General features: G+C 41.8%; 4 protein-coding genes across 5 annotated transcripts in view; 1 reads left to right on the top strand and 3 right to left on the bottom strand.

The window, feature by feature from the left end:
* Window positions 1-2137: 2137 nt before the first annotated feature.
* On the bottom strand, window positions 2138-2941 carry LOC129084638 (malignant T-cell-amplified sequence 1-like). Its single transcript, XM_054590835.1, has one exon. It carries the CDS (start codon window positions 2821-2823, stop codon window positions 2278-2280), a length of 546 nt encoding a protein of 181 aa, XP_054446810.1. The 5' UTR covers window positions 2824-2941; the 3' UTR covers window positions 2138-2277.
* Window positions 2942-23256: 20315 nt separating this feature from the next.
* AKR1E2 (aldo-keto reductase family 1 member E2) lies at window positions 23257-34620 on the top strand. The gene is given in 5 exon segments (XM_054591204.1): window positions 23257-23349; window positions 27612-27779; window positions 29587-29716; window positions 31729-31900; window positions 34518-34620. Coding segments are annotated over 5 exon segments (666 nt in total).
* Window positions 34621-34969: 349 nt separating this feature from the next.
* On the bottom strand, window positions 34970-51154 carry LOC129084627 (aldo-keto reductase family 1 member C4-like). Its single transcript, XM_054590828.1, has 9 exons — window positions 51062-51154; window positions 45470-45637; window positions 43894-44010; window positions 43132-43209; window positions 42090-42212; window positions 38970-39079; window positions 37892-38057; window positions 37268-37350; window positions 34970-35012 (listed from the first exon to the last, which is right to left on the bottom strand). The coding sequence occupies exons 1-9, from the start codon at window positions 51152-51154 to the stop codon at window positions 34970-34972; spliced, it is 981 nt and encodes a 326-aa protein (XP_054446803.1).
* A 20083-nt stretch (window positions 51155-71237) lies between these two features.
* Window positions 71238-71798, bottom strand: part of LOC129084610 (aldo-keto reductase family 1 member C15-like) — a 13313-nt gene continuing 12752 nt past the window's right edge. For both annotated transcript variants that reach the window (XM_054590813.1, XM_054590820.1), the window contains one exon: window positions 71238-71337. In XM_054590813.1, coding sequence (XP_054446788.1) covers window positions 71295-71337 — 43 coding nt within the window. In that variant the 3' untranslated portion in view covers window positions 71238-71294. The remainder of the gene's footprint in view (window positions 71338-71798) is intronic.

Genomic DNA, 71798 nt, shown 5'->3' with positions numbered 1-71798 from the left:
GGCATCTGAACCCAACAGAGCAGTAAAGTTTGAATTTCTCATAAAGGGTGCTGCTCAATTCATACCTGTATGCTCAGACCTTTCTGATTTTCCACTGGAAGTTCAGGATCCCAGGAACCACCTCAAGCCCAGCAAATTGTACATTTGATCACCTGCATCACTATCCCTCTAAACTGGTCCAGGTCACCGAGTTTTGTTCTAAAGCACCTGAGGCAGGGGTTGAGAGGGGGCAGGCATTAGGAGCCTGATGGCAGAATTGAGGCTTCTCAACAGGAAGCAAGGCTGCCTGTTCCTCTCCATAAACACTCTTTCTCCAAAGCTCTCCATCCCCTTGCGGATAGCACTGAATTCAGCATTGGAGATCCTGTGACTCAGCAGTCACAGCCTATTACCTGTCAGCTAGGGGCCAGGTGAACCACAGTGGAACAGAAGGTAGGGTTGTGTGTACAGGTGAAGAGGCCTGAAAGAAGGCTTAGAATAGATCCAGAGGGTTCCTCTTTCAGCTTTTGATGGAGATAGTTGGTTAGGATACCATAAAAGAACTGCAGGGTTGCTTACTTTGATGGTTTCCCTGTGTGTTCATCAGAGTTGTTGGTGTTTTGAGAAATTTGTCCTAGGAAATTTAGGTCCTCCACAGGTACTCACTAATGTTCTAATATTTAAGAGTTGTTACATGACAATGCTATGAGGAATGGCGATATTCCAATTATGTTTTCATGAGGATAGAAGGCCATCCTTCTACCTCTTCTTTTGGAGCCATTCCTTCCTACTTCCCTATTCCAGATTACATCCCTGTCAAGTATCCTCTGTGTTAGTGACTTTCCCCTAAGCATATAAACATATTCAGAAATCTCAGTAACAAACCTGCAACAACAAAAAAATAAAAATAATCTAAACTCTGAAACAAAATCTTGATTACAACCTTCCTCTATCTTTCACCCATTATCTTTTAATACATAACCAAAAGTCTGTAAGGACTAACATGAAGTCTAAACTTCCACATTCTGGCTTCTCACTTTCCATTCACCTGTAAATCTACCACAATTGATCTTGCATTAATAGAATTACGTTTTGAAATGGCTCATAGAAAACTCACTGGTGAACTTTCACCTGACCTATATTATCCTCCTTTTAAGATTTTTCAGTTGGATGTCCATATCATTCTGTAAACGTTGTTTTCTTTGGCTTTCAGTTTCAGAAACCTCAAGTAAAAATGGCATAATCAGTAATTGATTTTTTTTACCTCACATAACTTAGCTACACCACTTAATAAGACATCCCACTATGTGGTGTCTCCATGGCTGTTAATCACCAGTTCATAAATCAAGGACACTTACTTTTCAAGTTTACCATGGTCAGACTTGTCGCACATCAAGATTGTGTGTGCGTGTGTGTGTGTGTCAAGAGCATGATCACATATGCCAACATCCATTCAGGATAGGAAGGCTGTTTCTCCCCATGCATCTATTTTCAAGAGCCTGGAAACTTTTTCCAGAAAGCTTTTATGGTATCTAACAACACAGGTCACATACCCACCTCTGAATGATTCAAAACCAAGGGAGAAAAACACTCGTTTTCTTCTAAACAGAGAAAAGTCCTACTTGGCCTTTGGCCCCATGCCTACCTACAAATCAATCAGTCTCACCAGGAAACAGACCACCATGTGGGCCCAGACGAATCAGCATTTACTTGGTTCATGTAGAAAAGGAATGGACACAAGACTTCTGCCAGCAAGGAGGAAAGGGGTCATGTTTGTTGGGTGGATTTTCTGAATTTTCTGCTTCTAGTAAAACAGTTTGTCTACCATCTTATGCTTATCCCATAAATAATCATATTAATAGAGTTGTTCAGGGCCCCTCTCCAGTCACTTTCTTCCTCCCAATTTTTCACTCCTATCTTTGGTTCTGTCTACTAACCATATGCTCTTGACATGAAAATCTACTTTTCTTCAAGAGATAATTTACTGGTGTTTGAATTGATACCTGCTTGGACAAGGGCAAATCTAAACTAATCACCCCTCTGCAAAGGAACACGCACAGGCATACACACTCTAACACATGCAGACACATATTCACAGGTATACACACTCACACAAACACACAGAAAACGACACAGATACACAGACATACGGACTCGCTCCAAATCTTTACTTTTTTTGTAGCATCTGTTGAATTTATTCAGCATAACCATAGAGGTACTGTCTTCATGCTGTCATACACAGACACAAAACACACAGCACAATGTCCATATTTAGCCCAAGCGTTTTCCTTCTGAGACTCATTTATATGTCTTCATATGCCACAGCCCATCGTTTAAATAATGGATATTTTCAATGCCAATCCCTTTGTTGACTTTCTCAATATCTTCTGCAGACATCTTCATAACTCCAACACACAGAGCATGCTGTTTTCCTTCTGCCATGATTGCAACAACCGTATCCACTGCAGCAGGGTAAAGCTTAGCTCCGGGAGAGGTTAAGCCGGGACACATAATATTTGCTCCACTGAGTACAAATTTGATGGCTCCTTTATCAACTTGCTGACGTGGCAGGATAAAAGGGTATTTGTGTAGTAGCCTTAGAGTTGGGTAAAAAGGTCCTTCTCTTTGTCTAAAAAATAGTAACTCTCCGTTTACTGTAAGGATTTCTATATGTTCGTGGCATCGCACTATTTTGACCGGATCTTTCTTAGGCATGATTTGATTAAGCCATGGTTCAATGCCTGGAAACTGCTCTGTCAACTGGTTCTTAATACCTTTAATAACTGACGTTTTCAACTGGATGCAGTTGGACACATTTTCTTTTTCATCAAATTTCTTGAACATGATCCAACGTTACGGGGGCGACAGTAGGGAAGGTCCCGGAATGAGGAAAGAAGTGAATTCACGAGGGTCGGCAGAGGCGCTTACCCGAGGACGGCCGGCAGAGATGGTCGCAGCTGCTGTCGTGAACCGGAAAGGAACGTGTTTTACGGCTCTCCGTAAAATCTACTTCCGTTCCTCGGAATTCGGCGGCACTTTCGGCCCCTTTTCGGTTGCAGAGCCCTCTCCACCGCTGGTAGGTAAGAGGGCGGGGCTTGAGGAAGAAGAAGAAGAGTTAGAGCAGTTCTTCTTGTTGCAGGAAAATAAAAGTCGAGGGGGCCTTTTATTTTAATTTTTTGGGAAGCCGAATCAACATCCAGTTACCCAAGCCAGAAACAGGGGGGCGACTCCAGGCTGATAGGCCTCGCCTACTAGTCGCGTCACTAAAAGGGGTCGAGCCTTGTTCATTGGTCGTCTTCCACATCTCTCACAATCTTCCTCTGCCCTCACGTCGTCCGACGTTGTTGCGGTCAGGTTCGTACAATTGCAAGCAGTTGCTGCCTGTCACCGCTGCATGCAACCTTCTCCCTTCCGAGCTCACCATCTGCACCCAAAGAGGAAAGGGTTTGTGGCCAGAAGGGATGCAAATGTTGTTAGATTTCAATCGTTTTAAACATAACTAAGCTCATTTTACAGCGCAGAATACAGTGTTCCAGGTCCTCCTGAAAAGAATGCGCATTCTGCTTTGTGTGGGTTCAGTGCCCTGTACCTGCCAGTGATGCCTCGTTGGTGGATGAAGTTGTTCAGGTATTCTCTCTTCTAACTGATTTTCTGTCTACTTGTTAATATCAATTACTGATAAGCATATTGAAACTATGATTGTGGATCTGTTTCTCATTTCAGTTCTATCAGCTTTGAATTCATATATTTAGAAGCTCCATTTATTAGGTCCACACCTATTTAAGATTAATATGGAAGTCACCCTGTTAATTAGGATTTTATCCATATAGATGTTACTTATCCTAAAAAGTGTGAGGTCCACGAAGGTAGGAATTACGTATTTTATCTCCTTATTCTTTCACTGAGTTCAAGGTCTGTTTTATACTACATACTACATACTACATACTACATACACATGTAAGTGTCTGATAAGTGAATAAAAGAATGATTCCTCTTCCTCAAAGTCTGACTCCTTTCTTTCCCTACCGGTGCTATGTGAAAAGAGTAAGAGCAAATCCTTACTATCTGGACACTTCTCCCTCCACAGTAAACACATGCTTAGTTTAGGAAGTGTACACTGCAGCAGGAATTAGAACAGATGCTGAATATACATGGAAAAATAACATACATTTCCCCATTCTTGAGAGCTTACCACATGAAGGTGTCGTGTGTAATCTCCCCATTCTCAAGATAAAAATCTGTTTTAGTCTGGGTTCTCCCAGACTACGTACTTATATGTATGTGTGTGGGTTCACATAATTATGAAGTCTGAGAAGTCCCAACATCAGCTGTCAAACTGGAGTCTCAGGAGAACCAGTGGTGTCATTCAGTCCCAGTCCGAAGGCCTGAGAACCAGGAGAGCTAATGGTGTAAATTATATTCCGAGTCTAAGTCAGAAGACCAATGTGCTACCTCAAAAGCTGTCAGGCAGGAAGAATTCCTTATTCAGGAGACAGTCAGCTTTTTTATTCTATTCAGGGCGTCAGCTGGTTGCATGAGATCTGTCCATATTAGAGAGGGCAGTCTGCTTTACCAACTGATATGTTAATCTGATCCAGAAACACCCAGAAAAGTGTTTGACCAACTATCTGAGCATCCCGTAGACCAGTCAAATAGACACAGAAATAATCCTCACCAAGGTAGAACATTTTTAATGAGGCAGAATAGAGTGGGGGTGTTTATGTGTGCTGACCCTAGAACCCAGGAAATATCCCTGCTCCATCATTTACTAGATTGAAACCCTGGAAGTTACTGAACATGTCTATTTCAGTTTATTCATCATGAATCTGTGGTTAATAGGAATACCCGTTTCCTGGGAGTAGAGGTAAGAATTGCTTGAATTAATATTTTGAACAATAGGTTTTAAGTGTTTCACATAGCTGTTATTAAATTAACAAACACAGTTACATGAATATTTTAATACTCTCTTCACACAGGAGATAGTTCAACTGGCCCCATATTTGAGCTTTTCTGTTTCTGGCTGAGTTTCTGGTCCGCCTCCCTGAGACTTCAGTTTGTACCTGTGAAGAGTCACACATTTCTAGACACATCTCTGGTTATTTTACAAACAGCTAAGCCTGACTGTTATATATGGGCTTTGTGCGCTAAACTCTTACAAGATGTTTCTCTTTTTTTTTTTTTCGTTCTCAGGGATTGTCCAATTGTTCTTAAGTGTGAAGTTAGTGTTGTGTACGCAGCATAAGCAGGATGTCATAGAAATGCAAGGGAGGAAAAGTCATTACTGGCTGAAATTAACCAAGGTGACCTGTCTGTAGATGACTAACAGTTTAATCAGAAATGATCTCATTTGGAACTGGCTATTAGAGAAATGCTCGAGGAATTTTTTAAATGAAGCTATTTTAGGCAAAGGACTTTAAAAGTATAGACATTGATAAATCTGTTTGAAGTCAATAATCATTTTTATCTGAAATCATGATACGGTACAATGTAACTTTTCCAGGGTAACCTTTTTCTTGGCCCACAAGCTTCTACTTTCTGTCTATCATGGAAAGGACACTAAGCTCTAGTTTCTGCATCAAAATTCTTCAATTAAAAATGAAAAAAATCTGTTTTTAGACTTTCTAAAAACCCGCCTTCTCTAAAATGGGTCCTGGTTCTTGATTTTTATAGAACCTAGATTTTTGAGGCTGACATATATTAACATGAAAATATACATAAATGTTGCTTAAGCTAATATGTTAAAACATTAAAATATACTACCAAATAATTCTGTTTAAATAACTTAATTCAAATAATCAACGATACAGATTTTTAAAAGAAGAAAAGTTAAGGCACCAAACTCAGTACCTGAAACCACTTCCTAAGTTTTATTAATATCCCTTAATATTACTTTATTTTCTCATGATGCCTGAATAATATTGTGTATACTTCACAATGTGTACATGAGAAATTTAAAAATATAGTACATAAAGAAGTCAGTAGGAAAGAGTACATTTGAAAGTATTTATTTGCAAAACACCCTTTGTGCAGTAGTTGCAAAGACTAAAGTTATACTATGAAAAAAAAATTACAGAAAATTATTGTAATTTTGTATAATTTATCAAGTCAAATAGGAGATGCCAGAATTCAATTTTGTCTGTAATCTCAAGAGAGTAAGTAACTGAAATATAGTGATTATGCTGCAAAGTTAAAATGAAGAAACTGAGTGAGAAAATTTCTGAGGTTCTTCCAGTCTCCAAAATTTGACATGTGATTCACACACCTGGGTTGTATTTTTATAGTTTCAAATGTTTCACCTTAATATGGCTTTGTCTGCAGTTTGAGAAATGACCATTAGAGGGCAGGAGAACCAAATTGAAGTCTACAATTAATAGGTAACTTTTTTATCATACAATTATTTTCCTTAGTTGTATTTCCTAAGTAAATCCATTTCTACAGAGTCACATAATATTCCCCAAGCTTAGGTGAAGCACATTCTAAATAGTGAGGTCTTAATTTACAGTTTGTCAGTCTTCTCTACAAGTAATCAACAATAAAACAATTATTTAAAAAATGATGTCTATAAAAACATGTTAGCCCTACAGTTTTGGCCTGCTCAAAGAAATATAAAAATATTTTTCTCACATTGCTGCAATTTATAATCTATTTTTGAAAATTAAAAAAAAAAAAACGATTTGTGTATTGTAAAAGTAACCTCACAACATCCAGAATGCTTTTATGTCTAATATCTTATTGCTCTATTCCACAGGTAATACTGCTAAGTCTCTCATCTACTTCAAAAATGTTCTCTGCATACTAAACACATAGATGGATAGTTAGAAGGGGGTGGTGTGTTTCTGTGCACGTGTGCACCAGCCCTAGTGTGGGGATGCCTAGAAGAAATGGCCCCACATAGGAAGAGTGGGCAGGGATCCCCAGGATCTTAGAGGCTGTCATTCCCAAAGCAATCCCTCCGGATGGCTGAGCCCTAGACTAGGAGGCTGGAGCCCTCCTTTCCCATCTGGACACCCACCTCCCATCCTGGGCCAGTCCGTACTCTGGCCTCAATTACATGACTGCAGCGTGAGGACTGGAGATGGAACCTTGTGAGCCTGGCTCAACATGGACCTGGCCCCTGGGTGGGGGCGGTGGGGCACACTCAGGGGACATACGGCCTCCCACCTCATGTGGACTTCTGGTGGAGCAGCCAGCCTCATATTCATGGTGGGGCCCAAATGGGGGTTGCAGACAGTGTGTGCATGAGATGCTGCCTCATAGCATGCACAGTGTACCAATGGTTCCCATCCCTGTATGTACCACTCGACCCTAGCAGCTGCTGCTCTGAGACCCGACAACCCCTGGAACTGCTGTGTCACCCTACTCCTGCCAGAATTCTGCGGACATGAAAGTTCTGGAATAACCCCCGTCCCACTGTCCGCATCCCTGGACTATACCCCAGGAGCAGTCTCTGTGCACAGCTAGGTCAGGGGGTCCTAGAGACAGCAGTGGACACTGAGTCCAGGCAGGGAGAAACTCAGGCTGCCCCTTCACCCTTCTCTATGTCCCTGTTTTGTCTGGCAGGACCCTAGGACACAAGTTTCAGCCTCTCTCTTGGTGAAATGGGGCAGAAAGGAGTCCTGGGAGGAGGTGGCCCCACAATAAGAGTAGAGTGAGTGTTGGGGGTAATTATGATTATTAGGGAATACCCTCCCCCCACCATGTTCAGTGAATGCACTCCATTTTATAGATGGGCAGTGGTACCAGAACTCAAGGTCCCTCAGCTCTTAAGCGACCAAGGCTGAACTGAGGTGGGGGGAGTCAGGCAATGGGGAGAGATACTGCAGGCAAGGAGCTGTGAGGAGGACCAGGGCTTGCAGGGAAGGCTCTAGGGAGGCTGGACTGGGAGGGCAAAAGGACCAGAGCACACAGAGCTCTGAATGCCAGGCAAGGAGTAAGGGGTCACAGCAGATGGATGGTGGGCAGGAAACAACAATCCAGGTAGTCTTATCAGTATCTGAGAGCTGAGTGGAACACATAGTTATCCACAACTACCAAAGCATGGGTCCCAAAGAGCTCCCCAAGGGTGAGATGAGACCTGCTTCAGTGTCGTGTACAGTGGAGGGCTGTGGTAGTTGTCTGCCTCCCAAGACAAGATGTGCTGTCTGGAAGGGCCAGAACTGGCTACTTGTCAAAGTAACTATTCAGGAGAGGTCTACATGCAGAGAGGTCCAAGTGAGGGGACCACCCTGCCTGTGGAGATCACCAGGGTGCTCTTGTCCGTGTTGCTGTTGACCTCCAATCCAGGCTGGCAGGGATGAAGCAGCACCTCCCGCCTGCTGTGGATATCAAACAACAGCGAGGAGATGGAGTTGCAGTCCTCAGAGATGCCGTGCTTGTGGCTGTGTGTGGCCGTCATGAGCATGGTGGAAGCTGACAAGGAGATACTGCTTGAGGTCAAACTGATAGTGTAGATTTGGGGGGGCAAGGAGGAGGTTGACTTCCAGAACAATGAGGGATGGTAAGGTCAGCAGAAGCCCCAGATTGCAGGGCCCTCCATGCCAACGGGCAGCATCCAGGACTTTTAGAAACTGGGGCTTCTTGGCTCCTTCTATGGGTGCAGGTTGGGGGACACTGGCACTGAGAAGGAAGGTTCCATGGCAGTGCTGACAGAACTCCAGGAAAAAGCTTATATTGATCTTCAGAGCTGGAGGACACCAGCTCTCTGTCACTGAACACACCAGCAAGTCCCCACTGTGAGGTAGAACTGTATATTTAATGGTCACAAGATTTGGAGCTGCTACTGGTCCTGGGCTTTCCCTTGGGGTCCTTGTGGCTGAATGGAAGGGCTGGCTGTGCAGAGGTCAGGCCCATTGAGTACAGGTAGAGTGGGTGCCCTTGAGTACAGGTAGCAGTGACCCACACCCAGGAAGACACAAGGGAAGTGCACAGAGGCCATGATAGGTGGTGGGCAGGGCTCCACACCCATGTCAGTATTGCTTGGCAAAAGTAAACTAGCCTTTTGGATCCCAGAGGGAAGGAGGCACCCAAGGCTCTGAGTGGTCTCTGGAAGTTCAAATCAGTTGTTGACCAGCTGGTTTCTTATATATGACACCATGTATATTTTCAACAGCAAGAGAATTTCAGGGAAAAAGGGGAATCTGAGAGTGACCTGGGCTGGCAGTTGGGGCAGAAAATGCCCTGGTAGCCTAGTCTCCCGTCTGTAAGTGCTTACCTGCCTGACAACCTAGATCCTGGAGGGTATGGCTCTGTGCCTGACCAGTGCTGGGGGCTGATTAGAAGATGCCCTTGGCAAACTAGGAAAAGAAGAGGAAAGTAAAACTAAAGTAAGCAGAAGGAAGAGAATAATCATTAGAGCAGAGATAAATGGAATAGAGAACAGATGGGCAGTCAAGAAAACAATTCAAACAAAAGTTCGTTCTTGGAAAGATGTACAAAATTGACAAATATTTAGCTAGATTGTCTTAAGAAAAAGGAGGCTCAAATGACTAAAATCAGAAATGACAGTGGGACATTATTAATGACTCCACATAAAAAAGATTATTAAGAGAATACTAAAAACAATTGTATGCCCCAAAATTGATTAAGCTAGGTGAAATGGGTAAATTCCTAAAAGCCTACAAACTGCCAAACCTGACTCAAGAATACATGGAAAATCTAAAATCTTCCAAATATTTTGGAAACTATGATACCAGTGATCCTCAAATATCTATAAAAAATAAGGAGGAATACTTTAAAATTGTTTTCATGTGTTTATTGGCTTGAGAGAGAGAGAAACATTGATGTGAGAGAGAAACATCAATTGGTTGCCTCCCTCCCATACACACCCCAACCAGGGATCAAATCTGCAGCCTAGGTATGTGCTCTGACTAGGATTTGAACCCCCAACCTTTTAGTGTATGGGACAATAACCAACTGAGCCACACAAGCTAGGGTGAGGAGGAAATACTTTTTAACTCATTCTGTGATGCCACCATTCTACACTGATAGCAGACAAAAACCTCACAAGAAAAGGCAACTACAGGCCGAGAATCCATTATGAATAAATATGCAACAATCCTCAACAAAATACTAGCAAAGAGAATTAAGTAAGCATATTGACAGGGATTTACATCATGATCAAGTGCAGTTTGTTCAAGGAATGCAAGGGTTCAAGTAGGTAAATCAACCAATGTAATGCACCGTATCAATAAGGTGAAGGAATAGAAACCACATGATCATTTCAACTGATAGAGAAAGCATGTAACAAAGTACAAAACCATGATAAGAGAGCTCAATAAAACAAAAAGATACTTTCTCAACATGATAAAGAATATTTATGAAAACCTAAAACCTACCATCATACTCAATGGTAAAAGACTGAAAGCTTTATCTCTAAAAACAAGAACAATACAAAGATGCCTTTTCCCTCTACTTAATTTCAACATATTAATGGAAGTTAGGCCAGAGCAATTAGGAAAGACAAAGAAATAAAAAGACCCCAAAATTGGAAAGGAAGGTGAAAGCATCTCTATTTAAAAAGGGCTTGAGGTTCTATGTAGAAAATCTTAAGGAATTAAAATAAAAATAAAAATAAACAAAAACCTGTTGGAGCCAATAAATATTTTCAGCAAAGTTTCAACAGAGAAGGTCAAAACACACAGGTCAATGGAATACAACCGAGAGTCAAGAAATAAACCTATACATGTATGGTTGATTGATTTTCAAGATTGGTAACAGGAACATTATATGAGATAAAGTCTATTTATTGGAGAGAGGGGAAGGGAGGGAGAGAGGGAGAGAAACATTGATGTGAGAAAAAACATCCAATCAGGTGCCTCTCATATGCACCTGAACTGGGGACCAAACCTGCAACCCAGGGATCTGCCCTGACTAGGAATTGAACCAGCAACCTTTCATTTTGTGGGATGAGTACTACATAATGTGTACTACAACTAAGCCATACTGACCATAGCCAAAAACAGTCTTTTCAACAAATGGTGCTATAAAAACTTGACATTTACATGCAAAAGAGCAAAGTTTGGATCTTTACTAACACCATATGAAATTTTAACTCAAAATGAATCATAGACCTAAATTTAAGAGTTAAAATAAAAACACTATTAGCCCTGGCTGATGTGGCTCAGTGGCTTCAGCAATGGCCTGCAGACTGAAGGGTCACTGGTTTGATTCCCAGTCAGGGCACATGCCTGTGTTGTGGGTGAGGTCCCCAGTGGGGAGCCTGAGAGAGGCAACTGATCACTGTTTCTCTCCCTCTCTTTCTCCGTCCTTTCCCCTCTCTCTAAAATTAAATAAACAAAATCTTTTTAAAAAAGGAAAAAGAGTAACGCTATTAGACAAAAACAGACAAATCATGACCATTGAATAGCAATGGTTTCTTACATATGACACCAAAGGCAAAAGCAACAAAACAAAACAACAAATTGAGAGTCATCAAAGTTAAGTTGTTTTTTAATGAAAGGACACTCTCAAGAGATTGAGAAGACAACCCATAGAATGGGAAAAAAATCTAAAATATATATAGAATTCCTATAATTCAACAACGAGAATGCAAACAGTCCAACTAAAAATGGATAAAATACTTGAATACACATTTGCCCAAAGATGATACACAAAGGGCCAATACACATGTGAAAACAGAAGGAATGCAACATCAAAAACCACGATGAGATAACACTTCACACCCACTGAGGAGGCTGTAACTTAAAAACAGAAAATAACTGTTGGAGAAAATGTTGAGGAATTTGCAGCATCATACGTTGCTGGGGACAGTGTTAAATGGTAGTGTAGCTGTGGGAAACAGGCTGGCAGTTCCTCAGAAAAGTTAAGTGTAGCATTACTATTTGACCCAGCACCCAGCAATCCCAATCCAGCATATATACCCAAAAGATATTAATACAGGTATTCAAACAAATACCTGTATATATGTTCATAGTGGTACTATTCACAGTATCTGAAAAATGGAAACAACCCAAATCTCCATCAGATGAATGGATAAAGTCATATATGCATACAGTGGAATATTAGCCAAAACCAGGAAGGAGATATTAATGTGTATTACAATGTGGATGAACCTGGAAAACATTGTGCTATGTGAAAGAAACACTTTGCAAAAGGCCACATCTTTTGTGATACACCACTTGTGCAAATACCCTAAATAGGTCAATGAATAACAGGTATGGTTGCCAGGGAGCAGGGGGCATGGGGATAGGGGATTAATTGAATGGGTACAGGATTTCTGCTTAGGGTGATGAATATGTTCTGGAACTAGATAGTGCACTGCATAGTGAATGTAGTTAACACCATGTAGTTGTACAATTTAAAATGGCTTAATAAGTAAACTCGATTTAACATGAATTTTATACAGGAATCCATAAAGTATATGAAAAGAAGAAACAGAAACAGCTACAAAAGAAGAAAAAGGATGTCCCCACAGACCAGGGACAGGAAGGCTCTGTTTTTGGAGCTGCTGCTAGCAGTATCTCATAAGCTTGCACTAAAGGTAGCACCAAACCTGGTTCTAGTTCTAGAACTACTGTTGGTCTGGAGCTTTAGTTGGCTCTTCCTGTGGAGTCTACATTAGCCCTCATTCTGGAGTAGGTGCTAGAGCTGATTCTAGGTTAGGTATTGGTTCTAGAGCTGTTTCTGGAGCTGGTTCTAGCTCTGAAACTCACAGTGGCTCTATCATTGAGGTGGAGGCCAGTTATAGGTCTACACCTGGTGCTGGAGACAGTTCCCAAACTAATGACAGGGCTACTATCTCTGGAGTAGCTGGTAGTCATGGTGCTGGAGCTACAGCTAGAGCTCTTGTAACAACTGATATAAGCTCTTGAGCTGGTATAGGCTTTAGCTTAGAACTGATGCTAGAACTAGTTCTGGACCTGACTCTTCTTCTGAAACTGGTACTGGTCTCAGTTCCAACCTGGCACTGCTCTAATTCTGCAATCTCTTTGGAACAGGTTTTAGCTCTAGAGGTGGTAATGCAACTGTTGCGGGATTTGGCACAGGAGACCATGATAAAGTGGACTCTAATTCTAGAGTTGGTATTGGAGCTCTTGCCTGAGCTAGTTCTTTTTCTGGTGATGGTGCTAGAACTGATGATGGAGCAGTTTCTAGTTCACGAGCTGATGACAGAGCTGGCTGCAGCTGTGAAGCTGGTGCAGGAGGTGGTGCTGGCACAGGCTCTGACTTTGTAACTGATTCTAGAGTCAGTGTTGTAACTGGCTCTTTCTGAGTCTTATGGTGGTTTTACCTCTGTATGTGGTCCTGTTTCTGACTGCAGTTGGTTTTGGAGCTGCCTCTAGCTCTAAATGAGGCCTGCCTCAGTGGCTTCCTGTGTACAGTTGGGGACTCTGGTGGCCATCTGCCTCTTCTCAGAAATGGCATGATAACTAGAAATCCCAGAGCTTGCTACTTTTCAAAGTAGCCATTCAGGAGAGGTCTGTACTGAGATAGGTCTAAGTTAGGGGGACCAGGGACAATGCACCTGCCCAGCTCACCAGAATGATCTGGAACATGTTGCCATTGTCCACATCCACACTGACAAGGTCACCACAGGTGTGGTGGGAGCCGAAGAGGAAGAGGAGCTGCTGGGAGCTGACCTATGCCTGGATGGCCAGGGATGATGGCATTGTTGACTTCCAGAACTGTGGGGGCAGCGAAAGCCGTAAATGCCAGACTGCCAGGCATGCCAAACCTAATTCTAGGAAGGGAGAGGCTGAGAAGGGTAAGATATGTCAGGGAAATGGAGTGGTGAGATCTTCGTGTCCTGGCCAATGGGAACCCCAGGAAAGCTCACCTTGATCTTTTTCCCAGAAGACTGGAGGAGCTGACTGAGCACATCAGCACATCCCTGTTGCTAAGGCAGGGGACACATTCGAACTTTTCCAAGGACTAAGTGTGAAGATGTACTGTCCCTTGTGGCTAGATGGTGAGGTATGCTGTGGGCACCAGTGGCCATGACCTGCACTTGAGAGGACTGAGGGAAGGGTACAGAAGGGACTGCCCTGAGGTGGGCAGGATGCTATGCTCATTGCCAGCACTCCTTGGCAAGTGTCAGCTAGTCTTCTCGTTCCCAAAGAGCAGAAGACGCCCAGGCCCATGAGTGTACAGGTGGAGGCCAGGCCCGCCCGTTGAGGGGCAGGCACTGAGGCTGCAGCAGGAGAGTTTCAAGGTGAATCTGGACTCCCAGGTGACTTGAGTTGGCAGGTTAAGCAGAAAATGCCCACCTGGTCTGGGACACTGCACTCTGTAAGTGCTTGGCTACCTGAATAGCCAGGCCCTGGGGGATGTGGCCCTGTGCTGGCCAGTGCTAGGGACCAATTAGAATGTGTCCTTGCAATCTGGAGTACCATCTGCTTCATGATAGGGAGGGTTGGCCTGGCTCCAGGCCTGACCTTCACCCTTTGGTGAAAGTCCACTTTGCAGGACAAAGTCCCATTTGGTGGTAGGGCTCGTGATATAGAACAGGTTGGCATTGCTAGGGGTCTTCAGCTCTGGCGGGACATGGGCAGAGGGTCAGCTGTGCTTAGGAGGGGCCCACAGGTGAGGATAAGGAACCTCAAAGAAACAGAAAGGAGGTAAGTGATGGTCAGGGAGTGAGGGATGTGGAAATTGGCACCCTTCCTGATGCCAGTGTTTCCAATTCTGACCCACAGAAAGAGCCAAGCTCCTTGAGCAGGGCTCCTGGGGTCCTGCAGAGCTAAAAGCAGGTCTGGGGTTCCTGGCAAAGCCTGGCATCTGCACTAATATGTAGAAGATTTCTGCTTGGCATGGTAAATAGTGGTGATAATTGCACAGGATATTAAATTTACTTAATGCAACTGAATTGTACAATTTAGAAATGATTAAAGGTAAATGTTCACTGTATGTAAACTTTAAAACGTAAAATCCAGCAAACCATAAGTATGTGAATTGGAAAACATTCTTTTAAAAAGTTATCATCACAAGGAGAGAAAGGCGGTTCCAGTACTGGAGCAGGTGCTGACTGTAGCTTGGGAGCTGATACTGATGGAGCTGCCAAGGGGGCCTCTAGCACTGGAGCCTGTGCTGCAGCTGATGCTAGACATGCAGCTGGCTTTGGCTGTTGAACTGGCATAGGATCTGGTGCCAGAGCTGGTGCTGGAGCAGGCTCTAGCTCAGGGAGTGGTGCTAAAGCTGGTTCTAGAATTGGCTCTAGTTCTGTGGCTGACTCTAATTCTGGCACCAGTACCAGAATTGGTGAGAGAGTGAATTATGGGTATTGCTTTAGGTTTGCGCCTTGAACCAGGACTGGCCTTGAACTCTCAAGCTGGTCCAACTTTTCAAGCTGGAGGTGTCTCTAATTTTGTAGCTGGTCCTACATCTAGCTCTATAGCAAGTGCCAGAGCTATCTCTTAACTCCACAGGTGTGTACAGCCTTGTGCTAGAGGTGGCCATAGCTTTGGAGCTGCCACTTACTGGCTGTGGGTTAGATGTTGTCCCACCTGTTGCTCTGTGAGCTCTGAGGGCAGGGAAGGTGTCTGGGGTTCACATTTATATTCCAGCTGCCTACACACCGCAGGGAGCAGTGCACAGGTGCTGAGTGCCATCAGTGAATGAACCAGTTGACCCAAGACATTTCGTGTCTCAGGTCTCTTGTCTGTAAAATGAGAGCAGCCACCTCATAGGCCTGTTGGGAGCATTACACTGATTCAGTGCATAGGTAAGTGCCTACTAGGTTCTACTAGAGGAAGCTGACTGCAGCAGGACTTAAAGAAGGAATGTGGGTCACAGACAAGCCAGAGCAGCTGCCAGGATCAGCAGGTCATTCACGTGTCCTTGTCCAGCAGCTCAGGGTCAACCTGGGTGCAGCTGGAGGGCACAAGGGCCCCTTGGTCTGAGCACCAATGCTACTCTTGATCCCTTGTGGCCATTCCCTTAACTTCCCTCAGTTTTGCCATCTTTAAAATGGGCAGTAGGAAACCATTCCTAGGTTCCGCCATGAAGTTTTCCTTGATTCTATGAGACAGTCAAAGACATCCCTGTAATCTGTCTTCCCACTGGTAAAAACAGAAGCTGGGGTTTGAGTTTTCCAAAGGAACTTGGTAATGTCTTCCAGGAGACTGGCTAGGATCCCTTTTCTGATCACTGTCTACGCTTGGCCCAGATTCCCGGCCTTTAACCCCCACTGGCCACAAAGACTCTGGCATTGATGGCACACTAGTCAAGTCATGATTCCAGGTGCTTAAAAAAGCCAGCTTGAAGTGGGGGTGGGGGGCAGAGCAACGAGGTCCAGCCCCATGAGCAATCAGGACCAGGGAGAGATTTTTGTAAATTTGTAGAAAAAGATCTTCCTTTCTTCACTCTTTCTTCCTGATCTTTTCCCTACCTGCATTGTATTCCATCTCAGGGATGGCCATAACTCATATAATCTGAGTGACAATGATGGAAATTGGTGGTTTTCAATTTTTTCTCATATAAAGAAGGCTGCAGTGCATAACCATTGCACACGTTGAGTATATGTGTTTCCATGGGATAAATGCCCTGACCTTGGGGCTGTTGAATCAAAGGGCAAAGACATTTGCAATTTTGATAGATGTGGCCAAACTGCCTCCATTGGAAGGCAACAGGCATTCCCCACCACTAATGAATAAAAGTTTCTATTTTATACAGCTTCATAGTATATCCTCAATCTTCTTGATTTAGTAATTTTGTCATATAATTGAGACTAACATTTTTCATGTGTATAAGGCTATTTATTTTTTGTGGAGTATATGATGATATATTTTGTCCATTTTATATTTTGTGGCTGCTCTTTTTCTCATCAGTTCCTAGGATCTCTTTATTTATAGAGGATATTAGGCCCTTTTCCTGAGGTATGAGTTGCAAATATTTGTTCCCAGCTTATCATTTCTTTCTTTTTAAGCTCTGGTGTCTCTTTCCTTAGTATAATGTTAAAATGTCAGCTCTCCTAGATTTTATTTATAGATTCAATACAATCCCTATAAAAAATGCCTCAACAGGTATCTCTTTGTAGAAATTGAAGAGCTAATTTCAAAATTTACAAAGAAATACAAAGGGCCAAGAATAGGATAATCTTGAACAAAGTTAGAGAACATACAATTCCAGCCACTCAGACTTTTCCTTAAGTTATAGAAATCAAGGCAGTGAAGTAGTGTGTGAGGGCAGGCATGCCAAGGAATCGTATAGACTCCCACACAAATGTTCATGAAGGCATAAGGGCAAAAGCCTAACATGAGAGAGTCTGTCCTAAGGATGGTTTAACATACAAAAAAACTCTACATTATCAAAATGAAGGGAAAAACTATGTGATCATTTCAGTTGATGTAAAACATGTCAATATTCAACAGCCTTTCATGATAAAACTACTCAATAAACTAGGAATAAAATTACTCAAGACAATAAAGGCCTTTTATGAAAAGCCCACATCTAACAGCACACTCAGTGGGGGAAAACTGAAAGCTTTTGCTGTAAGGTCAGGTACAGGCAAGGATGCACACTCCCCCCATTTTTACTCAACACAGTATTGGCAGTTCTAGACAGAGCAATTAGGCAATAGCATACAAAGATCACATATTATACAGTATATAGTTACATACACTAGAGTATAATCATATATTTATATACATATATAATTATATATTATGTATCTATTTTATAAGACTATTTGAAAATATTAATATTGATACATAAATTTATATATTAATAATACATTTGTAACATGGTAAAGTATATAATAAATATTTTACATATTGTATAAAATATAACATAGTTATCTAAAGAGTACAGCAGGGCCTTGCTCCCAAATCTCAAGGGCCTGTGTGTTGAGTCACCAAAGGGGCTGTGGCAGGCTCCACACAGCAACCGTGACTGCCCCTGACATGTCAGGCACCATTGGACCTGCTGGATCAGCCTGCGTGGCAGCCTGGACCTATTGCAGAGCCTTCTCTTGTTCTGCGCCCAGCTCAAAACTAGCAGCTTTCTAGTTCACTGGATAAATGGGCCAGAGCCATATGTCAAAATGAGAAATCTGTTGCCACAAAAATCAAAAGTAGCCACTATGCGGTGTGCCTTTTCTGGTGGAAGGAGGGGCCAGGTGCAGCAATTTATCTTTCTTGGGAGAGATATCTTGACATGCCCTAGACCACTGACCCCTAGGCATGTCACTGAAATGGAGTCCCTTGAATTTAGTTGGATTTCCCACCCGCTGTCATGCACACGTTTACCAATAAAGTCTAGAGTAGTTGCTACTCCTTGCTCATTGGATCCAATTAGCATGTTATTGATACAGTGGGCCAGTGTGATGTCTTGTGGAAGGAAAGACAATCAAGATCCCTGTGAGCTAAACTGACAGGACTGGCAGCTGATACACCCCTGAGGTTGGATGGTGAAGGTATTGCTGGTCCTGCCTGCTGAACACGGATGGCTTTTGGAGGTCTTTACTAGCATGTATGGAGAAAAAAAACACTTCCAAGATCAAAAACTGAAGGCCAAATACTAGGGGGTGAAACATCTAGAAGACAGTAGTGATTGGAGTCACCACCTAGTTCAGTTAACAATAATTCGCTGTCATTTTTCAAGCTATACCTTGGGCACCCAGGACTGACTTCCTCCTATGCTGTAGCCCCTACTGCTCACACATAGTTGGGCAAATACCTGCTTTACTTTTTTCAGAGTCCCATCCTGAAGACACAGGGGATAGGCACTTCGACAACTCTTGTCACATGAGGTATAGCTATAGGAGTTCACAGTGCACCCATCTGAGAATGTGCCTCAGGTCACCTTTTCCAAGTGGGTCCTTTGTAAGGCCCATGTCACATGAGCTCTTGGTGTAGGCAAGGGCCCTCCAAGTGTAATCTCATTGAACTTGTCTTCATGATACCATGAGAGGCTACTGCTATCCCCATTTCACAAAGCAGGAAATGGAGGCTCAGATAGTTAACACCTCGCCATGGTCACTGAATCTATCTGACCTCAGTGCCCCCTAACCACTAGCCTCCTCTCCCATAGGCACTGGCTGTGCTCACTCTGTGGGCTGGGGGCAGGCAGAGGAGCAGGACAGGGGTCACTCCAGTGAAGCCTCAGAGGTAGTCTCAGCACTGTTTCCATCTCCAAACCCCCAGTCTGGTGCTTTGACTTTCCAGCAGCTTCCCAACTTCCCTGTGCTTTGTAAAGGCCTTTGATCACTCAAGCTCAAGTGAGGTTCTGTTGTTGTCATTGAGAGCTTCCCCTGGGTGGAGCAGGCTCAAGGTTGTCCCTGCGACTGCCTGAGCTGCCCTACATGTGCTTTCCTGACTGGGAGGAAGGGGTTTGTGCCTGGAGGGAGAGGGAGCAGGCAGCCGAGGCCGGCAGTCTGGCCGTTCCCTCTGTCCTGGATTGCAGGCCTAGCTGCTCTGCTCAGAAGCTAAGTTATTAGCAGGAGGGATGGGCATGGATGGCACTGGGACCAGAGCAACAGTCCTGTAATGAATAGTCTGTGTGGACTGTAATGAGTAGTCTTAAAAATATAGCTTGGAAAAATTGTGCAAGAATTTATTTTGGATATATTCCTAGGCTCTGCACAGCTGGGTAAAGATACGTACCTGTGGGACTTAATGGGCCCCGTGAGCTGTTCTCCCAGTGATGAGTGTCCTTTCAGAATTCTCTCCAGAGGATCTGGTGGCGCCTCTGCTTCTTCACGTTGTCCCCAGGGCTGGTTGTCACCAGATGTAAAACCTGCTAGTGATGGTGATACATACTTTCTCCGTAATGTGTGTATCCTCAGCGGGGAGGTAAACATCTCACATTGTCGGCCACCTGCACTGCTTCCTGTTTGCACTGCATGTTTGTTTCTGGACCCTTTTTAAAGCAGTGATTTTTGAGAGTTTTTGGTACCACCAGGTTGTTAAACCCTTCTCTGGCCTCGGGTTCTGAGGAATGTTGTTCTAGTTTCCATTTTTCTTTCCACTGATGATGTTTTCCTTGTTTTTAGATGGCCACAGAAGAGCCAACCATTTCTTTATGGCCCTTGACTCTCAGTGACACTTAGAACAGCAGTTTCCACCCAAGATTTTGAACATATCTACTCTAAGGGCTTCAGTTTTCACATATAATCTTTTCATCTAGGATTTGTCTTTTAAATAAAAAAAATGCTATTTAAAATTTTTTTTAAAGCAAAAATGAGTCCATCTTAAAATCTGTGGGCAGACATAAAAAGCCACATATTATGATTTGATTTATATGAATAATCCAGATTAGGTAAAGAAACAGACAAAAACAGGTTAGCTGTTGCTGAAGGCTTAGGGAAGGGAGTGACGGCTGGGTATGAGCTTTCATCTTGTGGGGATGAGAACAGCCTGCAATTAGATAGTGAGGCTGGTTACACAGCATAGGGGAATTGAAGTTTAAAATGATTAAAGGGTTACATTACATTGAATCAAATTTTAACACAATGTTTTAAATTTTTTTAATATAAAGAGAAAAATTAAGAATGCTACAACCATCAGGGAGGGGCGGCCGGCTCTGCTGCTGGGTGTACCTCAGGAGCTGGTGCTGAGGGAGGCACCAGGCGCAGCCCCTGCTCCACAGGTGGTCAGACACGGTGGCTCTGGAGCTCCTTCTGTAGCTGGACTCTAGCTCTGGAGTTGTGGCTAGAACTGCTTGTGCACTTGCCTCTGGCTCTGGGCCTACTGCCAGAGATGGCATCAAATCTAATGACAAAAATGCCTCAAGCACTAAAAGGCCTTGGGTTCTCAGCTATACAGCAGGATCTAGCTCCTGAGAGGGTACAGGAGCTGGTGCTGCAGTCAGCACCCCTCTGGAGATGGCACTGGAGCTGCAGGAGGAGAGGCCACTCACATGCCTGCCTTCCCATGGGCCTCTCCAAACACAGAACAAATCCGAGAGCCTTCCAGAAAAGGGCATCTTCCCAGGCTGACTCCATCTAATGGTCTGAGGCCCATCTGCTCCTGTCCCCACTCCAGCCTCTGTCAGCTCCTCCCAGCTCCTCCCCGGGGGGTGCCCAGCACTGACCCTTCCCCATATGACCACATGTGCCTACCCCCACCACCTTACCCTAGGGCGCTGCCTCTGTGGGCTTCTGGTCATCCAGCTGGGTCAAAAGAAGGCAGGCATGGTGGTCCAGATCTGGGCCAGGCATGCTGAGCTGCATGTAAGCCATAAACTGCTTTAGGCTGGTAAAGTCCACATCTCCCAAATGCTGACCCCAACTGGCCTCAGCCCCAAATATTCCCCACCATGAAGAAAGGAGCCCTCCCACTCCTTTAGTTGTTCCTGGGGTTTGTCATCCATCTCATCTGACAAGGAGGGCAGAGGAATCCATATCTAGAGGAGGCCAGGAGGGTGATGCACTGAACATCCTGCATCCTCTATGATGTCTAATGGGACTGGCCTATGTCCCAACTGAAATGGAAGCCCAGAGGGTAGAGATTTTAATCTGTTCCACTCATTTAACTATGCCAAGTGCCTGGAAAACGGGCCTGCATACAGGAAGCACTTGACATACCTATTGTTGATAGAACAAATCTTCTCAGCATATGTCTCAGTGTACCTGGGGCCCCTCAGCAAGCCGGCCAGGGTTCCTGCTCTGGCTACACCTCAGACAGGAACACCCAGATGGAATTAATTTTACAAATGGGAACAGCTTTTTCCAGACCACAAAATAGGTGAGGCTTGAAGCAGAGAGCATCTTCAACAGGAAGAGAAAATCATAAATGAGAAAACGACAGCCCTCGGCAGTCTTTTCCACAAGGCCAGGCACAGGGTAAGCACTCTCGATTGCTTCCCACTTAGTCCTGACAATAACCCTCTGAGTTGGGTCCTCACAGCACCTCTGTTTTCACATGAGCAAGCTGAGGCTCAGAGAGGTAAGGTTACATTCCCAAGACATGAAGCTAGGAGGAGGCAGCGAAACCACTGTGCTGTCGTGGGGAGAAGCACTCCCCTTTTCTTCAGCAGATCTGTGACCTGCTGGGTGCTGGAGAAGTTTCAGTAGACAGACAGGGAGGTGGGTCATAGTAGTCTGCACTGGAGGGCAGACAGCTGGTACTGTGCCAGCTTCTCCAGCGTGCCTGCGTTCACAGTCCCACCCTGCAAGTCTCATCCAGGTTCAGGGACGACTCATTTTCACACCGGCAGGGACGGGTCAAACAATATAAACAGTAGCAAATGCAAAAAATACTTGTGGCCATAATATGAAGTGAAAGCTGTATATAAAGAATTTTCTGACGTTCCCACAAGTAATTTTGCTTTTTTTCACAAGCAGCTCCTTCCGGCCTCTGAACAGCTCACATGGAGATGGAGGCTAACAATGAAAGTGCAAGTTGGGTCAGAGGAAGGAGGAAGCCCAGAATAATTAATTGACCCATTCTCTGCTGCAGTTGCTACAGTGGGCACAGCCGGCCCCCTGGTGGTTACCCCTAGCACTGCAGCCGCGGGCCTAAAAGCAGAAGAAAAAAAAACAAACCATGATTGTTTGAAAGACACCCAGGCAGCGGGGCTCCCAGGCCCCAGGGGTAGGGGTAGGGGCGGGGTAGGGGGGCAAAGGAGCAAGACCTGAGGTCTCCAGAGGGTATGAGAGAGACCCAGAGTCCCCCATGTTCCTCGGTTTCCATCTATTGTCCCGGGGCGCCCAGTCCCTCTCCAAGCCTCTTCTCGCCAGCCAGGGCAATGACTCTGCCCAGTTCCACCTGAGTACCTGAGGCTCCAGCAAGGTGGTCCGGCCCCGGGTCCCCGGAGGAGCGTTCTAGTGCCCTTCCCCGGCCCGCAGGCCGCCTCCTGTCCCAAGGACTTCAACGAGTAGAAAGCATTACAGGACTAACCGCAAAAGGTCATTGACGGAGAAAAAAAGCCCAACCTCCCATGAACCTGTAGGACCCTCAGGGTCCTCGCCCCCAAGCACATCCAGTTGTAGATTAGGAATCAGGCGCCGCTCCTTATCCTGGAGACCCCTCCTATGGGTTGAGCGTCAGAGACTTACCCTGGACCCAGGAGCCCAGAGCTGTGGACAAAGCGCCCCAGGTCCTCTCCAGGCCGCGCTGGGGGTGGCCCTGCCAACCCTAGGACCCTCGGGAACCCAACCCATCAGCCTGGTTTAACTACCCTCCGGGTACTGTGCTCCACCAGCACGTAGGTAGGAGGCAGGGACCTGCCAGAACCTCAATACCTAGAGCTTCCCAACGTCCCACGCGCTCCGAGGACAGTGGGCGTGCCACTGTCCCGAGCCGCGCCGCGCCGCACGCTAACCGGCGGCCTCCGAGCCACCGGCAATCCTAGCCGCCAGCCCCTCCGGAGTCCACCGCCATGGCTCCCACCACCTCTCGAGTCGCGCAGCAGCCTCAGTCGCCCCTCCGAGGCTTGGAGAAGATACCTGCTCTGGGCCTGGGCACCTGGGTGGTGCTGCGGCCTCACAGTGGGGGAGTGGCGTCGCCTTAGCTTATTGCGGCTCACGGGGACGTGGAGGGGTCATCTGCCGGGACACTGCTGTAGACCTCTGCCCCTAGGGCGTGGGGAAATCTGCGGGGACCCTGCAGCAGCATCTGCCAGCCCAGCGAGTAGCCTACCTCCCTAGGAAGCTTCCTGTGTTTGAAAGATGGAATTTTTAGATCGCCCATTTCCTGAAAATGGGGGGTGTCCCTGTGATATTTCATACTGAGGCCAAATCATAATTATACAGAAATAATGTTTGGGAAAGCCCCAAAGAGAAGGTTGTCAGAATTGGGTACAGGCAGAAAGAATGGCAGTCACCTAACTAGATCAAACATCAGACAGCTGTTCCTGGAACATATTATCTGTATCAAGAAGATGATAAAGGGCCCTGGCCGCGTGGCCAGTTGGTTGGAGATTCATCCCGTGACCAAATGGTTGGGGGTTCCATTTCCAGGCAGGGCACATACCTAGGTTAGTGGTTCCACCCCCGGTCGGGACGGGTATGGGAAGCAACCCGTGGCGCCCTGGTATCTATCTAGCCATCTCTCTCTCTCTCTCTCTCCTCCCCCCCCCGATCCCTCTTCGTTCCCCCCCCCCTCAAATCAATAAAAATATCCTCCGTGTGAGGATTAATACACAAGAAACTCTGCCATTGCCAGTTTGTTCTTTTGCTGTTGGTGATACTTATTTTTATTTTTTAATTTATTTATCTCAAAATTTTTTTCCATCACCCTGTATTCCCCTTTACCCTCTTCCACCTCAACACACCACCCGCAATCACCACACTATTGTCTCCCTCCAAGAGTTCTTCCTCTTTTCCTTTTTGCTCAGTCCCTCCACCCACCCACCCTCAGTCTCCCCAGAGCTGTCATCTGCTCTCTGTGAATGAGTCTGTCTCTATTTTGATTGTTAATTCCTTTTGTTCATTAGATTCCACATATCAGTGAAATCACAGTATTTGACTTTCTCTGACTTTTTTATTTCATTTAGCATAATGTTCCCCAGGTCCATCCATGCTGTTGCAAAGGGTAAGATTTTCTTTTTTTACACTGAGTAGTATCCCACTGTATAAATGTACCATAGTTATTTTATCCACTCATCTACTGATGAGCACGTGGGCTGCTTCAGTATCTTGGTGATGGTAAATAATGTTGCAATGAACATAGGAGTACATACATATTTTCAAGTTAGTGTTTCAGGTTTCTTTGGATAAATATCCATAAGTGGAATCCCTGGATTATAAGGCAGTTCTGTTTTTAATTTTTTGAGGTAACTCCATACTGCTTTCCACAGTGGCTGTACGATTCTGCATTCCCACCAACAGTGCATGAGGGTTTCCATTTCTCCACATTCTCACCAACATTTGTTTGTTGACTTATTGATGATAGCCATTCTGGCAGGTGTGAGGTGATATCTCATTGTGGTTTTAATTTGTGTTCTCTGATGATTAGTGATGTCAAGCATCTTTTCATATGTCTATTGGCCATCTGTATGTCCTCTTTGGAGAAGTGTATATTCACATCCTTTGCCCATTTTTAAATTGAACTAACTGTCTTTTGGGTGTTGGGTTGTATAAGCTCTTTATAAATTTTGGATATGAACCCCTTACCAGATATATTGGCAAATATGTTCTCCCATTCAGTGGGTTGTCTTTCCATTTTGTTGATGATTTCCTTTGCTATGCAAAAACTCTTTAGTTTGATATAGTCCCATTTGTTTATATTTTTCTTTTGTTTACCTTGAGGAGATATATCAGGAAAAAATGTATATTACTATAAGAAGTGTCTGAGATTTTACTGCCTATGTTTTCTTTAAGGATTTTTATGGTTTCAAGTTTAACATTTAAGTCTTTAATCCATTTTGAGTTTATTTTGTATGTAGTTTAAATTTTTTTGCATGTTTCTGTCCAGCTTTCCCAACACCATTTATTGAATAGCCTACCCTTAGCCTGCTGTATGCTTTTGTCTCCTTTGTCAAATACTAATTGACTATAAAGGGATGGGTTTATTTCTGGGATCTCTATTCTGTTCCATTGATTTATATGTCTGTTTTTATGCCAATGCGATGATGTTTTGATTACTGTGGCCTTGTAGTATAGTATGATGCCTCCACCTTAGTTCTTCTTTCTCAAGAGTGCTGAAGCTTTTCAGGGTCTTTTGTGGTTCTGTATAAATGTTTGGATGTTTGTTCTAGTTCTGTGAAATACATTATTGATATCTTGATAGGAACTGCATTGAATCTGTAGGTTGCTTTGGGTAATATGGACATTTTAATGATGTTAATTCTTCCCAACCATGAACACAGTATGTGCTTCCACTTATTTCTATCTTCTTCAACTTCTTTCTTCAGTGCCTTATAATTTCCAAGTACAGGTCTTTTATATCCTTGGTTAGATTTATTCTTAGGTGTTTTGTTCTTTTTGAAGCACTTGTGAATGGGACTTTGTTTGGGGGGGCGTTTGGGGGGGTTTTTTTGGTTTCCTTATCTAATGGTTCATTTTTTGGTGCATAAAAATGCAACTGATTTCTGAATATGTATTTTTTTATCCTGCTACTTTACTGAAATCATCAGTTCTAGTAGTCTTTTGGTGGAATCTTTAGGGTTCTCTATAAACAGTATCATGCCATTTGCAAAAAATGGCAGTTTTACTTCTTCCTTTCTTATTTGGATTCCTTTTATTTCTTCTTCTTTTCTGAATGCTGTGGCTAGGACTTCCAGTACTATGTTGATATAAGAATGGTGAAAGAAGACATCCCTGTCTTGTTCCTGATCTTAAGGGAAATGCTTGTAGTTTGTGCCCATTGAGTATGAGATGTTGGCTGTGTGTTTGTCATAAAAAGCCTTTATTACCTTGAGGTATGTTCCTTCTCTTCCCAGTTTGCTGAGAGTTTTTATCATAAGTGAACACTAGGTTTTTTCAAATGCTTTTTCTACATCTGTTGATATGATCATGTGGTTTTATCTTTCATTTTGTTTCTGCAGTGTATCACGTTTATTGACTTGCAGATATTGTACCAACCTTGCATCCCTCAAATAAATCCTACGTGATCTTGGTGTATGATCCTTTGAATATATTGCTGAATTGGGTTTGCTAGTATTGTGTTGCAGATTTTTTCATAGGCTCATGTGTTGATCAATGATATTGGCCTGCAATTTCCTTCCTTTGTAGTGTCTTTTTTCTTGTTTTGGAATTAGGATAAATCTGGGCTTGTAAAAGGATCTCAGGAGTCTTCCTTCCCCTTGAATTCTTTGGAATAGAGGTGTTAGTTCTTCTCTGAATACTTGGTAAATTCACCTGTGAAGCCATCAGTCCAGGGCTTTTGATTGGAGTTTTTTGATTACTGCTTCAATATCACTAGTTGTACTCTTTCTATTCGCATTTGCTGATTTTCCTGATTTACTTTTGGAAGTTTTGTATGTTCTAGGAATTTACCCATTTCATCTAGATTGTCCAAATTGTTACCACATAGTTGTTTGCAGTATTGTTACTTCTCCTGTTTCATTACTGGTTTTATTTATTTGGGTCCTCTCTCTTTTTTTCTTGTTTAACTTTTCAAATAATAGTGCTTGGTTAACTGATTTTTAGTATTTTTTAGACTCTATTTTATTTATTTCTGCTCTGATCTTTATAATTTCTTTCCTTTTATTCACTTTGGGCTCTGTTTTTCTTTTTCAAGTCCTTTAAGTGCAAAGTTAGATTGTTTATTCGAATTTTTTTTATTTCTTGAGGTAGGCCTGTAAATGCTACAAATTTTCCCCTTACTCACTCATTGTGATTCTCAGCATCTAGCCAAGGCCACGCGTTTGGCAGCCATTCAGTAAACACCTGGTGGATTTAGCTGTCCTGACTCCTGGCCTGACTTTAATTCCGTCTTTTATGCACTGTGTCTTCTGCACACGGCTGGGTGTAGGAGTCCACGCATTCCTGCACTCAGGTTAAGGAGAAGATGTGAAAACTATGCTTAGGAGGCCAAAACGTTCCTTTATGTTGCTGTTGGATTTGAGGCATAGAATTGAATCAATCCCCATCACCCTTCCCTGATCTTTGCAAAGGCTTCTTTTATTTATTTTTAATCATGTTACATTACAAATCTGCCATCAGCAATCTGTTGTCCCAGAAATGCTGCATAACAACCAAGCACAAAAGCTCCATGGCCTACTAAGCACTTGGTTTATTGCTGCTGCAGGGGGTCAGCAGGGCAGCTCCTCAGATCTCATTCATTTTGCAGGCAACTCCCGGAGAAGTGACACAGGCAGTGAAAGTGACAATAGATGTGGGATATCGGCACTTGGACTGCATGTGCCTGTACCACAATGAGAGTGAGTTTGGAGCTGGAATCCAGTGCAAGATCAAGGAGGGCGTGGTACAGCAGGAGGACCTCTTCATGGTCAGTAAGGTAGGACGTCCCCTGCAGGAAGAGCAGGTGCATGTTGCTCAGAGCTTGGGTGATGAGACAGCTGACATAGCGTGCGGATGATTTTCCAGGCTCCTGTAGAGCTGGTGACTTGCATTCATGCTTGAACCTGACCAGACAGGGAATTCTGCAGCTTTGTGCACATGTTGGGAATGGTGCAGGTAAAGGGGTCAGAGACAGTGTGACTAGCAGAGGGGACAACGAGAGCAAAGGCATGAAGCATAGGTCATTATATGTGGGTCCAGGGACCTTTAAGAAGCTTGGTGTTCCTGGACCAAACAATGTTGGCAGCAGAGACAAGGAGCCGTGTGGCTGGAGCTGCTCCTGGAATACGTGGACACCACTTAAGGAGTTCTCTCCCCGCAGTCAGCAGAGCAACGCTGAAGGTTTTATCCTCTACATGAGCAAGAGTTGTGCTGTATACAGGGGACTGTGGAGTAGAAGGCAGCGTGCGTTTGGACAGGAGGCAGGAGGCAGGAGACCCTAACAGCAGTGTAGGTATGAGAGGGTGACAGCCTGCTTGGACAGCACTGGACAGTTGGAGAGGAAAAGGCTAGGAAAGACAGTGAGGAGGTGAGCCCTGCAGGGAACACTGGCAGTGGATCAAGAAAGTAGAGAATTAAATAATTCCTTTGCTTTTGACTTTGAAGAAGAACGTTAAGTCTGCTATGCCAGGGGCCATGAGTTCACGTCCCAGCTGTCCCTCCTGAGCTGTGAGAGACACTGGGTCAGTCTCTGGCTGGCTCAGGTCCCAGCTTCGCCCTGAGTAAGATGAGACTGACTCCCACATTTAAATTTCCATAACTGCGAGGTTCAGTGCTGTCCCTGTAGTAGAATTGCTTTTCTGTGTTACCTGGTTACAATTTCTGTAACTCACCAGCGCCGCAAAAGGAGAGGCCCTGGTGTGACCTTGGCAAAGGAACCCAAATCTCTCCTGATCCTCGAGTTAGGGTGGTGGGTCCTGGGGTTTCTAAGGCCAGCCCTGTGATTTGGGACAGGGTGCTCCTCCCTGGGTCACAGCCAGCAGAGGATGTGTGTTCCTCATTCCTGGAATTTTGAAACATCTTGGAAATATAATTTTTAAAAATATAAGTCACTGATATTCTCACCATTAGGAAGCACTGTTGTTAACAATATGATGTATTCTAGTTTCTTTTCTGTAAATATACTGTGTTTATAGTTTGATTTTATATATTTTAATACTCTTTCTCTTATTTATTATTGTTTTTGCTCTTGCTATGGTTGAACCTTCTGTCACAGTTAATAGTAAATATTATAAGGAAGAAAATAATAAAGGAAAAACAAATTACAAACTTTCTACTTCACAGAGGGTGTGCATGGAAATACCTAGCTAAGTATAAGGCAGTGGGTGTTAACTTCCTTACCTAGTTTAAGACGCAGAATTATGAGTCTGAGTAACAGAACCTTTAACACAAAGTCTGTTCAAGTGGGAAACCCAATAAAGTAATTCTTCTGATTTTTCCTTATATCTTTTCTGCTTGTGGTCCCAGTGGATCCAAATAACCACACAGCCCACCTATCAAATATTTCACAGTGTCCCCAACTTCCCATGAGTAGAAATCAGGCAGGAGCCCAGCTTTGGAGTCTCCTCCCTGGGCGGGGGAGGGGGAGGGTCCTGTGCCATTGGAGGATAATGTCACAGCCCCATGACCCTACGGCCCCACTGTATGTTATGGCCAACATGGGTGTTGTTCTTCCAGATACCAGATTTGTGGGACCCAGGGACAGATGCTGTGTCAACACTGGCTCTGGGGCCAATTGTCGGCAGTCCTTTCCCTCGTAACTCTGGTGCACCTGCCATGAGAAGTCCTTGGTGAGAGCAGCCTGCTCCCAGTCTCTGAAGGCCTCGGAGCTGGAGTACTTGGACCTCTACCTCATACACTGGCCCATGGGTTTCAGGATACCACCCAGGCCTGGGGAGATCCCCCATTGGCAGCCTTCCTTCCTGGTCGTGCCCCCATGGGGGATGGAAAGAGCTGGACTGGCAGCCAGGGCGCATGAGTTCTCGGCTGTGTCAGCCACACACATGCATTCAGTTGTCTCTGGGCTTCAGTTCAGGAGAGGCTTGGACGTGAGGACCTCTCACCGCGAATGGTTTTTGCTTCAAAGCCAGTCATTTCATCTCCAAGCCAAGAGAGCAGCCCATGTTTCCCCAGGTCTCTGGGTGAAAGCAGCAGACAGGGGACATACAGCTGCTTGAAGCTGCTGCTCACATCACTTCCCAGGTCCCAGGGAATTCCTGGGCCCAGTCCCTTCCCGCAGCTTATGTTCTCCTGGAGAGTGATGGCTGCTTTGCGATATGAGAGACATCTGCTCATTTACCTGGAGTGGTTACAGAGGATTCTGGAGGGGGATTATCACTTCCTTTGGTGCTATTCTCTTCACTTGATTGTGTCTCACACACACAACCCTATCTTCCCCCTACACCCTCCGCAGTTGCTTTCCCAGCCTCAATCTCACCTTGGTCCTGGCCAGGATGTCCCTGTACACCTGCCTGACCAAGGGCTCAGTCACACAGGAGGCACCAGGGGGCCTTGGAAGTACACTCTGCCTACATTGGAGGGGGTGACAGCTGCACTGGCATCTCCCATGTGTGGCCCTTGTTTGAGGAACCCATGGTGTGTGCCCAGCTGCCAGGTTTCTATTGAGATTAAACAACAAAAATCACTTCATTCCTCAAGTAGCTTTACTTTCAGGATTGGTGTATAATTTCAATAATGAGGTGGAAATTGCTCATCCGGCACATTAGTGGAGAACAGAAGATGAGAGAGGACAATTCAGAAATGGTTTCTGTCTGTGACATCAGAGCACCCAGAGAGTAAGTCTTAAAGTAACGACCACAGCTGGGTCGCACTTACTGTCAGCGGATAGTGTTATTTTAACACTTGACCAGGCCCTGTTTTGGTCACTTCGTACACATTGTTCACTTAATCCTCACAACAATTCTGCGAGGTGGGTACTGTTAGTATCCCCACTGCACAGATGGTGCAGCTGAGGCACAGGAAGATTTAGTAGGATCGTCGGGGCCAAGACGCTAATGCTCAGGCCAGGCATACGCCACCCTGCCGGGCCCTCACCTTCTAGCAGATCCCTGTCATGGGATGCCTGAGGAGTCAACAGGTTCCAGGGCCGAGGCCAGATAGCACTTTTGTGGAGGTCGAGAGAAATGTCAACACAGGAGGTGACTTTGAAGTGGGACAGCTAGTTGCTTCATATTGAAAAGTTCCTATAAAATGTGGATCAGGCTGTACTTTTAGACATTAGTTCACCCCACTATTGCACAAGAGAACAATTAGCTGTCATTGAACAAACATGTGTCATACACCATTCTCCGGGGACAGGAGACATAAAGCTGTGTGTGATAGGCACGAGGACCGATCATAAGTACCTACGGGGTTCCTAAGGGATACCCTTGTTCCCTGTCAAGCTCTTTCTTCACGCTGCACCTGCTGTGCCCCTTTTATCTCTAGCTTCATTATCTCTCACACAATGGGGATTCTAAGAAAAACAGAGAAGAGCCTCCCAATGGACTTTGGAGAAAGTCCACCAAGCTCCTGAGATAAGAAAGCAAACCTCTTTCCCTCTTCTTTACCTGAAGTTACTAAACGATGTTCTCACAATGGGCAAGGATGCCAGGTCTTCTTTCCTGACACGTGAGAAGTGGGCGGTGAACTTCCAGGCTGGTGAAGACTTTGCTGCCCGCCCAACCCACCCCGCCCTTGTCTTGTGAAGGTGAAGGTGGGGCCTGGAGAAGAGAGGTCGCAGGGCTTCGTGTGAGGGATGTGCTCAGACCCAGACCCTCTGGCCCAGGGTCCAGCATTCTCTCCCTGCACCTGATTCTCCCTTCATCCATTCTCGTTTTCAGGGGTGACCATCAGCCCCCAGTAAGTTCCTTTCCTCTGGTCCTTACAGCCCAAGGAAAAAGACTTGCCCTTGGACCGCGGTGACATGCAGATACCGAGTGACACTGATTTCCTGGACACGTGGGAGGGAGCGGGGCTCACCAGCAGCGTCTTCATGCTACTGATGGGCCCCGTCGGGAAGCTGTATGACCCAGAGCTCCTCGTGTTCATAGTCACCAGGTTGTGTCCCTGAAACGCACATGTGCAGGGTGCATTGGGAAGGGCCACCTGGCAGTGACTCTCAGAGACCTCAGTTTCCTTTTGTTCCTCTCTCTGAAATGTGTATTTTAGGAATAACTAATCCAGACCTCTTCCTATTGTCAAATGTTTATTTTTTTGATTAAAAATATCACATGACAATTACAGAAAGGACAGAGAAGTATAAAAAAAGAAAGATAGAAATCCACTTTTCATTACCACTGCTAGGATTTCATACTTTCTTTAGCTCTTTTATAAGCATTTTGGAATGAAAGCTTCGGCAGATGGCGAAGTTGGGATGGGTCTGGGAGATGCATGGAGGAAGGGACCACGTTTCAAACCTGCTGCCAGCGTCCCAGCGAGAAGTGAGAAGGCCTGAAGGAGAGTGTCCAATGTGGGAGTCAGGACGTGACAGGCGTGAGAGGCGCCGGGAGGGGTGGTGGGGAAGTGGCAGCGTGACAGGAGGGCAAGAGGTCCCTGCTGACACCAACGTCTGGCCCAGCCCACGGGGTGCCTGCAGCCTTGCAGGTCAACATGGGAGGGAGCGCGATTCGTGGGGGAAAAGCAGGCTCACAGTGGGGCTTGCTGAGTTTAGCGAGACGAGGCCCTGGAGCCTTTGCGTGAGATGGGCAGGTGCAGGCGCAGGAGTGCAGGAGGCCCTCCGGGCACAGGGGAGGGCCGCCCAGTCAGGCCATCCTCGAACCAGGAGAATCGATGAAACAGAGATTAACTGAGGTGTTGGATCTGTCGGGAACTATGCCTGGAAGCCCCAACCCTGCTGCCACAGGCACTACCTCTCCTGAAAGACAGAGGTGAACCCCAGGCTGTCTTGTGTCTGGAGTGAGCTCTGGGCGATGGCCGCAGTGCACACTGACTCTGGCCTCTGGCCCCATGGCCGCTAACACACGTGCTGACCCCTTGCCCTGGCATCGGGCCACGCTCTCTGAAGCTGAGGGCCAGTCCGGCTTGCTGGTCAGTGAACGGCACAGAGCTTTGGGGTTTCTGCCCGCAAGTCCCTTCTCAAGGGAAAGCTGTGGATCAGAAATAAGGCACAGCAATGCCTTGTTCCACCCCAGTAGGAACCAGGCAGGTGGCCTCAATTTTTGTCGCCCTATGCACGTCTGAGAATGATCAGGAAAACCCTGAGGGTATTGTTTTTGTATTATAAATAAATTTTAGCAAATAATCAAATATGGATCCTGAATAACAAATATATGTACCTGTCTTTGCATTTACGATTTATCTCCCAGCCAGCGTCAGCACTGTTTCTATATCTGCCACCAGGTGGTGACAGAGACCGACTAACGTTCTAGCTCAGTGGCATGGTAATAAAATGCCCAAAGTAGTAAAAAAGTGCTAAACTGCCATTCACCAGAGTATTTCTCCATTGGCTGAGGTTTTGCTTCCCAGTAATTTTCTTCAGTTTGGCTCAAATAAAGTCACAAAAATTCTCGACAGGTGTGAATGTTTCTTATGTGGACAGGAGCCACAGGTCCCCATCAGCTCCTCCTTCCCTGTTTGCTTAGTGCCCTGAGGCTTTGTGCGGCTCCTGTCTCACAGGGTCCCTGCTTTTCTCTGGATAGCCTGCCTTCTGTGGAACTGCTTCCCCTCTCCAGGGCCTGCAGACACAGGCTTTATGAGGAAAGGGACACGCTTGTCCCCTTCAAGGGGCCTGCTTGTGTCTGAGGGCTGGCTTGTGTTTCTGGTACCTTTAGAATGAGGGTGGGGTGCTGCTTATGAATATCTGTACTATTGGGCTTCCTCTCCTTTTGTTGGAATGGAAACCCAAGGATATGTAGGAAATGAGCGGCATAATCAGCAAGAAAGGAAACAGCCCAATCAGGAGATGTGGCTGGCTGTGTGCAGACATTAGGGAAGATGGGCAAAGAAAGTGAAGCAGGACATGAGGGAGAAAGCAAGAAAAAGCAGCCAGGCAGTGAGGGCCTTTTTGTCAAGCCTGTCATGGGACCCAGGCCTATTGAATGACAGCCTGGACTACTACCCAGCAAAGGTTTAAGGGGTTGCTCTGGGGTTACACGCACCTGATTTCTCCCATTCTTCTCTGGAGTGAAATGGGAACTCCAGGCTATGGTGGCAGCACCAGGGCGCACTGCACTGTCATGACACCTGCCCTGTGCTTTGTTACGGTTGTCTCGTCCTTCAGATGGGACACACGCAAATGGTTATTCGTCTTCCTTTCAGCAGTGAGTGTTCCTTCAAAGAATTTCAGCCACAAGGACACACCATGTACATCTTCCAATGCGCGTACCATTTCTACTGCTCTCCACACCTCATTGTGTATCTGGGTTTTCATCAGTACCGTTTCTGCTCAAGCTGGAGAAATTCCTTGCAAGTTTCTCTGTTGAAATTTTCTCCTTTTCATTTGTCCCAACTTTGTGATTGCTGTTGAAACAGTGGTTTATGGCGGCTGCTTTAAAACTTTGTCAGATGATTCTAACACCGGGTCATCTTGGGACAGGCACCTGTTGTTTGTCTTTCATTCAGTTTGATACCTTCCTTGTTCTTGGTATTTTGAGTAATTTTTTATTGAAATCTGGACATTTCAAGTATTTCATATTAAGTTTTAAATCTCCTTAAGTGGTCTGATAAAATCCTATGGTGTGGCAAATTCAGAAGACAAAAGAGAGAAAATAAAACGGGAACTAAAAGACAAAGTGAAAAAGTGGAGTTTGAAAGTTTGAAAGCTGAGTAAATGATTAGCTGTTTTTGAGAGGTCACATCTGCTGAGATTCTTCCTGGGGTATCAACATTTCAACCTCCGTGACACGGGGGGGCGGGGGGGGGAACAAAACTAACAAACAAACAAAAAAAGCCAAAGCCGTTGGTAGGTTACATGGTTTGAACTGTATCACCATTTATTTTGGCTGGAGAAACTGGGTTTAGAGATTCTTATTTCCTGGTGCAGAGACTCAAGCCTTGTTGTGACTGACCAGGCAAGGGGCATGGAATAAACCAGATGTCTTCTCATCCTTGAGATCTTCTGCAATCGCTCAGCAAAATTAAAAATGGGAGCATCCTCAGACACTGTTGTTAATATTCATCATAAAATGGGTAATCCGGGTGGTCAGCAAATCTAAAAGATAAAAGGAGAGCCTTAGTCAAGTAACTTTCTGGGCAGGGTAAAGAGAGGTTTCTTTTAAATTGGCTTAAGTATAAATATTAATATAATTTTCTTTCTGGAGAAGTACAAACACAACTAGTTTTATAATAAGCTTGTATGGTTGCATTACACTGTAATAAGTCTATTGTAAGAAATAAACCTACTTGCACTTGAGCCCCTATGCAAAAAATAAACTATTATAGTCTATTATTGTGGGTATATAATTCTACAACTTAAGGAGATGAAACTATTAGTGCTACTATTTTGAACTCCCAAGAGGACAGAAATGAATTCTGCCTCCTTTTAAAATAATGGCAAACTGGTTTAACATATAAAGTAAACAAATATTTCAAGGCGATGATGAGGAAGCTGATAAAAATATCACCATTGTTCAGTTTCTTCCAAGCACTTAGAAATAATTTACCTGTGGCTTTACTGGGCGAAAAATTCTATATTAGACCTAGGGATGGATACAGGGGTTATAAAATAAGTCACTTCAACGGAGAGCTTCCACTTAGCAAGGGAAGTACACTCACTCTATATACATAACCATTTTTGAGGTAGAAAATGCTAAATCACTGAATAATTATTAATTAAAATTACCACTATTGTTAAGGACACTACCTGCTCCTCTACTCTCCCTTCTTCTCACCCTTCTATCATTTTGTTATAGTATTCATTCAATTACTATGTATTGATTACTTAGGGAAAGAGTAGCTTTTTCAAAAACCTGCCCTAGGAATCATACATTCTGTGTCCAAACAAAAAATAACAAAATAGGTTAGTGAACTTGTTATGTTAACTGGGGATAGATGCCAAGAGAAAAATAAATGGGGGTAGGAGGAAGAAAGTGCGGGCATTTCTTTGAAAGAAAGGGGTGCATGTTTAGATAAAGGGACAGAGAAGTTATCACAGAGGTGACTTCTGAGTTCAGACTTGAGGAGGTGGAGGATCAAACATCTAGCCACCTGGAGGACGAGCATTCTAGCAGAGAGAACAGCCAGTGCAAAAGCCCTGAGACAGGCTGGAATATGTGAAAAGCAGCCAAGGGTTGCACTGGAGTCAGAGGAGAGAGCAGAGGGATGTGGGGGCAGAGATGGAGGGAGGGAGCACCTTGTTGGCTCCTGTAGGTTGTGTAAAAAATTTGTCCTTTTCTCTGAGTGAGGTGGCAGGCCACCGGATGTCACAAGGAGGTGTATCCAATCAGGTTAACTATGTAACCCAGTGTTAATATGAGTATATTTGGGGGGTGTGCATGTGTGTGTGGCGGGGGCCCTGCAGGTGCCATCATGGACTATAAGCTTGAGATGCTTGTTAAACATATCCAAGTGGAGTTGAGTAAATAGATCTATAACTCTTGGTCCAGGGCCTAGGTCTGGGCCGGAAGTAATTTTGGGGAGACTATATTTAGATGGGACAATATGAAATCATGAAGGATGTGGCTGTAGATAGGAAAGAGGAGAGGTCTGGCATTGAGCTTTATGTCACTCCAAAGTTAGGAGGTCAAGTAGAGGAGGAGAATGCTACAAAGGATGTGAGACTGTGAGATGGAATGGCCAGGAAGGGAGGGAGGAAGGGGAATGGAGGCAGGAAGGGGAAAGCAGGGCAGTCAGCCATAAAAAAAGCAAGCTGAGGAAGCCTTGCTTGGTGGAGAGAGTGATCTGCTCAGTAGAACAAGGTGAATGAGAAGTCTGGTTTCAGCAAAAGAGAAATGCCTGATTTGTGTGGGTTGGAAAGAGAGTGAGAAGAGAGACCCTGGGGGCACAAGAGTCCTGTCTTCCAGAAGCTTTTCCGTACAAGAGGATGTAGGGTGTAGCTGCCGAGTGAGGTCAGCTCGAGAGAGGTCTTTGGATTTTTTGTTTTGTTTTTTTTTTAAGTTGAGCACATGTCTGAATGCCTCAAGGAATAATCTTGTGGAGAGGGAAAACTGATGATGTGAGCAGAGACAGGGCTTAGATCGATGAGCATGACAGGGAGAGAGAAGTGCAAGAGGTGAGGGAATATGCAAAGGAGGTTAATAAATCAACTGATCCTGGACTTGAAGTACCATTAGGACAGGGGAACATGAAAGTAACAGAGAAAAGGTGGTCTGAGAGCTGAAGGAAAAATGATTTCCAACAACTTCCGTAAAACAAGAAGGAAGAGAAGATGCTGTCCTTGTGGACTGGAGTAAACTGAATTCCCTCACTGTCCTGCTCCCAGCATCTACAATGAAACAAGATACTTACAAAGAAAATTTAAGATAACGCATGTTCCTGTTGAGGCCATCTAGAGTTTCCATATCCTCTGGTGTCAACTGGAAATCAAAAACCTATCAGAAATGTGAGAAGATCAATTCAATTTCCCTGAGGCAATCACTTCCCATTGCCCACCCCACCCCCAGACACAGACACACAAATTCAAGTAGGAATTTCTGTAGGTTTAATGAGAAGGTTGTCATGAACCTGGGGTTCACTCCCTGGCAATTCAGATCACCCTCAGAGACTCCTATGGGGTTGCTATGGCTGTAGCAAAGGAATCCTAGACATTTTTGAGCCCACATCTCATCTCATCTAACTTTCTCAATTTGCAGCTGAAGAAATTAAGAGATGACTTACGCTGAGCCATGCAGTTGGGTTAAAAACCAGGACTGAGTCCAAACCTCACCCTGTTTCGCATTCTTTCTAACCCCCCTACACCCCTCCCCCACCCTGCAGCAGTTGGAGGACAGAACAGTTAAATACAGCACTTCTATGCACAGAGTGCGGGGAGACAAGCTTTGCCCCAATGTAGGTCGAGAGCCTCACCAACAACCCACACCAGGGGTACTGCTCTGCCTGTCGGTCCATGCTGCCCACAGCCCTACCATGCACCTGGAAGTTCTCTCGGATTCTTTTCTCAGTGAAGCTCTTGGCCAAGACCACCACGCCCCGCTGCAGCTGGTAGCGCAGGGCCACCTGAGCTGGGGTTCGCTGGTGCTTTTCGGCAATGACATTGAGTACTGGGTCCTCCAGGAGAACTGGGTTGTCCTGGCTCACCCTGGGAAGGAGGCAGAGAAGCTGTGTGTCTGAGGCTGCATACCTGTATCACTGGGGGTTGCTCATTCAGTCTGGGCATGGCAAGTCCTCTAGAATCTTCCTGACTACCCTCTGGCTATCTCAAGGTCTGGCTTGGCTTCTTTGGGAAAATCCAAAGAAGAACAAGAGAAAGTAAGGCAAGAGAGGAAACAGCTGTGGGGTTTTTTCCCCATTTTTAAAACATTTCTGAGAAATTTAGTAAAGGATCGAATAAGTCAAAAAGACAAAGTTGTTGTCCAAACTAAAACCCAATAACCATAACCAAGGTAGTTATAAAAAATAACTAGCTATTTTATAAGAATTTGCTATTCTAAAAAAAATGCTTTCAATTAATTTTCTGTTTTGTCATCAAGCACATAGAGGTGTCCAACCTTTTGGCATTTCTGGGCCTCACCTGAAGAAGAGTTGTCTTGGGTCACACATTAAATACATTGCAACACGTAATCCCAAAATATATCTCATAATGTTTTAAGCATATTTATGATTTTGTGTAGAGCCTCCTTCATAGCCATCCTGAGCTGCATGCGGCCCGCGGGCTGCAGGTTGGACACCCCTGCAAGGTGTGTCATTTATATTCCTCTTGAAGAGATAGAGAAACTACAGTTTACAGAAGGGGTTGCTTGTCTCACATCACTCAACTATTAATTGTCAGAATTGTGGCTTGGGCTGGCTTTGTCACTCCTCAAAGCCAAACCTTTCTAAAATGTACAAACATTTTCATCAGTAGTGGTATTATTTGATAAAGTTTTATTGAGTCTTTGCAATGTAGGCTAGGGAAAGGGTTGACAGGGATGAATTATTCCTGTGGTCTATCTTTAATTTATCCCAGAAGGTACAGCATTTATTATGAGAATAACTTTCTAGAAACCATTACCAATGTTTCCTGGGGTCGGAGCCCAGAGCAGCACATGCAGTGAGGACAATGTCCTCAGACTTGCAGAATTCCAGAAGCTTGCTCTGGTTGAGGTACAGGTGACATTCCACCTACAGATGTCAAGCAGAAGCATTGCATTATAGAACCTCCAACACTACATGGAACATACAGTGCTGTATTGCATGGTGGAGGGATCACAATACCAGAAATTTTGTATTTAGGATTACAAAGCCGTTGTAGTCAAAACAGCCTGGTACTGGCACAAGAATAGGCACATAGATCAATGGAACAGAACAGAGAGCCCAGATATAAACTCACACCTTTATGGTCAATTAATATTTGACAAAGGAAGCAGGAGCATGCAATGATGCAAAAATAGTCTCTTCAATGAATGGTGTTGGAAAAATTGGACAGATACATGCAAGAAAATGAAACTAGACCACCAAATATCACCACACACTACAATAAACTCAAAGTGGATAAAAGACTTTAAGTCACAAAACCATAAAAACCCTAGAAGAAAACATAGGCAGTAAAATCTCAGACATCTCACATAGCAATGTTTTTACCGATAGGTCTCGTAGGGTTGTGAAACAAAGAGAAATAAACAAATGCAACTACATCAAACTAAAAAGCTTCTGCACAGCAAAAGAAACCATCAACAAAATGAAAAGAGAACCCACTGGAGAATGGGAGAACATATTCACCTATGATACTTCTGATAAGGGGTGAATTTCCAAAATATATGAAGAGCTTATAAACTCAACACCAGAAAGGCAAACAATCTAATTAAAAAATGGACAAAGGATCTGAATAGACACTTCTCCAAAGAGGACATACAAATGGCCAATAGACATATCAAAAGATGTTCAATGTCATTAATCATCGGAGAAACACAAATTGAAACTACAATAAGATGTCACCTCGCATCTGCCAGAATGGCTACCATCAATAAATCAACAAACAACAAGTGCTGGTGAGGCTGTGGTGGAAAGGGAATGCTAGTGTGCTGCTGGTGGAAATGCAGACTGGTGCAGCCACTCTGGAAAACAGTATGGAGTTTTCTCAAAAATTAAAAATGTAACTGCCTTATGACCCAGCAATCCCACTTCTGGGAATATATCCTAAGAATCCTGAAAACACCAACCAGAAAGAATCTATGCACCCCTTTGTTCATAGCAGTGTTATCTACAATAGCCAAGATCTTCAGTGAGCCCAAGTGCCCATCAGTAGGAGAGCAGGTGAAAATGATGTGGTACATTTACACAACCGAATACTATGCAGCCATAAACAAACAAACATCTTACCTTTTGCAACAGCATGGATGGACCTGGAGATTATTATAAGTGAAATAAGCCAGTCAGAGAAACTGAAATACTGTATGATCTCACTTATATGTGGAACCTAATGAACAAAACAAACTGACGAACAAAATAAGACCAGAGGCATGGAAACAGAACAGACAGACAGATTTCCGAGGGGACAGGGGTTGGGGAAATGGGAAGAAATTAGACAAAGGACATATATGCATATAGCTATAGCCCATGGACACAGACAACAATGCGGTGAGGGCCGGATATGGTGGGGGCTGGGTGGAGGCTCAGTGGTTCTCATTCATCAAAGGTGGGGGGAATGAGGGATATCTGTAATAGTGTTAACAATAAAAAGAATTACTTAGATTCCTAAGTAATGGGTGAACACATGATTGTCACACACAGCTGTGCCACTGAAGCTTCTAGAGGCTTAACTCTGCCTAACTGCCCAGAGATGGCATCACAGTATTGGTGAATGAGCTTAGAGCTCGTGAAAGACAAGTTCAGCCGACGAGATCAGAAATCTGTTAGATGCTCAGACTGGGAAGCATGCTGGTGCCCTTGGGTCTCCCTCATGTACTGAAGCTTTTCATGCCTACATGAACTCCCTTTAACCAATCAGCCTTGCGTTCGCTAAATTCTGTCTCCCCTTTAGAGCTCAGGTAATGCCCAGCTTCTCCCTTCTTAACCAACTACTCCAGTCAAAACCAACTTTCTTTCTTTTCTCTTAATTGGTGATCTCCAAGTAGTAAACTTCCCCAGGCACACAAAATACAGCTTTTTAGAACTCTTAATTGTATTTTTCATCTAAAAATAAGAAAAATTAATAAGCCTTACTAATATTTAATATATGGATTATCATCCTCTCAGTTGGCATGAAGAAGTTTAAGAGGAGATGAGCCCCAGCCACTATGGCTCAGTTGGTTGGGCGTCATCTGCAAAACAGAAGGTCCCTTGTTCCATTCCCTGTACAGACACATGACTGGGCTGCTGGTTAGGTCCCAGGAAGGGGCACATACAGAAGGTAGTTGATCGATGTTTCAATCTCACATCAATTTTCTCTCCCTCTCTTTCTCCTTCCATTCTCCTCTCTCTAAAATCCAAACAAAATAAAATTTTAAAAAATAAAATAAAAATATAAAAGAAGATGAGATAGTCCAAGGAGGGTGCGTTCTCTGCTTTGCAGGAGCATTGCCAGTCATTTCTACACTCCTGGTTTCTTTCAGTATTCTCCAAAACAAGTAAGTGTATGTGTTGCTCATTAAAGTGGGTTTATCTTAACAAGTACCCTTCTTAATTTGAAAATATCTATGGTGGTAAAATACACAGAACATAAATATACTACTTAAACCATTATTTAGTGTGCAGTTCAATGGTACTAAATACATTCCCATTGTTTGGGAGTGATTTTGGACTACTAAGAGGCTCAATGGTTCTCTTGGCACAGAACTCAAGAGTTGTTAGACTTAAAGATGAATCACCTACTTCCTTTTACACAAGAGTGTTCCAACTTTACTGACCTTTTAGGAGATAAGAAAAGTCAGTAGTCTGATAACTCTAAACTTTTCTGACAAATCACCATGACACCTAACAGATTATACTCCACCTGGACCCTCTAGTGTCTTTTTAATAAATTGGCACAGCTTTGGGTACTGTCCTCAACAACTTGAAATACATTTTGCTCTCTCGAAGCAGCTGACGTCTGAAGGTACAATAATGAGAGGGAGTGCCCTTGGTGACTTGTGGAAATGAGAAAAAAGTAAGCTGAAGAGGAAGGAGAAGTCAGGAGGATACTGATGAGGCTCACCTGGTTGCAGACAGGCTTGTACTTGAGCCCTGACTTGTTCAGGATCATCTTCAGCTGCCTGCAGTTAAAGTTGGACACACCAATGGACTTGGCCAATCCTGCCTCCTTACACTTCTCCAGGGCCTGAGGAGGAAGGGCTTATGAGATCTCAGCTGTGTAACTGGCTAGAGTAGTTTAATAAAAGGAGCTCACTGGGAGTAGGGGCTGCGGATGGGAGAGAGTATGAGCCAGAGCAGCAGAAAGAAGTCTTGAAAGGTTCAGGTGTCAAGAAACAAGACAGGAATTGGCCAAGCGAGGAGAATAAAAAATGATAGAAAACAATGGGCAAGAAGATAAGTGTAAGAAAAGAATGCAAGTGGCCAGGACAGAGCTAAAGAGCCAGGATGATCTTCAGCTGAATGCCTAGAAAAATTTGATTGACCAACAACAAAACAAGCACCAGGAGAGCAGGAAGCAGAGTGGCTGCAGCATGGGGAACAGGACAGTGACCCCCTGTTTTCTCTTTGCCCTCATTTCCTATTTTTGGCCACCGAGCTCCCCATGTTCCAGTCACACATGCCCTCTTGCTTTCTCTTGAACATGGCAGGTTCCCTCCCATCGTACAAAACCTGCCTTGGCCTTGTGGCCTCTATTTCTCTTCATCCGGATATTTATATAATCAATTTCCTCATTTCCTGCAAGTCTTTGCTCAAATGTCATCTTCTCCAAGAGGCCTACAGTGCCCATTCTGTTTTTAATTGCCAACTGTGTCCCAACCTTGACCCCTCCCTGTTTCACTCTCAGTTCCCATAGGGCCAGAGACCTTGGCTTTATTCACTGATGTTGCCTGAGTACTTAGGAGTACTAAGTACTGAGTATATCACAGGCATTCAATAAGTATCCATTGAATTATTTAACAGATGACTTGTGAAAATCAAGGCAAAGGGGCATTCAGGATCTTGCCTGGGTCTGCGTATGCAGAATTAGACAGAATTAGACTAGATCCACCTTTCCCGAATTCCTGCCCATCCTCTCTCCGTGAAAATACAGAAGCTGTACTCACCTCCCACACACTGCCGAGATCCATCCTGTCAAAAATGAGTTTTCTATGTGAGTCCTTTGGGAGAATCTCCTCCCCAGGCTGGAACATAGGAAGAAAGGAGAGGTTGTACAATATAAAGCTAAGTCTGGCTTCAGCCAAGCTGTCTGTAGCCTGTAAGTTTTAAAGCAAATGGAACAATTCATCGTTATTTCTAAAAGGATTTTTAAGGTTAGGTTAAAGGGAAGTACGTTTAGGAAGTAACCCTCTTAGAAATATTTTTAACTGCTAAAAATTTAATAAGTATGTTTGTGTCAAAGACAGCTTGAGACACTCAGGACACCAGTTCAGAGAGGGCCTAGAGTGGAGTAACAACTCAACAAGCCCTTTGGTCCTGGGCCCATCCTCTGCCCACTTCCCACCAGGAGGTGGTCCAATGGGAGGGCATCCTGTCACATCTCAAGGTCTGAGTCTCATCCTCTTTGAATTTCCTGGACCTCAACTGACTTCCCCACTGGAACACACCCAGACACAAGTGCACATGGGGTTCACTTTCAAGGGCACGGGGCAGCCACAAGATTGAGACAAAGGCCGTTGAAACAAGCAAACTCTTGTCACTCTGAAGCTGAAATAGTGAACTGAGACATAGAGAGCTGCTGGGGGAAAAAAACAAAAGGAATTTTAAAGTGTTAGGTATGTTTCTTCTCTTTTTTACAAACTATATCATCTCTAGTGTTCAGCTATGATTTTTATATTGATAACCAAAGTAAAATAACTTTTGCTAACCTTCAGAGCTGTTGGAAAATGAATAAGAAAAAGATCCACATAGCTCAGCTGAAGTTTCCTCAGCGACATTTCCAAGCTACTTTGGACCAGTTCTGGGCAGGAAAAGGAGGCCCACAGCTGCAATGGTTGAAAAAGAAGGGGTGTGAGGTTATTTCTTTAAGAGATTAATAACATAGTAAATAAACATCAACAACCATAATCCTCTTACAGTAGATGTGAAGTGACAATGACCCAGTGAACCTCTTAAATCCTTGATCATGATAACTTATTTCCATACAGAATTAAGACAACAATATAGCAAATGAAAATATGGTCCTACACAGAGGTTCTCAAATTTTAGAATATAAAAGCATTATTTGGTTTGCTTGTTAGAAACATATTCTTTGATGCTACTTCCAAACATAAATTACAATTATCTAAGACCTGGCTGGGAAATTGCATTTTAAACAAGAACCTTATATGGGGGGTACTTTAGTCATCTTGTTTTATATTTTAATAAATGTTTCTAAGAAAACACTTATAAAAATTAACATGATACAGAAACAAAGAGTACCTATGAAAGGAGGATTAAAAGATGAGAGTAAGAAGGCTAATGCTTAAACGATACCACATCTGAACACGTCACATGGAGAGATTCACATTCTGGGCTTGAAGAAATATCCATTTACAGCCCTGCATAGGAGTCACTTGCATGGACCTAAGTTCTCTCTTCAGAGCTACTTCCCCTCAAGTATAAATGCCTCTCTCCTAACAGCAGTCAGTTCAATGACACCATGGGAGAAATTCACCTGGGTTTCCTTTTCCATTCTGAATTAAATACCTGCATTCTTTTATTCTTGCTCCAGATATTATGTCAGTGGACATGAAGAATAATTAGGGGGAAATGGTTCAAGAGTTATTTAAAGAGTACTTTTATAAATATTAATTTCATCCTCATATCAATTTTTTGAGATTGTTTCTACTTGATAGGAAAGAAAAATAAGTGTTCCTATTGACCATGTAACAAATTGAGATATGATGGCTAAGGCTTAGAGAGGTTAATAAATTTTTTTTCATTAAGAAATTTCAGAAAGTCAAATATGTAGCATATTAAAAAACTAAAACTTTTTATCTGACTAAATTGTATTACCTCATAGTATACCTAAGAAAATTAAGTCACTTTGTCAAAATTTGAATATATCTGAGTTGGAAAAGCCAAATCCATTTCTGAAATTTTAAAATACAACATCTATAGAAAAACAGTGTTTCTTAGCAATTAAAATATATTAAATGCTTTTCTAAAAGCTTCACATGTACTTTTCATGTAGCACCCATGAAAATCCTGTGTAATAAATATCTTCATTTTATAATGAAGTTTAAGTAAGCTTAGGTCCAAAGTTAACACATTTAGTAAGATTCAAATGTAGACAGTCTGACCACAGAACCCACATTCCCAACCAGCATATTCCTAACCAGTCTTGCATAGCCAATGTCTGAGAGTGAATCAAAATTAAACCAATGAGAGGAGAAATTTGCCATTAAACTCTTTAGCTAAGAGTGCGCTTCCCACAGATACACACGCAAATCTACAGAGCACCTTCGAAGTGAGGAATATGTCATCTCTCTTCACAGTGCCATCGGCAATCTTCTTCTGGATGGCTCTCCCAACCTCCACCTCATTTAGGTATACATAAGCTGAATCAATGTGGCGATAACCCACATCAATTGCTGTCTCGATGGCTTCCTCCACCTTACTCTTAGCAACCTAGAAGAGCATCAGAAATGAAGACCCACTTGATTCAGAAACACAAAGCCAATTCCATAAGCAGAGCTGGTCGACAGAACCTACTGCTTTTCTAAGGGCTAGGAGCGAGAAGTGACAAAGCCAACTGTTGACTTATAACAGGTGGTAAATGTTTAACAGCTGATTCTGAAGAAAAGTCCCAATTTTATGGTGTGAACAATGCCCCCATAGCTATTTTCAAGCTACCAACATGGGGAAAAGATGCTCACAATTAAATCTTGTGAGTCCAAGATCTGGCCCCAGAAAGTGCTGGGTTTAACCCTCTACCTCTGGATTTATACTCTCTGTGTGATCTATAGATTTACACAACCTTTAGCCTTACATCCCTATATAAATTCACTCTATCAGAGATTATTAAACCAGTTTCAAACCAGAAATCCAATGCTAAAAATTATGTATCAGTGCAATGAAAATGTCACTTTAGATGGAGTACATTAGTACTTTACCCGTGTAAACTTAAGAAACACTTCAAATGACATCTGAGGAAGGACAAAAATATTAAAGAAAATAAACTCTTTTTTCACTCAAATAACTTATAATTTTGGAGGGGTTACTAAGTTGGCCATTAGGTAATAACTTATGTTTTACAACTTGATTATTGTTCTTATCTGCTTTGTTATTTCTCTTAGCTGCCCACTTTTCAGCTGGCCCACCAAGCTGAGCTTTTTAAGTTGTCCATAATTATTCCCTCTCCATTACCCTCTTCTACCTGACTCTATATGCTACGCGAAATAAGCCAGGGGGCGAAAGACAAATACCATATGATCTCACCTATAAGCGGAACCTAACCAACAATGCAAAGAAGCAAGGCAAATATGACCAGCAACACTGAAAGGAAAAGAAATCAACAGAGACAAGAGGGAAGGGGGGGGGCAGGGAAAGGGAAGGGAAGGGGAAAGTCAAGGAACATATAGCAAGGACTCATGGACAAAACCAAAGGGGAAGAGCTGAGGGAGGGAAGGTGGGAGAGGGCAAGGGAAAGAGGTGGGGGGAAGGCAGAGACAAATGTATTTAAAAAGTAAATAAATTAATTTAAAAAAAAAAAGGTCTCAGGTACATTTATTTTATTTTATTTTTAAATCAGGTCTATTCTATTACAGTTGTCTCAATTTTTTTCCCTTTGTCTTCCTCCATCCATCCCTCCAAAGCCCCCCAGTCCCACAGTTAATTCCCACACTGTCGTCCATGTCCATGGGTCATTCATGCATGTTCTTTGTCTAGTCCCTTCTCTTTCTTTCCACCATTGTCCTCCTTCCTCATCCCCTCTAGTTACTTTCAGTCTGCTCCATGTTTCCTTGCCTATGGTTAATTTTGTTTGTTAGTTTATTTTGTTGAATAGATTGCACTTACAGGTGAGATCATATGGTATTTGTCTTTCACTGACTGGCTTATTTCATTTAGCATAATATTCTCCAGTTCCATCCATGTTGTCGTAAAAAGTAGGAGTTCCTTCTTTCATTCTTTCTTTCTTTCTTTTAAAAATACATATTGATTTTATTTCTTTTTTAATGTCAAAATCCATTATAAAATATTAAAAAATTTTAATCCATTATAAAGTCTCAGCAATCATGACAACTGCACAGATATAATCAAGTAGATCAATGAAATGAAATGAGCATTCTAGAAACAAACATATACATCTTTCTAACAATGTAATATATGATTGAATTGATATTTCAAATCAATGGAGAAAATAAGGCTTATTCAACATATAAGGTGCAGGGATAATTATTACTTGGAATAAAACAGTTATAGAGCCCTATTTCACACATTATACAACAAATATTCAGGTGAGTTAAAAATCAATATGTAAGATTTAAAGAGTTTTAGGAGAAAATACAAAATAATATTTTTCTTGCTCTAAAGTAACATATTCAAACTGAGAAGCTATGAAGTAAAATATTGACAATAAGACTACATTATACATTTAAGACTATACAGTAATATTCTTGTAAAAAAAAGTTAAAGGACAAGTAATAGAATAGGAAAGTATTTGCAACACATCTATAAAAGGGTTAATAGTTTGTGTTCTTTAGAGAAAAATTTCTATAAACATATAATAAAAAAATAAAGAATACCAAAAAGTCATTTAAAGCTTTTTATTAAAAAAAAATAGAAATAGTCAAGAATTATACAAAACCAGGTTTAGTTTCAACATATAATAAAGTAACAATTAAAATAACATATCTTTGTCACATTAAGATTAATAAGTATTAAAAATATTGATAATATCAAGTATTAGTGACTGTGAAAGGAAATGGGTATTCATAGACTCTTTTTCTTCATCTTCTTAAAGCAGTCCCTTTAGCAAATTTTGCAATATTGGTTTGGTGGAGGTGTATTCTTTTAGCCTTCTTTTGTCTGGGAAACTCCTTATTTTGCCTTTGATTTTAATTGAGAGCCTTGCTGGGTAGAGCAGTCTTGGTTGCAGGCCTTTGCTTTTCATGACTTGGAATATTTCTTGCTATTCCCTTCTGTCTTATAGTGTTTTTGTTGAGAAGTCAGCTGCTAGCTGTATCAGGGCCCCCTTGTTTGTTACTACCTGTTTCTCCCATGTTGCCTTTAGGATTCTCTCTTTGTTTTTGATATTTGCCTTTTAATGATGACGTGTCTTGGAGTGGGCCTCATTGGATTCCTCTTGAATGGGACCCTCTGTGCTTCCAGGACTTGAGTGACTTTTTCTCTGCTCCAATTAGGGAAGTTTTCCATCATTACTTTTTCAAAAAGGTTCTTTATCCCTTGCTGCTTTTCTTCTCCTTCTGGTATCCCTACTATAGGTACGTTACTTATGCTTCAGGTTGTCCTGAATTTCCCTAAACACCTTTTCATTCCTTTTGTGTCTTTTTTCATTTTCTTGCTCTTCTTGGGAACTTTTTTCTGCCTTATCCTCCAGCTCATTGACTGGATTCTCTTCTTCATCTAGCCTGCTTTTGATTGCTTCTACTGTGTCCTTCAATTCAGAAATGATATTCATTTCCTCTTGTCTCTTATTGATAGTTTCTATGTCCTTTTTCACGCTGATATGTTGGTAGTAAGTTCCTCATAGTTTCCCTGTAGTTTTTGGCAATTCTCTCTGAGCTGACTGAGTTCATTGAGCTTCCTTAGAACCGTTGTTTTGAACTCAATATCTGATAGTTTACTTGCCTCTATTTCATTTAGCTCTCTTTCTGGGGATGCCTCCTACCCCTTCGACTGGGGGGGTGTTTCTGTGTCTTCCCATTATTTGTGAGACTCTTCTGTTTTTGCTTCTGCTTCTTAAACTGACCTGTCTTGATTCCTGACTTTGTGGTGTGAACTTCTATAGTAGAAGACCGCTGTTTTTTTTCTGGATCTGCCTCTGTGTCAGATGTTGACCCTGGCTGACCTCAGGCAGTCTGTTTGAGACTCTCAGGAATCTACTCTCTGTGGCTGTCTCCTTCAGCTGTTAATCTAGTCACTCTGCACTCAGCAGGCCGGCTTCGAGACACCACAGGGCAGGGCAGAGTCCCTCCTTGGGGTGGGGATTTTTGGGTCCTCTCACAGTGCTGCCACTCAGGGGAGTGATCTGCCTGAGTCTGATGGTTGCTGCCATATGGGGGAGTAGTTAACACTGGGGTCCCGCTGGCTACTCTCTTTGTTCTCTCCCCAGAGCCTCCATATCCAGTCTCTCCTCAAGCTCAAGTGTCTCTAGACCTGTCTGCGCCCTCTTTAGCCAGGGATCTACCATCTGTGGCTCCCATTCTGCACTCAGCTGTTAGGTTTTAGCACTATTGGTCCTAGGGAGATCCTCCTATGGGTGGGGCTATTGTACCCTCTCACACTGTTGCCAAGCAGGGAAGTGGTCTGCCTGAGCAATATGCCTGCTGCCAGCTGGGGGATGAGTCAGCACTGGGATCCTGTTGGCTACTCTCACAGTTCTCTCCCAAAAGCCTCCTTCCCCAGTCTCTCCTCAGGAGTCTCCAGCCCACTCTGCTCCCGACTTTGCTGGAGCCCAGGGTAAGTGGCTGCAAGCAATAATTTATGCATTGGCCCTTTAAATGGCTCTTTTCATTTCCAGCCGCCTGTCTCTGGCAGAGGGAAACCCTGTCCTTTCACAGCCAGCTGTTTTCTGTGTACTTTTTGGTCTCTGGTGTTGTAGGCTGGAGATCCCCACTAATGGTTTAGACCCTGCCCTTCTCAGGGGGATCCAACTGGCCGGTTCAATATCCTAGCAGTGCTGCCGCCCATGGGTGCCCCGCCTGCCTTCCTGAGTCTGTACTGTACTCCTTACCAGTTAGGTTGTGCTAAAGCTGATTCTTCTGTCTCCAAGGTTATAAGGCTCCTCTCTCGCTATCGTTCAGTTGTTCGTTCCAGGTGATTTCTCCATAATTTAGTTGTAATTCCAGGTTGGTCCTGGGAGTAGGTCAGTGTGACTTCCACTCACTCCTCTGCCATCTTGATTCTCCTCAGGTACATTTTTTTAATCTTCAACTCCTGATGAGCTAACTAGGCCTACAGCGATTAACTGACTGTCCACAGTATGAAGAGCCAAATTGAAGGAAAGCAATGCTTTATGCCACTGTCCTTGCCATAGTCCCCAACATTCACACCTCATGGCTCTTGTGCTAGAGAAACAATCCTACAATTTTCCTTAAACCTCACCATGAACCATCGAAGCTGAGCTCTTATAAGGTCACAGTGCTTGAACCAGAAATGTGTGGAGTGCAGTCTTCCAAAAAAAGAGAGAATTTCCAAGTGCCACTTGGCCCTACCCTCGGCACGCAATCTGGCTGCTCAGAGACCATTGCCACCTTAGACCTCCAATCCTCTGACATTAATCTTGTCTCCTTCCAGGCCCCTTAGCCACTGAGATTGTTCTCAATATTCTAAGTAGTGACTGACATGGGCAACTCGGACATTAGAATTTACAGAGAAACTTCATCACAAGCAAGCCTGCTGCAAAGCCTCTGACCTGTGGTTACATAGCAACTGGGTTCCATTTATTCTAATATACTGTGAAATGGCTGCAACTGGACAGCAGATGAGAATAACAGAAACAGACTTGCCCATCCCCCAACTGATGAAAGGTGACAACCTTCTGTCTCCCTTGATACAGTGCTGCTCCACGTGTGGTCCTTGGACAAGCAACAGCAGGATCACTTGGTAACTCATTAGAAACATGGACTTTTGAGCCTTCTCCCAGATCTCTTCAATCAGAAACTTTGTGTGGGGAGACCCTAAACCTGTATTTTATGCCTATTAAATTTGAAAAACACTGATGTACTGCACAAAATAGCCTAACCTGGAGAGAACACATGCTAACAATAAAGAAACAAAGGCCCATCTGAATTCCCCAAATTCACACAGTGACTAGTTCTGATCAGGACCCTATCTGCTCCCCCTCCATCTCCAGTGCATTACGATTACCTCATGGGGAGCCGAGGTGCCAAGTCCCAGGGTAGGCATGAAGTATCCATCATTCAGCTTCACAGAAAAGAGTCTCCTTGCATTCATCTCCATTTACTCTTTTGGTTAAACAAACTGATTTTCTTCATTAAAAGAAATTTTCAGAGAGAAGAAAACAGTCAATTGCTATTTTTAATAGCTTTAATGAGGTATAAGTCACATACCATAAATCAACCCCATTAATTATTATACAATTCAGTGATTTTTAGTATATTCATAGAATTGTTACCACCACATAACTTTAGAGAATTTTCATCATCCCTACAGAAACCCATACTCATTAGAAACAAGTTTCCATTCCTCCCTCCCTCCAACCCTTGACAACTACTTTCTGTCTCTATAGATTTGTCTATTCTCGAAATTTTATGTAACTGCATTCATATACTATCTGACATTTTTGACTGCCTCCTCTCACTTAGCTTAATGTTTTTAAGGTCCATCCATGTTGTAGCATTTATCAGTACTTCATTCCTTTTAATGACTAAATGTCACTTGTTTGTATGGTTATACCACATTTTGTCAATCCATTCATCAGTTGATGAACATTTGGCTTTTTCTACTTTTTGCCTGTTGTGAACAATTCTTCAGTAAACATTTACACACACATTTTTGTGTGGACATAAATCTCCAGTGAACATGAGAAAGCTTTCCTTCTATTTATGTCTTTAATTTCTTTCATTATTTTGTAGTGTTTAATATACAATATTTTTACCTATGTAGTTAAGTTTATTCTAAATAGTTTATTCTTTCTGGTGCTATTATCAATGGGGATGTTTTTCTACTTTTGTCTTCAGGTAGTTTGTGTTAGTGTATAAAAACACAAATGAATTTTTTCTACATTGATTTAGATGCCTTTTATTTCTTTCTCTTGCCAAACTGCTCTGGCTAAGACTTCCATTACTATGTTGAATAGAAATGGCAACAGGGGGCATCCTTGCCTTGTTCCTAATCCAGATACTGTCTATGTCTCCCCTCAATTCTGCCAATATTCGCCTTATACATTTAGGTATTCTGATGTGGGGTCAGTATATATTTATAATGTTATACCTTCCTGGTGTCCTGGTGCATTGACACTTTTATTTATTTTTGTTGTTTTTTAATTCCAGAGAGAGAGGGAGGGAGGGAGAGAGATAGAAACATCTATCACCTGTGCTCTGTAGTCTCTCCAACAGGGGACAGAACCTACAACCCAAGGCATGAGCCCTGAATAAGAATAAAATCTGCGAAGTTTCCACCCACAAGGCAGCATTCCAACCAACTCAGCCTGGGCCCTTTTGTTGTTTTACACTTTGTCTCTTGGGACAGTTTATGACTTAAAGCATATTTGGTCTGATAGACACCCTTGTTCTTTTGGTCATTATTTGCGCTTTTTCTCTCCCTTTCAGCTATGTGCTCTTATGCTCTGTGCTCTGGAATCTAACGTAAGTTGCTTATCGATAGCACACAGTTGAGTCTTGGTACTGTTTGCTATTTGTTCATTTCCATTCACTCAGTCACTCTGTACTTTGAATGGGGAGTTCAACCCACTTATATTTAAAGTATTATTGATACGGAAGATACCACTATGTCATTTTGATAGCTGTCTTTTGTTAATCTTGTTCTTTCATCTGTCTTTTCTTTTTTTTTATTTTTTTCCAATTACAGTTTACACTCATCATTATTTTGTGTTAGTTTCAGGCATCTGTCTTTCCCTCTCTTGATGTCTTCCTTGTGTTGTGTCGATTTTCTGTAGTGATATCCTTTGAATTCTTTTACTTTTGTATAACCTCTGTAGGTATTTTTTGTGATTACCTTGGTGCTTATATAAAATATCTTATAACAGTTAAGCCACACTGAATCCATCAGAGCTTCAAGACTGGTAAGGCAGAGGCTAGTTCTTGGGTCAGCCTCTGAGAAGACAGAGCACTGGACACATAGATCAACTCTTTTTCTCCCCAGGAGAAGCTGAGATCTGGGCTTTGTATCAGCTCACTTTGTGCTAAACAGAGGGAAAGATCTTTGGTGCCTGCGAGCCCATGCCCCGATCTCTGTCTATCCCAGGTGGCTAGAATGTGCAAGACCCATCAGAGCACCAAGACTGGTGAGGAAGAGCTGGTTCTTTGGGAAGCCCTGGGGAATTTGATAAACTGGAGAGAGAAGGATGGGAATAGGGCAAGTTAAAATGTGGCAAAACTCACTGTTCTTTATGAGGTTCAGTGATTTTTCTTGACTGAGTACTCCTTGGATTTTGTCCTTGGTTACTTTATTGCTTTTAAAAATTGATTTTGACTATTTTAGCCATTGTTCAATTGTTCCTGTGGGGAACACATTTTCAGAGGCCTTAATTCTGCCATTCTAGAAGTGATTTCCTGTTGTTATTTTACTATCATATTTTATTTAAAAAATTAAAAACTTGCACAAAATGGAGAATAACATAGTGAACCTCCATCCATGTGCCCATCACTCTGCTTCAACAATTGTCAGAATTTCCCAACATTATTACATCTCCTTTCCGCTTCTGTTTTGCTGGAGCATCGCAAAGCAAATCCCATGTATTACATCATTTCATCTTTAAATAATTGACTCTTCACCTGATGAAGTGAGGCAATCCATGCTATTAACACACTTTACAAAATTAATAATAGTTGATTAACAGCATCTTGCTTTCATTCTATATTCAAATTTTCATGATTGTCTCAGAAATATTATTTTACATTTATGTGTATCGATGTACATATATAAAAATTATCTTTGGTTTGGCGCACATTTCAGATCAGATTCCTTAGGGAATAGTCTAATGTGCTGTTCCTGGATGGGGATGGGGCCCAGAGTAGGTCTGCGTCAGGCCAGCCTGTTGTGTGTGGGTTCTTGACTTTGTTTAAGGAAGATTTTGCAGCCTGAGTCCAGGTAATTTTGTGAATATGTTTATTAGAACTGGGGACAGTGAAATGCAGGAAGAGTTTAGGGTAGAAGAAGCAACAGGAGAGTCTAGGCAGGGCTGCTTTGTCTCTCTAGAAGTGTTATGGGAAAGGAGTGAGCGACACTGGGCTGGATGAGTTCACTGAGAAGTAAGAGGCACGGTGACAGAAGTAAGCCAATGGGGGGCTGCGTTTACCTCACTGAAAACTCAGAGGAAAAAGGGTCTCTGAGACAAGTTTGGAGGGTAAACCTGAGATGAGTCACAGCTGTCGGCTGCTCCCCTTGTTGCAAGTCACTTGGGGACCCTTAGAGTTTAGGAAAAATAAAGTAAAAAGCTCACAGCTGAGAAAAGAAGTGGGCATGCTACAGAGAGAGAGTCCACACTGGGCCCTTTGTCTTGACGCTTTTCTCTCTCTTTCTGGGGGGAAGGGAACCCTGGGGAGGTCTCAGCGGAGGGCCTTAGCAGAATATTCATTAGTTTCCCAAGTGTGTCCTTCAATATGATGATTCATCTAAATGAGTGTATTGAGGTGTCAGGGTCATTCTCTGGTTAGTTTAATCTTTAACTAATGTCTTTGAATAGGGACCAGACCAAGGCATTCTGCTGTGGCAAGCAAGATATGGAATGTGTAAATCCTTTGCTTCTAAGTGTCCGCAGTTAGGGAATATAAGACCCTGTGATTCACTAGCTGGCTGTAAATCACTCAAAGTTTTTGGTCTTGTCTAATTATCCTGTCTCAGTTTCTGCATTTAGTTGCCAAGGAATTTTCCTAACTTCTCACTATCCTGCCTCAGTTCTACATTCCGGATTTTGCTTAGTGGTTCCTTTGTGGTTTTCCTGAACTTGTCCCTCCATCCCTTGAATTTCCTATAAATGGGTGTTGGATCTAAATGTTTGATTAGATTCAGTTTTATTTTTTTAAAGCTACTCTTTAAGTGGTTTATTTACTTCCTATTGCATCACATTGTGAGGCAAATAATGCCTAGATTTCAATTGCTTTTTTAATTTATTAATCCAAACTTAGAAATATAGCTGGGCCCAGGGTTAGACTCCATGAAATAACTAAAGTAGAAAATAATTAAAGATTAATCATTCTAAGACCATGTTAAAATAATATAAATATGTTGGGGTTGTCAAATTCCTTTCTACCACATATTACCCCTAATAATTAGAGGATATTTAATTAAAAGAGGCTGACAAATGTCAGAATAATTTCTGTATTCTCACTAGTCTATTTTAAACTTTCAAGCCCCTTCCTTCTCATGCCTGATTCAGTGCATTAAAACATCCCCCCAACCTCTCAAAAAGCACTACAAATTACTAATAAATATATTTAAACTCACTTGCAATATGAAACACACATTCAATGTATGTTAACTAGACTTCTTGTAGGGATCTTTTCACAATATATTTAATCACTATGCTGTACACTTGAACTAAGAAATGTTTTATGCCAGTTACACCTCAGTAAAAATCATGTTTCTGTGCAAGGTAAATATACATTAAAAATGAAATACCACTTTTATCAGGCTGTTTAGAATTTTTAAATGAGATGTCCCTGTGCTGTCACAGTCAGTGAGAAAGGACTTTTCATGCTCTGTTGATCAGAGTACAAACAGTGGGTGCACAGCCTCTGGAGAAATTGGTTTGAAAGGTTGAGATAAGAGATTCAAAATACAGCATAGCTTTGATACAAAAAATAGTCAGTCTCTGGTCTACTATCCTCAATAAATTATTTATTCAAAAAATATGTTTTTTCAGCATTATTAGTGATAGAGAAAGCTGGAGAGCAGTTTGATGACCATGGAGTTAAAAAGCACCACAACTCTGTACATCAATTATAATAAGCAGATAATATAACATAATGATAGAGTAACATGCAAATAGTATAAATAATATATGCAAATGATATTTATGCAGATTTTATAATGAAATGGGAAATTATTAAACTGTTACATTAAAGTATCAGGTATAGAGATGTGAATGAAGTAGATTTAACTATGTAAACTATGCATACAAGGAGCATGAAACTCCAAAATGTTGACAATTACTATAATATTTGTTTCATTCTGATTTTGGTCTCTTATCTATAAGCCAATTTTTAAGATTTCCAAATGAAGATGTGTTACTTTTGAAGAAACAGATTATAATTTATTATAAAATTACCTGGATTTGCAGACTTTATTGCACAATTGGCCTCCATAAACTTCCCAGCATGTGCCCAGCCTCCGTGTTTTTAGATTCCTACAATGGCATCATCTCAGCCAGCTTGCTACTGACTTCTGTTCAGGCCTCTCTCTGTTCTCTCACTTGGGCATCTGATCTTGGCCCCACTGCCAAGAACTTCTTCTGTCTCCGTCTTGCTGAGCACAGAAGTGCTTATGAGAACTTTGAACTGGGACAAAGCTAGGTGGGCGAGTGCACAAGTCACACCAGGGCTTGTGTCTTGGGTCAGCCAAAAGTCCATTTTGTTTTTCTGTAAGTTCTCTCTAGTAGTGCTTAGTTGTCTTTAACTGCATTCCAAACAATTTGGTTAGCTTTTATTGTGACAGCAGTCACATCAGCGTGCATTTAAAAAAATACTTATCAAGACTGGTGAATTTTTGTGTAGTCATTTTTACATTGAAGATGGAAGAAAGTGCACAACAATTTTCATGTATTATGCTTTATTATTTCAAGAAAGGGAAAAACACAACTGAAACGCAAAAAAAGATTTGTGTAGTGAATGGAGAAAGTTCTGTGCCTGATCAAACATGTCAAAAGTGATTTGTGAAGTTTCATGCTGTATGGTACTCCATGGTCGGCAGTTGGACTGCAGACTTTATTGCACAATTGGCTGCAATGAACTGTACTCACCATATGATACTCCATCCTTGGGTAAACCAATTGAAGTTGATAGTGATCAATCTGAGACATTAATTGAGAACAATCAATGTTATGTCACGTGGGAGATAACTGGCATACTAAAATACACAAATTAATAAAGTTATAGGTGAAAATGGAAAAATCTGTCTTTTCTTTTATGGGAAAAACCATACAGACTTTTTGGCCAACCCAACAATTATGAAACAGCTGTTGGTATTTTGCACCCTCCAATACAGACTGCCATCTTGAGTCCTTCCCTCTGTAATTCCCCCTCAATATTTATTCTCAACATTCTTCAAACATGAGTTCCTATTTGCCTGCTGACTCTTCCATTTTATTTTAATTTCCTTTAGATAACTGCCTTACTAAAGTCACTATATCAACATAGTAGAAAATATTAGTGGTTGATAATACCTCACACTGTAAGAGACAAAATATATTAAATTGAAAAAATTATGAGAACTCATAGCTTTCACATCACATTCCTAGCTCTGTCTCTCTTAAAGGAGGTAAATGGTATCTGGTAGCACGTTTACCCATCACCAATTTTCATATGGAATGCTAGTGACCAAGGGGTGGTACATAACTCTACTTCATTCTAAAAGAAATGCACCCGAGGCAGAGCCAGCTCTGAAAGGGAGGTGGGAATCAGCAGCCCCCTGGAGCCCAAGAGCTTTATGGAAGCTCTGTCTAGTGATGGGGAGGGTGACATTAAGAGACAGAAGCACTCCAGACACTATGTAGATGATGAGGGATCACTGGAGGTTGTTGACCACAAGACTACCAAATGGTATTTGAGAAAAATCAGTGAAGTAAACTGTGCAACTAGGGTTAGAAAAGAGAGCACAGGGAGACATGATTTGGCAGTTTAAAAATCATTTTGAAAACACCCAGTTTCGTTTTTCTTTGCTCACCATAGTACTAACAGTGAGGCCTGAATAAATAAATGTTAAATAGGAAATAATAAAAAAAGAGAAATCCATCTTCTTGGAGAGTCACTATTTTTATCTTGCACCAGGAAATTCAAGACAGAGCTAAATACTGTTGCCAGAAACCAAGGCTGGTTACAACAGTTTCCAGAACAGCTCTGAAAAGACAAAGGCAACTAATGAGGGAATCCTGTCAGACAAGCCATGACAATGGGAAAAGGGATAATGCTACCTTGTAATTTAGAAAAAGCTGAGTCTGTGGAAAGCCATGAGTTCATAACTGTACTGAAAAAAATTAAATTAAGATGGAGTTTAGGAAAAAGTAGTTGAAATGTGTAAATTTTATTTTAAAAAGGATGAACAAAAATAAAATTTAGTGTCTCATTGATTTTAATAAGTTAGAGATGGTAGATGTATATGAGTAACTTTTCTTCTATATTAATATCAGGTTACAAAATTGAGCAATGTACTTCTCTGTGTTGGCAGGAAACTGAGCGTAAGCCAAGAAGTCGTGAAAGTGCCCGAGCAGAAAGGATCGCGGCAATTCCACAAGCAGCAAGTGTACCAGAGAAGGAACAACCTGGTGGGATCTCATAAATGTTGGCACAGCTAGAAAACCCAAGAGCTTCTAGTAAAAACAATTACTCGCATATACCAGAGGCTTCTGTTATTGACTGGACACAAGACAAGTACACAAACCATGTACCAAAGCCCCTCTCAATGGAAATTGGTAAAAAATATTGCTTCCATTCTAATGATAACATTTTCAAAATACTTAGAGATCAATTTACAAAAATTATACAGCTTCTACAGGGAAAATAAATATAAAACATCATTGAAGGCATAAAATAATATCTGAACACGTAAAAATACATATAAAATTTTTGGCTAGAGAGACAATTCATTAAAATTTAAATTCTCATAACATAATATACACATCCAAGCAATTCTATTTGAAGTTCCAACAGGATTTTTAAAATTAGATACAATTTTTTCAAGTGTATGTTAAAAAAATGAATGCCAGAGAGAAAAATTATGGAAAAAGAAAACAGTGAAGGAGCCTTCTTTACTTATTCTCAGAACTGAATACAAAACCAACATAATCTAAACCATGGTACTGGTATAAGGCTATACAGAAATGCCAGTGGAACAGAATACAAAATTCAGGATTAGTTTTTATTTATATGAGAATTTAAGGTATGACTAAAAATGGAGTATAATAATTTTCTTGTATGATGCTGGAGCAAATGGCTATCCAGCTCAGAGAAACTATAATTAGATTTCCCCTCTTATATTGTATATGTAAATAAATTCCAGATACATAGATGGAAGTGTTGTCAGACTAAGGATTGATGACCAAAGTTTCAATCAACCAAGATAGTTCTTGAACATCTCCCACCTCCTTTGAGAAGAAAAAAATTTGAGAAGTAAGGAAAAAATACAAGAAAAAAAAATACACAATCTTGTGTGAGAGGAGATCTTGTTAAATAGACCAGAAAATCAAATTCTATGACAGAATTAATAAACATATTTGACTAAATAAAACTTTTACATGGTGAAAGTTAATACAGTTAATAAGCAAATGATAAATTTAGAAAAATATTTATAAACCAGATGAAAAGGAGCTGATATTATAATCTAACAGAGCTCTTAAAATTTACAAGAAAAAGACAAATAAGCTAAATAATTTGACTACAATACTAAGGAGATATTCCACAGAAGAACAATTCCAGTGACCACGAGCATAGTACAAGGTGTTTAGATTCACTAATACACTAGTTAGGGAAAAGCATATAAGAGTAACGAAGAGATTTCAGTTTACAGCCACCAGACTGGCAAAAACTTAAAAGAGTTGCATTATCCCTCATGGATAAGAGTGTGCATAAGAAAATAATGGTATATTGCAGCTAGATGTGTGAAACTGAATGTGAAAACAATCTGATTACAACTATTGAAACAAAAATTTCATACACTCTTATCTCATAAACCTTGATCCTGCAGAAATAAAAGTTCCCGTGTACGTTCTCAGTCAGGAGCCTGACCAGAGTTCTGGTGGTTTCCTGAAACGTAGTGGGTTTAGGATTATCTCCTTGGACCTGGCTCTCATCTAAGTCATGATTTTATGAAACTGAGAACTGCAGTGCATGATCAGGCACTCACCATGTAATTTCCTGACAGCTCTTTGAGGAAACACGGCTTCACCTGCCCCCTGCCGCCCATTAGCCCTCTCACCATTCACTGCTCTCTTCTGCCTCATTTAGGTTTCCAGGTCGTGTAGGCTATGGTTGTCAGTGCGCTAACCGTATTACTTTAAATGAGGTATGATAAGACCAGGCACAAATCAAGAGAGAGAGAGCTGGGAAGCTGAAAGCTTGTTCACAGTCACAGTTTGATGGGAACAATGCAGCATGCCATACATGGCCATTCAGGAGACGCACCTGGGCTGGTCACATGAGGCAGAGAGCAGAGCTGTGGACAAGTGACTTTGGTATGGTTTCCATAGGGAAGATTCGAAAGGCATGGTAAGCAGGCTAGCATTGGCTAGCTCTGTTTCAAAGTGGTACCCCTGCCTCCCAAGGTTCTCTAGAGAAACTGTCGGGTCAACAGGGGCTCATGTGTGACCAGTCTGGGTTAATAGAGTTGGTAGGGCTTCACATTTTCCCCAGTTGTACACAGTCAGGCTGAATAAGAAAACTGCATATCCAGAGACCACAGGATTTCCAGGCCTGTAGCCGACAGAGAAGAAGAGTGTGGGGAAGGGGGAAAGAAGAAAGCAGGAAGGCAGGAATGACATTCAGGGTAGGAGAGAGACAGAGAGAATGGCCATGTATGGCATATTCTGTTATGCATATATATTGAGTTATGCATATATATGATTATGTGCCACATGAAAATAATTGCTTTTATTCTCTCCTTTCTCTGTCGCTAGAAGAGAATGGTCAGTAAACAGAGAACAGCAAATACTTGCTCAGCAAAGTGTATATTGACATGGTTAAAAAAAATGTTGACAACAGTATTTGTCCGTGAGAAGTGACCTGTTTTATGTAATGAATTCTCTGTTGTGAGAGTGGGAGTAATTGTTAGCTTCTACATGAACAGGTGGGGAGTAGGGGTGCTGAGGGGCTGTGCAGGCCAAAGGGGAGAACTGCATAGTTTTGGAAAATGGTGCAGATGGTAGAAGTTGTGAGGGAGGAGGCACAGATAAGGGAGTAGGGTTTAAAGAGAATATATGAGGCACTGTTATTGCCCTGGGATGAACTTGGGCACGAAGAACAGAGAAGTTTAAGGAGATATTTATGTGGTTTTAATTATGGTGTTTGATGTCTTCATAACTCAGGAAGATTTATGTAAAATTCACTATATTCAGTATTGTGTCATGGAGTGAGCTCTGTTGAAGAATAATATGTGTCCCAAATGTATCCTCAAGATGAGTGAAGGAGAATGCTGGGGCTCTTTGGGGATCAGTGCCTCATCTGCATCATTTTTTAAAATTTTAATTTCACCCAATACGATCATCAAATCCTTCGAATCAACCAGCTCAGGCTTAGAGGATGACTCAGCACTTTTCACAGGCTCTGTGAAAAGTGCAGGGGAGTTACAAGGAGAAAATTAACTTTGGTGGCTGCTTCAATTAGGACACAACCAGATCAAGAAAAGCTATCTCAAACTGGCTTAAACCCCGCAGAAGCGCATTACCTCCATAACAAGGAGTCCTGAGGAAAGAACAGCTCTGGGTGTCATCCATGGAGGGTCCAGACCTTCTCTGATATTCCCTCGGCTCTCCCTTCTTCTGTATATTGGCTTCATCCTCGGGTTCTGTGTAGACTGAGCAGCAATATCAGACATCATGTCACAACAGGATATATCCAGTCAAAGGAGAGGGGCCAGCTGTTTTTAAAATTTACTTTCTAAAAGGAAATTAAAAGTAATGGAAACTGTCTTAGAAACTCCCAGCACTGTTCTTCTCACATGTCATTGGCCAAAATTGGGTCATAGTTATCCAAGGCCATTACATGTTAACAGCAATTAAATCAGCATCACATAAGTAACCTTAATACATCATTTAGAGTTAAATGCTTGTCAAGGAGGCAAATACCTTAATCACTGAAATCATTGTGAAAGCAAAATGATCTCTTTTTTTTCCATTTTTAAATTAAATTTATTGCATGACATTGGTAAATAAGATGATATAGGCTTCAGGTGCACATTTCTATGATACATGATCTTCATTTTACACTGTGTGCCCACTACCCAAAGCCAAATCATCTTCCGTCACCTTATTTTTGATACCATTTACCTCCCACTCTTTACTCTGGTAACCATCATCCTGTTGTCTATGAGTTTTTGTTTGTTTGTTTTTCTTGTTTGTTCATTTATAGCTTTCAGTTCATATCCCACATATGAGTGAAATCATATGACTTATTTCACTTAGCATGATATTCTCAAGATCCATCCATGTTGGTACAAATAGCAGTATTTTATCTTTACTTATGGCTGAGTTGTATTTCATTATATATATGTACTACATCTTCTTTATCCAATCATCTAGTGGAGAACATTTCAGTTGTTTCCATGTCTTGGACACCATAATTAATACTGCAATGAACATATGTCTTTGCAAATTAATATAGGTGTTGCTGGATCATATGGTAACTCTATTCTTAATTTTCAGGGAACCTCCATACTATTTTCTATAGTTTCTATACCAGTTTACGTTCCCACCAGCAGTGAGTGAGGGTTCCTTTTTTACCACAACCTCTCCAACACTTGTTATTACTTGTTTTTGGTAATAGACATTCTAACAGGCATGAGGTGGTATCTCATTGTAACTTTGATTTGCATTTCCCTAATAACCGGTGAAGCTGAACATCTTTTCATGTATCTATTGGCCATTTTTTATGTATTCTTGGGAGAAGTTTCTATTCAGCTCCTCAGACCATTTTTTTTTAACCCTCAGCTAAGTATATGTTTTTTTTGTTTGTTTATTTTTTATTGCTTTTAGGTAGAGAGGAAGAGAGAAAGGCAGACAGACAGGCAGGCAGAGAAACATCTAGGTGAGGCAAAAACATCAATTGGTTGCCTTCTCTATGTATCCCAGACAGAGATGAAACCCGACCTCTACGTATGTATTCTGACCGGGGATCGGGCCTGTAACCTTTTGGTGCACAGGACAACACTCCAAACACCTGAGGCACCCAGCCAGGGCATTAGCCCATTTTTTTAATTGGATTGTTTGTTTGGTGTTGAACTGTGTAAGTTCTGTATATATTTTGGATAATAACCCCTTGTTGGAATTGTTGTTTGCAAATATCATCGCCCACTTGGTTGGTTGCCTTTTTTTGTTTGTTTGTTTGTTTTGTTTGTTTGTTTTGCCATACAGAAGCTTTGGAGTTTGATATCATCCCATTCATTTATTTTTGCCTTTACCTCCCTTTCCTTTGGGGTCAAATTCATAAAATCTTCCCTAAGACCAAGGTCCCTAAGTTTAATACCTATGTTTTCCTCTATGTAATGTATTGTTTCAGGTCTTATATTTAGGTCTTTGATCCAATTAGAGTTAATTTTTGTACAGAGGGACAATCAGCATCTAGTTTTATTCTTTTGCATGTGGCCTTCCAATTTTCCCTGCACCATTTATTAAAGAGGCTTTCTTTTCTCTACCAGATGTTTTTGTCTCCTTTGTCAAAAATTATCTGCCCATATACACGTGAGTTTATTTCTGGGTTCTCAATTCGATTCCATTGGTTTGTGTGTGTGTGTTTTTGCCAATACCATACTGTTTTGATTACTATCACTTTGTAGTATAATTTGAAATCAGGGAGTGTGATACCCCCACCTTTGTTCTTATTTCTCAGTATTGCTTTGTGGTTCCATACAAATCCGGTGAATTTTTTGTTCTATTTATTTAAAAAATGTCATTGGAATTTTGATGGGGATTGCATTAAATCTGTATATCTTGGGTAATATGGACATTTTAATTATACTGACTCTTTCAATTCATGAACACGGAATTTTTTTTCATTTTATTATATCCTTTTCCATCTATTTTAATGATGCTTTGTACTTTTCAGTATATATATCCTTCACATTCTCTGTTAAGTTTATTCCTAGGTACTTTATTCTTTTTGTTGCAATTGTAAAAGGAGGTTTTCTTTTTCATTTTTTCTGAAGTTTAATTGTTAGTGTATAGGAATGCAGTGGATTTTTGTACATCAATTTTGTATTCTGCAACTTTATTGTATTTGTTTATCGTTTCTAATAGTTTGTTTAGATCAATGAAATATAATGAGCATTCTAAAAACAAAAATATATATCCATCTAACAATGTAATATATGATTAAATTGATATTTCAAATCAATGGGTAAAATAAGGCTTATTCAACAAATAAGGTGCATGGAACACTATTACTTGAAATAAAACAAATATAGAGCCCTATTTCACACCTTATGCAAGAAATATTCAGGTGAATTAAAAATCAATACGTAGAATCTAAGGAGTTTTAGGAGAAAATACACACTAATGTTTTACTTCAGGGTAAGAAAAATATTTACTTCAGGGTAAGAAAAAATAAACCCAGAAGCTATAAAGTAAAATATTGACAATATGACTATATAGCAATATACATATTTAAAAAGTTAAAGGACAAGTAATAGAATGAGAAAGTATTTGCCACACATCTAAAAAAGGGTTAGTTGTTTTTTGTTTTTTGTTTTTGGGGAAAAATATTCTACAAACCTTTAATCGATAAATGGGTAAAGAATACCAAAAAGTCATTTAAAGCTTTTTTTTAAATAATAGAAATAGGCAAGAAATATACAAAAGCAGGTTTAGTTTCAACAAATAAGTTTTTTGGTGGTGTCTGAGGGTTTTCTGTATGAAGAATTATGTCATCTTCAGAAAGTGACACTTTTACTTCTTCATTCCCAATTTAAATGTCTTTTTTTCCTCCTCTTGCCTGATTGTCCTGGCTAGGACTTTCAGTGCTATGTTGAATAAGAAATGATGAGAGTGGACATTCTTTTCTTGTTCCTGATCTAAGAAGAAAAACTTTCAGTTTTTCAACAATGAGTATGATACTAGCCGAGGGTTTGTCATATATAGTTTTTATTTTGTTGAGGTATTTTCCTTCTATATCCTTTTTATTGAGAGTTTTAGTTATAAGTAGATTCCGTATATTATCAAATACTTCTCCTGCACCTATTGATAAGATTGTATGATTTTTATCCTTTGTTTTGTTAATGTGGTATATCACATTAATCAGTTTGCACCTGTTGAAACATTCTTGTGTCCCTGGAATGAACCCTACTTGATCATGATGTATTATTTTTTTAATATATCATTGTAGTTGATTTGCTAGTACTTTGTTTAGGATTTTTTCATCAGTATTCATCAGAGATATTGGTCTGTAGTTTTGTTGCTGTTGTTGTTGTTTTGTATCTGTTATCCATGCCAACTTTTGGTATCAGGGTTATCTTGGCCTCATAATATGTATTAGGAAGTATTGCAACTTCTTCAGTTTTTTGGAAGAGTTTGAGAAAGATATGTATCAAATCTTCTTTGAATGTTTGGTAGAATTCCCCAGTGAAGCCATCTGGATCTGGACTTTTACTTTTTGGAAGATTTTTGGTGGTTGTTTCAATTTCCTCACTGTCCATCAGTCTATTTAGATTGTCCAGTTTCTCATGATTCAGTCTACAAAAGATATGTGTTTCTAGAAATTTATCCATTTCTTCTATGTATTGAATTTGGTGGCCTATAGTCTTTCATAGTATCCTAGTATGATGTTTTGTGTGTATGTATATAGATATATATCTATATATGTATAGCTACATGTATATCTAGATATCTATATATGTATGTATATAGATACATATATATATCTATAGATATATATAGATACCTGTGATATCTGTGGTAACTACTCTTTCATTGCTTATTTCGTTTATTTGTGTCTTTGTTCTTGTTACCTTACTGAGTCTAGCCAGGGGTTTGTCAATTTTTTTAAAGATATTTATTTATTTTTAGATGAAGGGAGAAGGAGGGAGAAAGAAAGCGAGAGAAGTGTCAACGTGTGGTTGCCTCTTGCTCACCCTCTACTGGGGACCTGACCCACAACCCAGGCATGTGCCCTGACTGGGAATTGAACCAGCGACCCTTTGGTTCACAGGCCAGCACTCAGTCCACTGAGCCACACCAGCCAGGACCAGGAGTTTGTCAATTTTATTAATCCTTTCAAAAACCAGCGCTTTGTTGCATTAATATTTTATATAGTCTCTTTGTTCTCTATTTCATTCAGTTCTGCTCTAATATTTATTATTCCTTTCTTCTGGTTAGATTTTCTACTTGAGATTTTTCTTATTTCTTGAGATTGGCCTGTGATTATATAAAATTCCCCTTTATTACTACTTTAGCTGCATCCCCAAAATTTTGATATGTTGTATTATCATTTTCATTTGTCTCTATATATCTTTTAAATGTTTTAATTTTACAGAGTTTATTGGGGTGATATTAGTTAATAAAATTATGAAGGTTTCAGGGGTACAGTTCTATAATATGTCATCTGTATATTGTATTGAGTGTCCACCACCCCAAGCCATGTTTCCTTCCATCACCATTTATCCCCCATTTACCCTCCTTTACCTTCCCCCACCACTTTCCCTCTGGTAATCACCATACTGTCGTCTGTGTATATGAGTTTTTTTACTTTTTGGTGTTTTGCTTAATTTCTTCACCTTTTTCACCCTGCTCCTTTATGCCCTCCCCTCTCACAGCTGTAAATCTGTTTTCAGTATCTGTTTCTATTTTGTTTATTTTGTTCATTAAATTCTACATATAAGTGAAACCATGTGGTATTTTCATGAAATCCTAGTGCTGTCACCTGCAGCCACATGCCTCCCGGCAGCGCAGCTATGATGTGTAAGGGTGGAGTGAGCTGGGGGAACTTGGCTGCATTTCTTGTTGCTTTGCTCTGCCAGTAATGTTGATTGGCAAACCTCTGAGGCACCCCTTCTGTTCCTCTACACAGTCCTGGGATTAGTCCTAGTGTGCCTGGCACTCAGGGAAAACATATTTCTGTAGCACCAGTTCTCTGGTTTGCAGATAATGTGCTCTGCAATCCACCATTCACTGCTACAACGTCTTCCAGGGCCTGCTGCTAGCTCTGGGGGCATGAGGGAAACGGTCAGATTCTGTGGCTTTGTTCTTCTGTCTGGAATACTGATGACTGCCAGAGAAGCTTGGCTGCACCTCTGTACTTCACCCCTGCTCAGGTCACTGTGCTCAGTTGCAGTTCATATTGCCGCTCATGTATCAATGCTCACTGAACCTCTTTGCTCCTTCCTCCTCGCTAAAGGAGTGCCAGCAGCAACCTGATTCCTCCCCTCTGCAGCTAAGCCCTGCATTGAGCTCTGGGTTATAACTCCAGGTTTGGGGCTGCTCTTTGGCCTGGGTCAGCTCTCCTCATACCCCACTTCCTGGGTTTGCTTCCGCTTGCCCATCTTCAGGTGTCTCAATGTGTGGATCTCTCAGACATACTTGTGCATTGAGCAGGGAATCCTTTGTTGAATTACAGTGATTCAAATTGTTGAAATTTCAAGGGGAGAGACCCAGAGGATCTCTCATGCTGCCACACCTCTGCTGTCACATGGAAATCTTGATTAGAGGTTTCCAGACATGACTATCCTCAGAACTGCTTGGTGAGCATTTAGAACATAATGATCCATAGGCTTTTTACTACAGAGCACATGAGTTAGAATCTCTGGTAAGTGTGAGTCTTGGCTTTAGATTAAAGAGTCCACATAAATCAAAGCAGAGCAGTTATCTTGGTTGTAGAGACATTTGTCCCATATGATTGGTACAAGGGCAGACTAAGAAATAGAAAAGCCAAGAGGTCTCGCCCACTGTTAATGGTGCAGAAACTTCATGTCTTTAATATGATGTTTTCTCCTTTCTTTTCCTTTGATTCAAATGGGCCTCATCCAGCAGCCTGACACCCACCTCCCTCTCCCTTGCACATCCACCCCAGTAATCATTAAACCCTCAGGACAGTGAGGTTCTGGTCAGCATCAAATAATCTTAAGAACAAAGCCTCAAGTCTGTTGACCATAGACACAAAGTTTCAGTCAAACTAGAGATAACATTTAGGCCTTGGTTGTGTTTCAGCAAAAACAGAATTACCGGTCAACCGCACCCTTGAAAAAACTGACACAGCAGCTATGTGGGTGACTGGCATCAAGACCAATTTACAGAGACCACAACTCTAATTTCACCATAATTAATGACCTTCCCTTATATAACCCATCCCCTAGAAGCCAACAGGGGTACAGGTCTTTGAACATGAGCTCATATATGACTCCTGGCATGGTACCATTTCACTCATTAATAAACCTTTTCATTTTGGGCTGCAAGCTCATGTGTGTGTTTAATTGAGCTTTGATGCTTGAAGGTGAATGGAGCACTCTTAGTTTGGTAACACCAGCAGCAAATCTGTTTAAAGGAGAAATGCAGAGAGGATGAGTGGAGGCTGATAAATTTCTATGCACTATTACTTAGCCTAATTTGAATGCATCAACTTTCTGGGAACTGAAAGGATGAAAAAGGGAGACTCTCACTGACTACAATTCTTTTTTTTATTTAATAAAGTTTTATTTTTCAATATGTACAGCCTATGGAACCTGTTGTTCCTCTATCTTCACCAACAGCTGGTGCATCCCAACCTTTGGCGTTCTAGTATCAATTACTGAGCTCTGTACTTTGAAACTAGTTTAATAAGTCTTTTATTAAGGAGCTCCCAAAGGGCTGCCCTGGCCAAGGAACCATGTCATATGTTGCTTTGTCAAACAAGACTAGGTTATTGAGTTTGTCCCAAACATTGCCTTTGAACCACTTCTTCTTTTCGACCTTGCCCCTAGATTTGTTCACTGGGTTTTTGTCTTTTTGTCAACTTCCCAGCATCTTTCTTCTTCTCCTTGGGTGGCATAGCAAAATGAAGAGCAGCGGCTACCACCATTGCCTTGATAAGATGTTGGGAAAAAACTCACTGACTCCAATTCTTTTTTTTAATCCTCGCTCAAGGACATTTTTTCATTGCTTCTGAGTGAGAGAGGAAGGGAGAGAGGAGGGGAAAAGAGAGAAACATAGATGTGAGAGAGAAGCGTCAATCAGTTACCTTTCGTACATGCCCAGACTAAGGATTTTATATACACAGACCTGGGATTGAGCCCGCTATCTAGATATATGTCCTGACCAGGAATCAAATCTGCAATGCTTCAGCTACAGGATGATACTCCAGCAACCGAAAAACATCAGTCAGGGCCTGACTATAATTCTTTCTGAATTAAGAACTTGATGGACCAAACTTCAATAGAAACCACAGAGTAAGAGAAGTGGTCAGTTTGGAATGTGCTAAGGTTAAGATTTCATGGCAGAAACAATTATAAATAGTAGTATGACATCTTCAGTGACTCTTTAAAAAATGATCAGTTCATATAGCTACTCTGCTTATAATTTTCAATCTCATTCTCAATTTCTCTCAGAATAAAAGTCCTTTCAAAACCTACATGAAACAGCCCACCACCCCCATTAAATATTTGGAACTTATCTTTTACTTTTACCTTCTTTGCCCACTAAATTCTACCCACATTAGCCTATCACTTCACTATAGGAACACTTACTTCTTGACTTAGCATATCCATTGCAAGTTCAAGAATACTTTCCTATTGTACATATCCATGTAACTCATTCTTTTGCTTTAATTTTGCCCAAGGGTCATTTTCACAGTGAAATCATTTCAAACCATCCATAACAGCACCTAACACTCCCACCAAACCACTACCCTTCACTTTCTCTGCTTTATTTTCCACATATTACTATTGAGAATCATGAAGGACATAGGATTTTGACCTCACTCACAAGCTAATCAATGAGCTTCCCATGGTTTCACAGATCTGGTAGAAGAAGGCAGGTTACTGCTCACAACAATAGCTTTAGCCAAGTAGCAGCACTTTTTTCCAGCTTTGTTGAGATATAGTTGACAAATAATATTATGGGAGCTTAAAGTTTACATAATGGTTTGATGTATATATATTGTGATGGTTTGATGTATGTATATTGTGAAAATGCTCCCCATGATAAGGTTAGTAGTGCTAGTTCCTTGAGCCCCCATTTCTTCAGAGTGAACATGCAGTGCATTGAGTTACAGAAGAAAATCTGAGTCTACATGCTGCAGATAGAGTCGGAGTCCAGGTTCTTGGCAGTCACAAAGAATTGAACTGACCACACAGATATTGTAAAGCAAAGCAAGTGGGAAATTTATTAAAGAAAGTACACTTCTCAAGACATGGAAGGGTGCCATCTCTGGCCAGGGAATGGTTCTTATTGAACAGTTTCAGGCTTTATAGGATTTTTACTTAAGCTTCTACACATGCAATTTCCCACACTCTTCCTTGATTGCCCACTTGGGGAAGAAACCACAATGTTAATTATTATCAGATATCACAAGGCAATTCTCGGAATTCAGGATGCTGACTGCAGTGTCACAGGATTCCTTATTCTACCTCCTGGCTCCTAGGGAACCTAGATTCATGAGAGTGAGCACTACACATCACACCCTTTCTCTGGATGGAAATTCTTTCTTTATATTACTGAACAATAAACATGCCTTCCTCCCTCTGGAGGGAAGCACTCTCCCTCTATTTGGCTGTATAAACTCCTGAAAAAATAGTGTCTGCTTATCAAGTGTACAGAAATGTTAGAGACTGTGCAGGCTTACCTCCCAATAGGCACTCCCCATTTCTAACAATTAAACACTCCTGATTTTCTTCATAGTCTTCTTCCATCACTAGACTGTAAACTCAAGACATTTATTATTTGAATTCTTGTCTATTTTACTTATTGATAAAACAATATCTCGCACATAAAGGACATTCAATGAAGATTTTCTGAATGAGTAAATGAATGAATGGAAAAATGTACATAAACTAATCACAATACCAAAATTTGGGAAGATGATTATTAAACTCAATAATGGATAAGATGCACTGCCTCACAACTGCACGATATAATACTGAAATTTTTAAATATTTGATTGCTTGGAAAACATACTTATGCTAAGTATAAAAAAATATACAACCTGTAGGTTGAAGATTATTTCAATTTTGTAAATAAACACACTCACAATTTGTATAGGAAAATCATAAAGGAAAATGCACCCAAAGTTCCAGAATTTTTAAATAGGCTAAGAACAGCTTATCTTTATTCTCTTTCATTTCTCTTTTATTATCCAAATTTTCTATGACTTGTATGTATTATTTTAATTATCAGTAAAAACAAACATGCTTATTTGGAAGCTTTTATTATTTCATAAAGTTTTTAAAGAAGATAGGCAAGCAGGCCTGAAACTGCAGAACTACTGTTAGTCACCTCCTCCAAGTGCAGAAACCTTCTTCACGCCTCTTTTAGAAGCAGGAAATTCTGGTAGAATTCATGATGGATAGCTGGTGGTCAGTATTCTTCAGAAAATGGGTAATAAGGGTGATCAACAGCACTGAAAGAGAAGGAGGGATATTCATTTACTAATTCAGTCCCAAGCTTTCAAAACAAGAGTTTCCTTGTGGACACAGTCAGGATAGGGTAAAGAAAACTCTCAGTTTCCAGGCATGCACTTCCTTCTCCCTCATCACACAGACCTGCAGCTCCTGATCCATGTACTTGATTTCCACATTCATATGCAGTAGAAAAGCCAAGGGAAAGGTGGTTTGCTTTAGATTATAGTTTGCCATAGGATGTGAGAGCTACAGATGAATCTCGGTAATTATTTTGTCTCACATGTCTCTTCTGTCCCTAGATTCATAAGAACGTTCACAGTGAGGACTCCATTGCTCTATTTCACAAATCCATTCAGCAACTCAGGATCTCTCTGTTAAGGAACTTCTGTCTTGAGAAGATAATATGTATCCCTACATTAGCATACCTGCCAAATGTAATTACAGCTTTCACATAATTTAT

The sequence above is a fragment of the Pteronotus mesoamericanus genome, unplaced genomic scaffold (genome assembly GCF_021234165.1).
Source record: "Pteronotus mesoamericanus isolate MK-2021 breed Mesoamerican mustached bat unplaced genomic scaffold, CSHL_Meso_final contig_130, whole genome shotgun sequence".
NCBI lineage: Eukaryota > Metazoa > Chordata > Mammalia > Chiroptera > Mormoopidae > Pteronotus > Pteronotus mesoamericanus.
The sequence above is the reverse complement of the archived record's forward strand: the minus strand, read 5'-3'. Positions and strand labels throughout refer to the sequence as shown.

Coding starts and splice junctions, on each gene's coding strand:
- LOC129084638 (XM_054590835.1), bottom strand. CDS start 2,823: ATGTTCAAGAAATTTGATGAAAAAGAAAATGTGTCCAACTGCATCCAG.
- LOC129084627 (XM_054590828.1), bottom strand. CDS start 51,154: ATGGAGATGAATGCAAGGAGACTCTTTTCTGTGAAGCTGAATGATGGA. Junction 39,080..42,089: donor ACAAGCCTGTCTGCAACCAG/GTGAGCCTCATC, acceptor TGACATCTGTAG/GTGGAATGTCACCTGTACCT. Junction 38,058..38,969: donor TCCGACCCCAGGAAACATTG/GTAATGGTTTCT, acceptor CCTCCTTCCCAG/GGTGAGCCAGGACAACCCAG.